Source organism: Crocuta crocuta, unplaced genomic scaffold, assembly GCF_008692635.1.
Source record: "Crocuta crocuta isolate KB4526 unplaced genomic scaffold, BGI_CrCroc_1.0 scaffold348, whole genome shotgun sequence".
NCBI classification, from domain to species: Eukaryota; Metazoa; Chordata; class Mammalia; order Carnivora; family Hyaenidae; genus Crocuta; species Crocuta crocuta.
Window position 1 is genome coordinate 4,658,720 of NW_027529573.1, and position 70,806 is coordinate 4,729,525.

General features: G+C 55.1%; 1 long non-coding RNA gene across 1 annotated transcript; it reads left to right on the top strand.

Annotated features, from left to right (window-relative positions):
• The first annotated feature begins 27,326 nt into the window (after nucleotides 1-27,326).
• On the top strand, nucleotides 27,327-37,231 carry LOC144229485 (uncharacterized). Its single transcript, XR_013334494.1, has 5 exons — nucleotides 27,327-27,544; nucleotides 33,276-33,313; nucleotides 33,562-33,697; nucleotides 33,902-33,978; nucleotides 37,034-37,231. It is a non-coding gene; the product is annotated as an uncharacterized LOC144229485 (long non-coding RNA).
• The last annotated feature ends 33,575 nt before the right edge of the window (nucleotides 37,232-70,806 follow it).

The window sequence follows — 70,806 nt, forward strand, 5'->3', positions numbered from 1 at the left end:
GGGTCCCCAGCTGTGCTCTGCCGGGTCTGAGGAGGGCTGTAGAGTGTCACAGCAGCCCACATCCAGGAGGCCCCACCCGAGGGCTCTGCCTGTTGAAGGAGCAGCTGTGACAAGCAGGACCAGACACCCCAGACACCCTAGGAGTGAGGGTGGGTCTGGGGGGGCGGGGGATGGGAAGGCTCAGGGCTTTCCGTGGCATTCGAGCTTATCAGTTGGATTTCTCAAAGACTCATCTCCTCATCGGCAAAATGGAGATCACAGGGCTATGGGTCAGTGTGAGGATCAAGTCATTTAAGTCATGAGATGCTCTCAGAACACTGCCTGGGCACCGAAGGCGTCCGATCAACATTAGCTTTTCTTATTATCATAGGGGAATCACAAGACATGAGAGCTACCACATGTTACGTGAGGTCAGAGGGAGAAAGGGTATTTTAGTTGGGGTCTTGAGGGTTGAGTAGGAGTTTGCTAAGCTTACAGGCGACTGTCCAGGTGGATGGTACAGCATGAGTCCATGTCATTTCGTAGATGAAGAGAAAGAAGTGCAGAGGACGGGAAACTGGCCTTAGTCATAATTATACGTCCGGAAGAAGACGGTGTGGCCAGCCCGTGGTCAGACATCCGCGTACACTCTGGTCTTGTGCCTGAGACTTCAGGTGAATGGCTTCCTTCATCCTTGTGTGAACACAGTTTTCTGGGCCTCTCTTGTGTCCATTCAGTCTTCTCCTGTCCCCTAAGCAGCACATGGTCAGCCGTCCCAAAGGCGCGGACAGGGGTGGATCTAGACGGTCCACACAGCCCTTTCTCCAACTGGAACGTCCTTGGCTACAGGCAGCTTAGTGATGCTAGAAGAGGCAGCAGCTCGGGTCAGCTGACTGGTACTTAACATTTGTCCGGAAGCCCAAGGCGCAGCCCGTTTCCCGCCCAAATGGCCTGAAAATGCTGCCCCTTTACTGGCTTCGGGGCTCAGGAGGACGGGAACCTCCTGGGAGGACTCTTCTAGTGCCCCGGCCCCAACATTTCTCTTCCTTCTCTGTGTCCTCTGCTGTGTCCCTCCTTCCTCTGCTGTGTCCCTGTGGCAAGGAGAGCTCGGGTAACAAGATGTGGCCTTTATTCTCCTCTCTGCGTCTGTCCACACATCCCTTCTTCAGAGAGATTGCGTGGCTTGGGGAAAAGCCTGGGTTTGAATCCTGGGTTTGAATCCTGACACCCAGGAGACTGATACGGCCAGCTTCCGATGTGGCTCCCAAGGGTCCCCGCCCTCTGGTGTTCGGACCCGGAATATGCTCTTGTTGAGTGTGAGCTGCTCCCAGGGACCCATGCGGCAAGAAGACACGCTGGCGCGGCGATACGGTGTCCCCTCTGGCGTGGCGCTGCAGGAGGCGGTGGCTTCCTTCCTGCCCGCCCCCTCCCTCTCTCTCGCCCTCTAGCTCGCACGCTCTGACGAAGCAAATTGCTGTGCTGGAGGTGCCCACGTGGCAAGGGGCTGACGCCGGTGGCCTCGGGCCGGCAGCCGGCGGGAAACAAGACCCTCCATCCGACAAGCTGCGAGGAACTGTGTTCTCCCAGCGACCACGTGAGGCAGCGTGAAGGCACACCGTGCCCCGTTCGAGCCTTGAGTGAGTCTGCGGCCCCTGGGTCCGAACACCAGGACTGCGGGTGTAGCCTGGGAGAGAGGGCTGAGGCCGANTTCCTGTGTCTCTGCGTTCACATGCCTCGCTGGGTGTGTCCCCGGGCACCCTCAGGGCCCCCGAGCCTTCCCAGGAACTTCCACCCACGATCCGGGTGGTGCAGACACCCGTGAGCTCCCTCCCTCCCTCTAACGCCGAGTCCGGCCACCCCGTGCAGCTGTGGCGGGTGCGACGGGCCTCAGTAGGCGTGAGCCCTGCCGCCCGGGGCGTGTGTCCGGGGGGAGCACGCTGAATTCAGCCGGCAAGCTGTGGGTGTCGGACACAGAGCAGCCTTCCCGGACTTGCCTGTGTACAGAGGGGACACGCCGAGCCTGTTCACGGGGAGGCCCTGGGGTGGCCTCACGGGATTTGTGGAAGAGCCCACCTCTGCCCATCCGGCCCCCTCGCTCATGCCTACCAGGCGTCAGTCTGCAGACCGGCCATCTGCAGGTGGTGGGCCACGCGGCTGCCCGGAGCCCCCCTGCCCATGACCTCCTCTTCTGATGCCCTTGGACAAACTGCTCCCAGGCTGAGGGGCCCAAAACTGTGTGCCTCATTCCCAAATCTGTGCATCGGGCAGGGTGCAGTGGGGCAGCTTTTCTCTGCCCCCTTGGCGTCCCTACAGCAACTTGGAGCCTGGGGGACGGAGCTAGTGGAAACCTCCTCCCTCCCGTGCCTGATGGCCGTGCTGGCATGTGGTGGGACCTCACTGGGATGGGAACGCTGAATGTGCGGCATTCCCATCCCAGTGCGCCTTGGGCTTCCTCCCAACATGGTGGCCGGGTCCCGAGGCTGCGTGTCCCAGGAGAGCACCAGGCAGAAGTGGTGTTCCCGTTGGTAACCTGGCCTTTAGCCATCAGGCAGCCTTCTAGCACGTTCTGTTCGCCACAGCCTTCACAAAAGGCTGTCCACCCTCCAAGGGGGGACTGGGTTCCATCTTTGTCGGGAGCGAGCAGGGTCAAAGAATCGGCTGACAGGTACTAAAGCCACCATGCTCTCTCTGCTCTGTGGACACTGATTGTCTTTGTTTGGGCCCCGTGTGTATGTCTTGGGCCAGTCCCTGTTTTAGGGAGATGGGGTGTTTGGTTGTCCAGGCCGAGGTCAAACCTCTGGCCCTGGGGCCCGTGTGGATGTGGGAGAGGGCAGAGGGCCGAGCCACGACTGGCTGCTGGGCTGGGACCATGTGCAGTGACAGCCTGAGATTTCTCAAAAGAAGGGCGTGTGGAAAGACAAAACAGCATATGTCCTTTCCCAATAGTAAACAAATAAACAAACACTCAAGTACATAATTATGCCTGGGGGTAAATATTCTGCTGGCTAAGGACAGGATGTTTGTAAGAGTAACTGGATGGGGGATGGGTGGGGGGGAGGAACGTTGAACTGAATGATCAGAATGCAAGGTGCAAGGTCACCTTCAGAGGAGGTGGTGTATACTGAGGCTTAAAGGACAGAGAGGGTGCCGGCTGGGAGAAGGCATTTGGGGTGAAGAGGTTAGCCTATGCAAAGGCCCTGTGGTACAAAAGCTTGGCATATTTAAGGACGTGATTGGCCATGTGGCTGGAGGGCTGTGGGCAGAAGTGAGGCTCTGTCACATGGTGTCTCAAAGACCATGATCAGGAGTTTGGATGTGAGTCCATGATCAATGGGAAGCCACTGGTGAGATCCAGCCCAAGTTTATGCACATGACACACCAAACAGCATGCAGTTATTTTGATACATGGCAAGTTGCAGTCCATTAGTTCCTTTCCCCTTTTTGCCCCTCATCCTGAGTCCCTTCCAAAATCACGACCAGTGTGGATATGATATTTGCCTGTGTCCCCAATTTCCCCTCATTTCTCCCACGACCCCCTCTTATTCCGGCTCACTCCAGCAGGTCTGGCCGCCTGCCCCACCTGCCGGGAGTCACCCGGGTGCATCCCGCTGAGCCAGCACGATGTCCACAAGTGGCAGCACAGAGGTGACGCCCTTCACCTGGCCGCCACCCATGCTGCCTGTGCACCCCCTCCCCCGTCGCTCCCAGGGGCACCCGCTCCGTCCACTTTAAATAAACAAATCCCCCAAGCGGGGCCCAGCAACGTGAATGCTGACAGACCCCTCTCCACGGCAGCTCCGGGTGTGCACACGCCGGTAATAATTTGGGCCTCGCGGAGGCAGAGGAGTTATTGTGACTGTGCCATGTCTATGACAGTTTAATCAGATCTCGAAAATCAGGGGCATTACACGGCGCACCTGCTCATGGGGACAAAAAAGGAAAAAAATGGCTGCTGGAGTTTTCTATCACACGCTTTTTCTCCCCCTGTACCCAGGCAGGACCTCAGGANAAACGGAATGGTGACTAGGCCAGCGCGAGGGAGACATCCAGCAAGGGGCTTCTTTTGTCTACACTGCCTGTATCTGGGAGGATGCGGCTTGTCTGGGATCTGAAGCAAGGCACACCTGGGCTCCAGACCAGCAGCCACCCCCCCTTCCTCCTCTGTCCCTTCCTCCCTGCCATTTTCTCTCTCTCCCTCTTCCTCTCCCTTCTTCTCCCCCTCCCCTCCCCTCCCCTCCTTTGCCCTCTCTCTCTTCCTTCCAAGAATATTTGAAGACCCCAGGATGCTGTAACGGCCGCGTGTGTCCAGACTCTGCCTTCAAGGAACTGGCCAGGGAGGAAAAGCCGGCCCACAGACATCTTAGCTGGGGGCCTCTGGGAAAGCAGGACCCGAGCCACAGGCTCAGGAGCAGGACAGTCATTGGGCGGTGGCTGCAGAAGCAGCCGTGAGGGCTCACAGAAGGGAGACGGTTCCAGTGATGGCCGTGACGTTGATCTGCTTGCCCCTGAGGCCCGTGGAGGTGGAACCCCACTGAGGAATTGCTGCAGGACAGTGTCGAAGGCGTCTCAGCTTTGAGCAAACCCTGAGGCAGGAAAGTCGGGCGATGCTGGCCACGGGCAAGCTAGCGACACATTAATGTGCTGAAATGGGTGGACCAGGAGGGTGCGACATGGTGCACCGTGGACGGCTCCTATGCGTGCAGGATTGGGGAGCAGGTGCATCAGGGTGGTCAGGGTGGGCCTCCCGGAAGAAGTGACCCATGAGATAAAATCTGACAGCTGGGAAGCAGGTAACTAGGCACCAGGGTGGGGTGGAGTGGGGTGGAAAGAGCGTGCCGGCAAGGGGATAGAGCTGGGACAAAAGCAGAGGCAGGGAGGAATGTGGTGCTTTTTGCAGAAGCCACATGGCTGGTAACCACCAACTCACCTCAGTACCTGGACCAAGCAACTTCTCGCTCTGGATCTCCGGGCTCCCCGCGGCATCATGGTTAACCAGCCCCAGAGCTGCTGAGAGGGGTAAAGGAGATCTCATCTGTGGCTGCGGCCAACACAACCCTTTGCAAAAAGCGTATTTCTGGGCTTTAGGGCCTCGCACATGTTTCTGATCAGTGGCAATACAGGCAACAGGGTGGCGGTCGGCCGTGGCTTTGGGACAGTCCCCTCACTGCGGGAGGGCGTGTGAGCGTCCACCCTGGCACACCGTGTAGACCGGCGAAGGGCGTGCCCAGGAGCACGGGCTGGAGACGAGCATGCCCGAGCCAGGATGGGGCTCTTGCAAACCCGCTGTTATGCAAAGGAGACTTTCCAGAGTCTACACCCCGTCCCCACCTCCATTATGTCGCCCCCACTGAGATCTTGTCTCCAATTTTTCTTTAATGAAGTCTCTTCTTCTGAAATCCAAAAGGGCTCTGCCAGGGATGCCCAGGGGTGCAGAGCTTTCATTTTCAATGGAAAACAGCCCAGGGGTTAGGAGGACTCAGTCATTCACACCTTGGTGTGAACTAGGTGGAGGGGCTGTGAATGTGCTAAATGCTTAAGGCAAGTGGCCAATGTGATGGATAGAGCAGCAGGGAGCTGGCTGGAAGGCAGGAGCATGCTGGAGGTGAGGGGATGGGAGAACCCGGACCGTGTTCCCTTCCCCTGTCTGGGTCTCCTTCCCATGCCGGATAACTGGCAAGTTGAGCTATGGGCCCCTAAGGACATCTTGGGGTTCCAGTTGGGATTTCTGTGGCACCCAGCACCAAGCACAGTGCCTGGTATGTAGCAGGCACTGAGTAAACATCAGCGGGATGGATGGATGGATGGATGGATGGGTGGATGGATGGGTGGATGGGTAGATGGATGGATGGGTGGTTGGGTGGATGGGTGGATGGGTGGATGGGTAGATGGATGGATGGGTGGTTGGGTGGATGGGTGGATGGGTGGATGGGTGGATGGGTAGATGGATGGATGGGTGGTTGGGTGGATGGGTGGATGGGTGGATGGGTAGATGGATGGATGGGTGGTTGGGTGGATGGGTGGATGGGTGGATGGGTGGATGGGTGGATGGGTGGTTGGGTGGATGGGTGGATGGGTGGCTGGCTGGCTGGCTGGTTGGTTGGATGGATGGGTGGGTGGATGGATGGATGACTGAATCCATGAGTAGCTACACCACAAACATCACTGATCAGAATGAAAGCTATTTGGAATGACAGTCTGCATCCCACCACCAGGGCCAGGCTGTCTGTGTTTGTAGCCTGTTTCCCAGGAGGGAAGGGGCTTTCTGTCCTGTTGGACAGAGGGTGCAGGACGCTGTAAAAGGCCAGGAGCCAGACTTGCTCATGTTCAGTCACCTGTGGGACCCCCAGAGAGGTGCCGGGGCTCCAGAGACATCTAGTTGGAGAGAAGATGGAGTTCTCTCTTGCCAGCAAATCCTTATGGTGTTCATCACTCACTAAGTGGTTTCTTTGATGTCCTCTCTATCATTACCTCATTCACCTATTTATTTTTTCACCTACCCATCATTTACCCATCAAGCCATCCAATTACCTCTCCACCCATCCTCCTGACTATCCACCCACCCATCCATCCACTCACCCGTCTACCTGTCCGTCACTTACCCATCTGTCCATCCGTCCATGCTTGTATCCATACATCTCTCTGACTACTCATCCCCCCATCCCCCCTGCCCATGGCCCCCATTCATCTATTCTCTCCCTTACCCATCCATCCACTCATCCCCCTGCCCATCCCCTGTTCATCCACCCACCCATCTATTCACTCATCTCCTCCATCCATCGATTCAGTCCCTCATCCATCCCCCCATTCATCAACCCTCCCATCCACCCATTCACACTCGCACCTGTCCATCCACTCAACCCTCCCCACCCATCCCCCATTCATCCAGCCACCCATCCACAGACTCGTCCCCTGACCCATCTATCCACCCATCCCCCATTCATCCATCCACTCGCCTCTGCATCCATCCACCCACTCATCCACACATCCATCCATCCCACATACCTACACCCCCATTTACCTAGCCGACCCACCAAGTAGCCTGTTCTAGGATTTGTTCTAGATGCACTGGGCATACCAAGGTGACTGGAATAGGGCCGAGGCATTCAAGACACCCCCATTCTAGGGGGATGATCACTATACAAACAGTTACACCCCAGATAGACCACTGTGACTGGGGCAGCACACAGGATCTGGTGAGCCCAAGGAACACCATGCCCCCTCTGTTTCCACGGAGCCTTTGCAGATGCTATTCCCCTGCCTGGAATGCTCTTCCTCCTCCTGGTCATCTGGACCACTCCCACGCATCACATCAGCCTTAGCCTGGTTCACCTTCTCTGGAGAGCTGGCCCCAACTTTCTTCCCCTTCTTTGTGAATTGCAACTTTCCACCTACTTTCGGAGGGCGGGGCTTGTCTCCTTCATTCCTGGCCTGGCCCACGGTAGATGCAGTGCAAGTGTTTGAGGGACAGATGAATGCAGGGGAAGAGGGGGGAGAGGACAGAATGCACGAGGCTGGCAAGGAGGGCGTCCAGGGTAACCTCCCGGTCTCCAGACCCTTCACATAATCATATTTGCAGACTCCTTAGTGCCACGTAAGAGAGTGTGTTCACAGGTTCGGGACTGAGACACGGACCTCTATGGGATGCCATTATTGTGCCGACCACGCTCTCTGGGAAGCAGGTACCAAGATGGGCTGTGAAAGAGCAGGGAGCCGAGGGAGGAGGTGCCAGCGTTGATGTGGGTCTGACGTCCCATACAGGATAGTGGGAAGGAGGCAGGCTTGGGCAGGAAGGGCCTCAGGTGGCTGCCTGGTTCTAGGGGAGTTTCAGCCAGACCAGTGGAGACTCCTTGAGCCAATGTCATCCAACAGAGGGGTCCTGGGTCTCACAGGAATGGGCCTGCCTCAGTGTCCCCACCAGGCTCTCAGTTCGTGGAAAGCATCTTATGATGAGAGAGAGGGTTTCAGCGGGGGGCCCGGCATGGGTTTGCTGTAGGGAAGACATGGCTCCAGAGTCAGGTTGAGGTTGGAGAAGGGAGGGGGCCATGGGGATAGGGAATTTCCAAGGTCTCTGAGGTGGACGAGTGGTCCCCCCACCCCCGCGGGGATACCCAGGGGCTTCAGGAGCTCTTCGAGGTTGCTGCGAGAAGCCCCACCGCCCATCCTCACCTACAGGAGACTGTCTTAGGGTCCGTGTTCCCTGCTCACTTTGTGGCCCTTTGCAAGGGAAAATGAGCTGCTCATATCTATAGCCTTATAAATGCACCTGATTTGCAACTTTTCTTTCAAAACCCCAGCCAGGTGATATGAGCTAAGGTTATCTCATTCTTTACCCCATTTCTCCCCTCCTCCTTTTTACTGCACCATTTCCAGGAGCTGTCCTCCAGAGAGGCGTGAATTCAGGCTGGTGGGGCATCTGCCTCCAAGGACATGTACCTGCAGAATGGTTCCCAGAGCAGACTCTGGATCCAGGGCTCCGCGAGGGGGCTGCATGACATGGGTACCCAGGCTTTCTTTTCTGTGATCCTTGCACACATTACTAAGTGATCCTGCAGACATTACTAAGTGATCCTTGCAGACATTACTAAGTGATCCTTGCAGACATTACTAAGTGATCCTGCAGACATTACTAAGTGATCCTTGCACACATTACTAAGTGATCCTTGCACACATTACTAAGTGATCCTGCAGACATTACTAGGTGATCTTGCAGATATTACTAAGTGATCTTGCAGACATTGCTAAGTGATTACAGAATTGTTTGCACTGAGCTGGACATGGTCTCAAAGTAGGGTGGGCCTATGATTTACTGTGCAAACAGGGCACTTCTGAGAATGAAAAGGGGCACAATTCATAACAACAGCTGAGGGACACCTGGGTGGCTCAGTCAGTGGAATGGTGGACTCTTGATCTCATGGTTTGTGGGATCCAGCCCTATGCCGGCCTCTGTGCTGACAGCGGAGCCTGCTTGGATTCTCTCTCTCCCTCTCTCTGTACCTCCCCTGCACTCTCTCTATCTCTCAAAATAAATAAACAAACATAAAAAATAATAATACCTAAAAAACAGCAGTAAACCGAGATAGTCCTGGGAAGACCAGGCGGTTCAGACATCCTACTTCAAAACTTAGCTCAGCCCAGTGTACCCGGTAGGTGCTACCAATCAACTACCAAAATTTGCATGTGAGATGAACCTTCTCTGCTTTTCCAGGTCTGACCATGTGTGACTATGAGGGAGATAACCCATAGTTTCTGGAATGGGATTCTTTTAGATCTGGCCAGACACCGGGGCTAATTTCAGTCTCTTTCATTGGACCAGATCCTCTCCTTCCTCTCAAGTCCCATCAGAAACGTCTGTGAAATGGGTACAATATTTATGTCTGTGAGTAACACACATCTTTTCCTATCCAGCGGAAGGTGGGAATTTGTTTTAACAAAGAAAGAAGATGCTGGGCGAGCACGAAAGGGTGAACATGAGCATTTATCCAGTTCCTTCTGTATGCCGAGACGTTTCGCATGTTAACTTAGTAATGACTCATTTCTTCTTTATGTTTCCCAAACTCTACGAGGTGGGGAGGTGTCGTGCACCTCCCAGACGGGGAAGGAGACTCAGAGGTTAGTGGCGTCCACACAGCTGGAGTGGCAGGGCTGGGACGTGAGACTGGGTCTGGAGACCACATTCTTTCTGTTTCTTCCTGCTGCCTGGGGCTCCCGCTAACGCTGGGTCTCTGGTTGAGGCGCTCTAGAAGCATGATGGGTCCGTAGAGTGGATGTCTCGGGTCTGGGGACCGAAGCAGTGCATCCCAGACTACAGATGCCATAATAACCACAAGCACAGCCCCTGTTTCTTGAGTGTTCTTCCTGGGCCTGCATGACCCGGGCTACTGCATCAGTGCTGAACTCGAGGACACACAGCGAGGAGGCGGCGGCGAAGGCCCGATTTGAAGCTAGTCTCCCCCGATCGGCCCTGCTGTTCCCGGACAACTCGGTGGAGACGTTCCTTCCCCGGGGGCCAAAAACAGCAGTGCCTGCCTTGTCCTAATTCTTCCTTTACTGGAATCCAGGAGGGCTGCAGGAGGAGGCAGCTGGGCAGTGATGCGCCTCCATGACTGAAAACTGCCATCACTGGGGCGACACAAATGATCGCCAGGCATGTGGAGCAGACCCAGAAGACAGACGGCATCTCCTGCCTTGCCCCCCACACCCAGCCTCAACTCTGACCTTCCTTGGAGAATGTGGCCCTTGTCAGGAGGCCGCCTCTGGCTCCGGAGGGCACTGGCGCCAGGGTACCCTGACCCCAGCCAAAGCATGTGCCCTGTTGTCATCTCAGCAGAGGTAACTGAGTCCGGGTTAAACTGGAAGGACCTGACCCCAGCACAGGGACCAGCTCAGAGGCACCTTCATGATTAGGATTTCACATGATCCCATTTTACAGATGGTAAAGCTGAGGCTTGGTCTCATAATTCATTTACTTGAGGGTATGAGATGGTAAGAGATGGGGTCGGAATCGAACCCCGGGCCCAGCCAAGCCGGGGGGCTTGGTACTTTCATTTTCCACACGGTGCTGCCTCTTTCCCAGTGGTGTGATCTCCACTGGTCTCTCTGACCTTGAGCTGGCTGTGCATAAGGTGGAGCCTGGGACCTGAGCAGTGGGATGAGTCTTTCTAGTTAAAAGTAGTATCACCAGCAACGACTGCTTACTGAACGCTTACCTGTGCCGGGTAGCGCTGGCATCAGTGATACCAAGTGTCCCCAGATTGCAGATGAGGGACCGTGGGGCGGGGGAGGGGGGCTGTCCTGCCAGGGCCACACTTCCGGTGAGAACGGGGTCAGCCCACCCTGCCTCCCAGAGAGTCGCATGCGTTTTCCTGGCATTCGTTGAGATTTCCTTCCTTACATGTGTGGGTGGGTCCTGGCTTGGGGGCCTCCTGGGGGACGCCAGACAGAGGCCTTCTCTGGGGCCTTTCTCCCCAAGGCCCGTCTGTGGTTCCAGAAGCCGGCAGCTGGACCTCTGGTGTCGGGCTCCAGCTGTGACCCTGCACACTGAAGGGACCCCATGCGGCTGGGAGGGGTGCTCTCTGCGGTAGGGTTCAACCCAAGGTGAGGTGTGGGCTGAGGCATCACTTGTGCAGGGGTGAAGGTGTGCAGGAACCTTCTGCATCCCCCCTCCTGGGCTGCGGAGATGCCACCACCCCTGCCCTCCAGACCTCCGACACCCATCCACGTTGGGGTCACTCTGGGGCTGGCTTCCTTAGGCCAAATACGAGTTTGATCTGGCTGGCTCTGTGATCAGGGAAGGCCACTCACCCTCTCTGGACCTCAACTGCCTGATCAGCAAGGAGAGATCAGACTGGCTGGATTGCGGGTCTCCCACGGCCTGTCTGGCCCCGAGAGGCCTGGGTGCCAGCCCAGAGAGAAAAATCTGTCCCTAACTCAGCCTTTCTGGGCCCTTCCCAGCCTGCAGAGCTGGAACAAGGGGTTTCCCCTCTTGGCGTCAGTGTCTGTACATGTAGAATGGGTTTGCTTCCAGAGCGCCTCATGGGTGATGCAGAGCTCTGGGCAGGGACCTTGGCCTGTGGTCTGCACTGACAGAGCGGGAATGCCCCCAACATGGCCTTCAGCGGGCAGCGGGCGTGAGGCCAAGTTCCCGCCGTGCCAGGGTCTAGCCAGGCGGCCTCAGTTTCCAGCCCTGCAGAGTGGGGCCAGGAGAACTCACACATTCCGTAAGGATGTGAACATACGGAGGAGCAGAAGTTTAGGTTCGAAAACACCTTCCCCTTTCTCCCCCCTTCCCTTGCTTCTGCTTCTGCCTTCATCCCCCTCCCTGCCCCCTTTCACCGTCCGCATCTCTCCCTCCCAGGTAGAAGGAAGGGGGAGGGGCCTACAAAGCCCCCCCCCCCCCCCCCCCCCCCCCCNTCTCTGGGCCTCTGATTTCCCACGTGAGAAGCGAGGATAGTGGAACTTGCCCTTGGCTGGGGGGAGGGAGGGCTGCTGTCATGAGTGACTGACATGAGTTGGGTGTAGGGGGTCCCCAGCAATCCTGGGCCGGGAGGTGGGGCCCCGGGAGCCAGTTGGCACCGGGGATTATCCGGGGGGCAGTGCTGGGGGTGAGGTTTTGGGGGGCCGGGGGGTCACATGATGACAGCCTTCTTATCTCCAAAGCCCCTTCCAGCATGAAGCCTCTAAAGAACTCTTCGATCGAGGCAAACGTTTAATCTCCGAAGCCACGGCCTCCCTGAAGACCAAAGGGCAGGCACAGCCCTGACCCGGCCCCGGCGGCCGTGGGCTCGTTCCGCCTGAGGGAGAGAGGGCAGGTGGTATTCTTGGACGGCGATGGCATCAGCCAGCCCTCTGCATCGGGGACTGGGGAGTGGGATTTTTAAATCAGCCACTTCTTCTTTTATATTTTGTTTATTTATTTATTTATTTATTTTTGAGACAGAAAGAGAGAACACAGGGGGCAGAGAGAGAAAAAGAGAGAGGGAATTGTAAGCAGGCTCAACCTTCAGCCTGGAGCCCCACCCGAGGCTCGATCTCACCAACCAGGAGATCGTGATCGGAGCTGAGATCAAGCGTCGGCCACCGACTGAGCCACCCAGGCGCCCCTCGGTCAGCCGCTCCTTAAATGTCAGTGTTCCCAGGAGTGCAGTGGACCTCGGGTTGCAATTCGGATTCTGATTCAGCAGGCCTGGACGTGCTGATCTGTAGGACCCAGGTTCAAAAATGGTCGGAAAGAATCGGCAGGTCCCTTCTGAGCACGGGCCAGTGCTGCCGGCCGGCCACACTGTGAGGAGGTGAGTTTAGGGTTTCAGCCGTCGCCTCAGGAGGCATTAAATTCTCTGCTGGTGTCAGAAGACACCACCTCCCGTCCTCTACCCACTGCTGTGTGAACTTGGACAACCACCTTGGCCTCTCTGGGCTGCGGGCTCCCCAGCTGGAAGGTGGGTGGGGGAGGGTCAGACGAGAATGCCTTTAAGACACCTTCCCTCTGGCCCCCACTGTCCCCCCACGAAGTCCCCAAACTGTGGCCTGCAGGTCTCTGTCCAGGATCAAATTGCCAAGGCCGCCTTGTCCATCCCGCCCGGCTGGAAGTGATTTTTGAACAAAGCCCACATTCCTTCCGAGCCTGTGGACTCCCCGGCCCCCGAGCCCACCACCATGCCTGNATGGCGAGAACCCGGCGAGGAAATAAATAAGCGGGTCTCCTCTCATTCTGCCACATCCCACCTCGCTAGGGCATCTTTTCAAAACAAGCGTCCTGGGGACAATGTGGAGACATCAGTGGCCCTAGCAGCGGGGGGTGTGTGGGAGGTGGGGGCCCTGGGAGGACAGTCGGAATAAAATGGAGGTCAGACCCCCACGAAGGGCCGGCCGACTTTAATCCCGTAATGGAAATCGGGGAGGATTTTGCCTCCGAAGGCTCCCGGTGGACTTTTGTCGTGAGGACAAGGAGCACGTACACGGATAAAGTGGCTTTTAGAACTATCAGAAAGTGAGTGTGTGCTGGGAATGGGGAGGAGGGGTGCCCAGGACGGGGAAATTAAAATTCTACTCCTGCAGAAGGTTCTGGGCTCCAGCTCGCCGCGCGAGCATCGATCTGTTCCAGCATTTGACTTTCAACCATGACAAAACTGTGGGCAAATTAATTGTTCTCCAGGATATTAAGCATCAGACTCCATTAATCCTTTCGGAGCGAGATGCTTGCTGAATGCTAATTGGGAGGGTTCCGGGCTGCCAGGGGGTGTTTTTCCTGTCCACAGAGACCCCGCCGGGTACCCGCCTTTCTCGGTCTCCCCTGGGTGCTGGTGCTCAGGACTGAGCCTCCCTCCCCCCTTCCCCCGTGCTACCTTTATTTCTCTTTGAGGCAAGGGACAGAGAAGGGACAGGTGAGCCCAGCCTGAACCTCCCCACCCCCGCCTGGGTCCCTTCACCCAGGGAAGCCGTGGGACCGGTAGCGAGATTGTTTTATGCAAATTCCAATATCTGTATGCAGGCGCGGCCGTGAGGATGAACGCAAGAAATAATTACCAAATTATGCACGTTGAGTTGGTTTTCCTGCATCCCGAGCCCTTAAAAGGAAAAGCAAAAACATCGCGACGAGAGCGTATGAAACAAACAACCCCATGGCTTTGGTCACCGGAGGTGGGGGCCCTGCTCTGGCTGGGGGTCTCCGTGCAGGTGTCCAGCAGGGGGATGGAGCGCAGGGTCCTGGGCTAGAGTCAGGGCTTCTGGGCCTCAGGCTGCGATAGGATCGCCAGGTGTCCCTGAGCAAGTCACTTCTCTTCTTGGGGCCTCAGTTTCCCCATCTGCAGAAGGGGATTTGGCAAGAAGCTCAACAGCGCTGTGTCTTGCAGCGTGGGTGGAGGTATGGGGGGGGCGGAGTGCNCAAGGGCAACATCCCTCTTATTTCAGTAGGGTTTCTGTGCCCTCCGCTCATCTCTGGGTGCCCGGAGAGTAGCATCCCATTCCACAGACCGTCGCTCAGGGCAGGAGAGGCACCAAGCCCAAATCGCATCCTGCCGGAGACAGAGGGGCAAGATAGCCTATCTGCACTGCCCTCCTGGGACAATTCTACCCCTTTCCCGCCCGGCGCTGCCTCTGGTTCGCTCCTGTCTGCTCTTCCCCCACGAGGAGAGCTCCGTGCTGCACGGAACACGACGCAGATCTCACTTCCTATGGTCTCTGCTTTGCCCGGAGCCTCCCGAGCACAGACAACTCACTGCGGTCGGGGCCCAGGGTAGGGAATTTCCAGATCTGAGCGGGAAAGGAGGCTAGAATCCCCTCCACCATCGTGGCCACCCCATCATCTCCACACACCACCAAGCGCTTTGTGCCCTGCGCTCCCCACACATCGGCCTGCGGGCCTCCCTTAAGGACTCCCTAAGGTGGGTCCTGTCCTCATCTCTGTTTTCCAAATAAGACAGCCGAGGCTCAGAGACGCCAAGCCACTTGTCCAAGGCCACACAGCAGGTGAGTGCCAGTGCCAGGACTTACATCTGCACGAATTCACAGCCCACCAGCTATGCTACGTATGTAGCTTATCTTCCGTTCCTCTTCCTCCCCTGTCCTGAGGGGTGGGGGAGGCGTTTCTCATCCCCTGCACCCCCCCCCCCCCNCTAACTCAGCGGATACGTATGCCTGTGTAAACACCACACATGCCTTCTGCATGATTTGGAGCTAAATGCAGTGTTACTTAATTAATACACACGGAACACTTGAGGATATTACACCTATTAGAACTCACAGACAATTAACACTCCGGGGTCGACATGGCCACTGTCATCCCACGGACAGAGTCTGGGATCACCCTGTGCGGAACCCACGGTCCAGGGAACCTCGCTCTGCAGTGCTCTGTCCACCTGTCTCTTTCCCCGGAAGTTCCTTGCTCCTTCCTTCCTTCCTCCTCCCTCCCTCCCTCTCTCTCTCTCTCTCTTTCCCTTTCTTTCTTTCTTTCTTTCTTTCTTTCTTTCTTTCTTTCTTTTCTCCCTTCCTTCCTTCCTTCCTTCCCTCCCTCCCTCTCTCCTCTCTTTCTTTCTTTCTTTCTTCCCTCCCTCCCTCCTTCCTTCCTTCCTTCCTTCCTTCCTTCCTTTCTTCCTTCCTTCCTTCCTCTCTCTCTTTCTGTTTTACTTATTTTCTCTAGCCCTATTGAGATATAACATTGTGTACGATTAAGGCTTACAACACAATGGTTTAGAGTATGTCTATATTGCAAAATGATCATCAGTGATGAGCTTCATTAACATACCCATCACTTCACGTGGTTACAATTTGTTTTCTGTGTTCTCTTCTCCTTTGACTTTTACTCGTTCTGTATTTAATCTCCCACCTTGGAGAATTTGGAGTCCTGACATAGTAAAACTTATTTCACATAGAGGGGTGCCTGGGTGGCTCAGTCGGTTGGGCATCCGCCTTCGGCCCAAGTCATGATCTCACGGTTTGTGGGTTTGAGCCCCGCATCGAGCTCACTGCTGTCAGCACAGAGCCCAGCTTTGGATCTTCTGTCCCTTTCTCTCTGCCCCTCCCCTGCTCATGCGCTGTCTCTTAAAAATAAGTATTTAAAAATTTTTTTTAAATAAAACTTTTTTATTTAAAAAAACTTTATACTACGTATAAAACAGGATGTTACACATTAAAATTTCTGTTTTGGAGGTGTTTTGTACATAAAAGTTTCTAAGCAACACTCTGTGGAGGCTAATCGGTCATCAAACATTAACATTTTTTTAAAAATGTTTTATTTTTGAAAAAGAGAGAGTGAGAGGCAGAGTGTGAGCTGGGGAGGGACAGAGAAGAAGGAGACACAGAATCCGAAGCAGGCTCCAGGCTCTGAGCTGTCAGCACAGAACCCAACATGGGGCTCAAACTCCTGGACTGCAAGATCATGACCTGAGCTGAAGTCGGACGCTTAACCAACTGAGCCATCCAGGGGCCCTGATCATCAAACATTTTAAATTTCCTACTTCTTCAAATCTCAAGGGATTGATTTTTTTTTCTTATTTGACTATTTATAAGAGAAGGAAAAAAAGTCACCTCTTCCAGGGAGCACCCCCTGATTGCTCTAGCCCTGTTGGATACTTTTCTCCCCTCCCATCTTCTAGCACTTTTCATATTATAGGCACTACAAGGGCAGGGGCCCCATTTGGGGTGTCCCGGGGGGCCTCAGTGCTCACAGCTGTGAAATGAGGTCAAAAAACTTTCTCACTTGCTCTTTGGGACCCCAGGCAGGATGGAGCAAGGTGTGGGTGGTGTGCAAGTCTGCAGCTGAGTTTAGTGAGGCATCTTCTATGTGCATTCATCTTACCATCTGTCAAATGGGCACACCGCAACCCTCCTTGAGAGTTTGGCCTGACGAAGGACCAGTCATCACATGTAAACTGCCTAGCTTGGTGCCAGATACTGGGTGGGGGAAATGACCCAGGACCTGGAACGTGACACAAGTCAGGCATCCCCCACCCCCTTCCGGCCTCAGTTTCCTCAGTCCCCTGTGGGTGCTTCCTGAGATCTGCTCCCAGGTAAACTGGCCCTGGAGCGCTTACCCAGCGTCTGCCGCGGACACCTCCCGAGCCACGACACCCGGAGGGTCGAGCGGTGGCAGATCACGTTGGGCCCCCGGCTTGGGGTGCCCCTGCTTGGTCCCCGGGGGTGGGGCGGGCTCCTGCCTGGGGCCGGGGAGCGGAGGATTAGCCCTGTCCCTACAGCTGCCCTGCAGACCCCTCCCCAGACGCGGTTTCCAAAAAGGATTGAATAAATATGTCGTCCGGCGGGAGGGGGAGCCCTGGCTCCCACTGCCCGCTGGCGGGAAATTAAATAATGTCCATCTCTGCCGCTGTGAGCCGGAACAAGGCTGGCCGGGCTGTAGGCCGGGCCGGGAGGCAGCCGCGATTGGCAGCTCGCGGCAAGCCCTAAATCAGAGGAGCCGATGAAATTTCTAATAGCAGGAGCGCGACTGGCATCGGCGTATAAATAAAGTTCCCCTCTTGAAAGGCAGCTTATTCCAGTCTTGCCGCCAAGGATATTAAGCCCGGAGGACTGGCGGCTGCGGCCAGGCTGGACCCGGGCCAAGAGCCAGCTGGGTCCTGGAGGCGCGAGTCCTTCCCCAGCAGAGGCCCCGGCTGCCCTTGGAAATGGTCCTCCGGGCTGAGCTCCTGGGTGTGCTCAGCTCAGAGCTGCCCCGGCTGCATGTTTGCAACGTGAGGGCATTAAATTTCTTTATTCCCACTGCTCAGATGAGCAAACCAAGACTGAGAGGGGTGAGGAGTTCGGCCCGAAGTCGGACAGCTTGGTAAATGGCTCCTTGTGAGTGTAGGGTGGGAGAGAACGGGCGGTTTGGGAGGTAGGTGGAAACACAAGTCCTCACAGCTGTAAAATGGGCGTAGCTCCCCACCCCACCCCCACCCTCGCCCACAGAGGATCTGTAGCCACTTCCTAGGCTGTTTCCAGGAACAGAGATGAGCCAGCCCTGGCCCCTGTTCCCAGGAACCCCACAGTCCAGTGAAGGTGGGGAGGCATGTCTACCCCCATGATCTCTTCTTGTGGGCTCCATTCTAGCTGATGGACTAAACCCACAGATTCTGATGCCAGACTGCCTGGGACTGGATCGCATCTTCACCACAATGGCTGTGTGGCCGTGGGCAAGTTACTTGACCTCTCTGGGCTTCAGTTTCCTCATTGGTAGAGTGGGGATGGTAACAGGATTAGCCTCCTAGGGTTAATGTGAGAATCAAATGAAGTCATTCAGGTGGGGGGCTTGCATACACCTGGCAGGGGTGCCTTGTAAGCATGTACTTAATTTCTCTCTATGTATCTATGCATCCATCCATCCATCCAACCATCTATCAGTGCAACCGTCCATCCATTCATCCATTTCTCCATCTGTCTCTCCAACCATCCATCCATCCACACATCCACCCATCCATCCATCCACCCATCCATCCATCCATCCAACCATCCTTCCATCTGTCCATCTGTCCATCCATCCGTCCGTCCATCTGTCTGTCCATCCATTCATCCATCCATCCCTCCACCTGTCCATTCATCCCTCCACCCATCCATCCATCAGTCCAACCATCCATCCATTCATCCATCTCTCCATCTGTCTCTCCAACCATCCATCCATCCACACATCCATCCATCCATCCATCCATCCATCCATCCATCCATCCACCCACCCATCCATCCATCCGTCCATCTGTCCATCCATCCGTCCATCCATCTGTCTGTCCATCCATTCATCCAACCATCCATCTATCCATCCATCCATCCATCCACCCATCCATCCATCCATCCATCCATCCATCCATCCATCCATCCACCCACCCATCCATCCATCCGTCCATCTGTCCATCCATCCGTCCATCCATCTGTCTGTCCATCCATTCATCCAACCATCCCTCCACCTGTCCATCCATCCATCCATCCATCCATCCATCCATCCGTCCACCCGTCCACCCATCCACCCACCCATCCACCCGCCCATCCACCCATCCATCCACCATCCATCCATCCCCCCGTCCATCCGTCCATCCATCCATCTACTGCTGTAGTCACAGTGCCTGGCACATAGTGTCCTCTCTATCTTTAATTTCTCAGATCAGACAGGCCACCGTGGTGCCCTGTGCTGTGGGCACTGGTGAGGAAACAACAGGTCAGGCTCCCTGATCTCTCAGGTGCTACAGGGTCGGAGGGCTCGAGAAGATATTGAGCAAGCCTTCTGGAAATAACAGGTGTCATACAGGTAATAAAGGCGATATTCGGGGCTCCATGAATGAAATCTGAGGCCCTGGTCTGCTGGGAGTCAGAGAAGACTTTCCCAGGAGGAGCCTGGGTGAGGAGAAAGGCCTTCCACATGGAGCTAGATGCCTGTGTGATGGCTGAGAAGCAGGGAGACCTGGCCCAGGTCTGTCCTGAGAACCCCCCCCCCAACTCTGCCCGCCACGTTCTAGAGCAGATCAGGAAACTTGGGAGATCTGAGAGGCCTCCGGGTCCTGCCTTCCCATTTTGTGGATGGGCAAATGGAGGCCCCAGGGGCCCATGGCACAGAGACAAGAGCTGGGTCCTGAATGGATCCTGGGTTTGCTGCCTGGGGGCTTGAGTCTCTCCCCAGAGGACGAAGAGCTCACTCCAGCCCAGAAACTTGAACAAACAAGCAGTGGTTTCAGCTCAGCGACTTCTGTTGGCGGCCCCAGGAGCGAGGTGCAGTGTCCCTTTAACAGAGGAGGAAGCCAGGCCTGGGTGGGTCTATGGTGAAGGTGCGCTGGGATTCAGACCCGGAGCCAAATGTTGGGATCTGGGCTCCTGCCCCTGGGCTCTCCCACCTGCGGAGCAGGAGACGGACAGATGGCGGGGGTGGCCCCGAAGGGATGGCCGGGCTGAGCCAGTTCTTCAGGCAGAGGAAGCCCCTCTGCCCCCATCCCCCCAGCCCGCAGTGGAGGGGGAGACAGCCGCCCCGGTCCCTCGCGCCCTCTTTCTTCCCGCCCCATTGTCTCCGGATTCTGGTTCCATTTCAGCATCTGACTTCACACAGCCCGGCCCTTTTGTGCAAACTGCAAAGGCCTTTTCTTTGTGATTATAATTTTTTTTTTTTTTTTTTTTTGGAATCCAGGATCTCTTGACAGGAAAATCGGCGCTTGAGGTTGAAGAGGTTTGCTTCCTTCTCCATGCGAAAGCCATTACGGGGCTGTCCGGGATGGAGCCCACGCATGTGTGTGCCCAGACGGTCCAACTCCCTTCCCCGCACCCTGGAAAAGTGTGTCCAGCTGTCAGCCTGGAGCCGGCCGGGCCGGAGGTAATGCAAACCAGGCCTGCGCGAGAAGCACATTCTTTAATCAGGGCTCATGTCTGCCCAGCCCCAGCCCGGCTTGCATCAGGGGCCTGCTCTTTCGTTCGGGGTGGGGGCTCCTTCGCGGCTGCAGATACAGCTTGGTGGGCCTGATGGCAAGAGAGTGGGGGGGGGAGGCTTCCTGGCTCCTCTGGGCCCCTCCGCTTGGCTGGGGCTTGAGGCCTTGGCCAGGCCTGCGCTGAAGGGGGTCAGCGAGACCCCGTGTGGGTTGGGGTGGGTAGGATGCAAAAAGGGTGCAGGGGAGTGGGGAGAGGTCTCAGGAGGGGAGGCACAGGAGAGGGGGCACGCAGAGGAAGGGTCGAGGGAGAAAACAAAAACACGCAGAGTCAACAGGACAGAAGAGTAAACAAGGCTGAGAGGGAAGAAAAGAAGGCAAGAAAGCGAGATCATTTTCCAGAAGGCTAATAATGAATGGGAGGTGTCCACACCGCCTGGGCCTGGCCTGCGTCCACGGGCCGGACCCCCTCCTGGTGCTGTGACCTTGGCCAGGACCCCTCCCTGCCCAGCCCTCAGAGTCCTCTGTGCAATGCGAGCATGCCAGGGCCTGTGGTCTGGAAGACCGGGGGGCGGGTGTTTGCAAAAGAAAGCGTGTCACTCAGGGCCCATGAAGTGGACGGCGTCCCGGGCCCCAGAGGAGCTGCCGCTCATGCCCTTGAGAGAAGCTGGGTTTCTGTATTTGCTCTGTGCCGTCCTGACCCCCGGCAGCCACAGACTGGCTGCTCCCAAGGCCAAAGGGACTGCGTGGGCGTGCACACACTGCGAGTGTGTGGGTGTGTGCGTGCTCCCCCCTAGGGACAGGTGCACCTCGAGACACCGTGGCACCTGGGGTCCCTGATCCCAGGGGACAGGGTTCAGGCCCCTCCCTCGTCTCCAAGGCTCCAGAGGCCTCTGGTTGAGGCTGGTGGCCCCCCGTGGCCTTGCCGGGCCTCTGCCCTCTCCCGCGGGGACAACCGTCCCGACATAAAGAACCCAAGTCGAGGATGGTCCTGGGGGACGTGGAGGGCAGGGGGACAGTGGCAAAGGGGGCTCAAGGTCAGGGTCCCAGCTGCGAGCTGCTTTTCCTCATCTGGGAAATGGGTGGGGCAGGGCCCCACGGGTACCTCGCAGGTAATAGTGGCTCCTGGGCCCCCTGCACGTGCCCCGGCCCTGGCTGGGAGCCCTGCACGGGGAGGCCACACCTGCCTGGCTCACTTTGTGACCCGAGCACGTAGTAGGCACGACAAATACAAGCATCCCTCTGCTGGCCCCCCTCGTCGCAGCAGGGTCCAGGAACGTCCGTGTCTCGCTGTCCCTCGGGGCCTCAGTTTCTCCACCGCAAACTGGGTCTAGGTGTGCCCGGGTCGCTGGCCTGTCCGGCACACAGGCGGGATGAGGGAAAGGCGGAACTCCAGCTGAGGGCGGGGAGCTTGTTCCGCTGCTCAGAGGAGCACTGGATCAGGAGTCTGGAGATCGGGGGCTGTGCCTGCACTGGCTGCAGAGATTCAACGGGATGTTTCCCATTTGTGACAGGACTGGCTCACGGCCTCTCGCGGGCCCCGGACCCTGGCCCCGGCACCCCGGCTCTCTTTTATGTTCTTTTCGCCTCCCCCCTGGGGCGGCCTCACCACGGCCTCATGCCGCCCTCCATTCATCCTCACAGAGGTCACGGGTGGGGGCGGGGCGTCTGTAATCTAACGCTGGCCCCAGGGACAAGGGTCAGGAACCAGGAGGCCAGCGAGTCAGGGAAGGCAGGGTTGGGGCGGGGGGGACGNCCTCTCTGCTGTCTTGGGAGCTCACCTCTGATTCTCCATCAGACTGCACCCAAGTCGTGTGGCCCTGGGCAAATCATCTGGTCTCCCGAAGCCTCAGTTTTCTCCTCTGCACAGTGGGCTCAGGAGAGGATCCAATGAGCCCTTGTATTCCCTACAGGGCTGGATGGATCCTCGGTTCTTACATTTCACCAACTCCGGTGACTGTCGAGAACTAGACGATCAAAGTCCCAGCTAAGGAGAGGATGGGCCAGGACTTAAAACCGGTCCTATGTATGGTTTCTGACTGGTGGAGGTCAAGAGTCAAAGTCCCAAAGGAACCTTTCCCTCAGTTCCAGGAAGAGGGTGAGTTGTCTCCCCCTCACAGAAAGGGGGCGCCCCTCTGGGCCGCTGCACCTCTTCCATTACCAGCTTGCAACTTCCTGGAGGTGGCGCTTTCAGTCCCTGATGAAGATTTATAGAAATTACCAACATGAGAGAGGCAGGGAAAAGCATTTTTTGGGCCGTGGAACAGCATATGCAAAGGCACAGAGTCCTGAGAGATGATGGTGCTTGCAGAGAAGGGTGTGGTGGTTTTGTGTGCTGGGGGAAAGGATGCTTAAGGGAGTAAAATAGGAGTCTGTGTCGGGGGGTAGGGAGCGGCAGCCAGGCTGGAGTGCATTTCTGGCTGTTGGTGCATGGTTTTTGTTTTTGTTTTTGTTTTCAATGTTTATTTATTTTTGAGAAATACAGAGACAGAGTGTGAGCAGGGGAGGGTCAAAGAGAGAGGGAGACACAGAATCTGAAACAGGCTCCAGGCTCCGAGCTAGCTGTCAGCACAGAGCCCGACGCAGAGCTCGAACCCACAAACTGTGAGATCACGACCTGAGCCGAAGTCGGATGCTCAACCGACTGAGCCCCCCAGGTGCCCCTGCTGGTGGATGGTTTTAAGTAGAATCCCTTTTAGAAAATCCTTCCCGGAGGCTGGATGGATACATAGTTGGCAGGGATGGGTCTGGATGGGGGAGACTAGTTCCGGTGGGTGGCTACGGAGTAGGAGAGTATGAGAGCCAGGCGTTCAGGAGAGAGGAGTTGGAGGCCAGAGATGTTTAGGAGTGGAGTTTATAGCACAGCACCTGTAAGGGGGAAGGTTATCCAGAGGCAAGTTGAGGGTAATGCCCAGACTGCTGGCATGGGCTTCTGGGTAGAAGGGAGAAGCATTCAGTGAGAAGCAGCTTCAGCGGACAGTTGGGGGACAAAGAAAGTGAGTTTAGGGTGGGCACATATCAAGTGCCAGGAGTTGGAGAGTGTATCGGTAATCTACGACCCCAGTAATGCTGCGTCACAAGTGGTCACAAAAGTTCAGTTGACTTCAGTGATCAGTTTTTACTCAGCGGGGGGTCAGCTCTTCCCCGCATGGCACGGTCAGCCTTGGCTGGGCTTGCTCAAGGTCCCGGAGCGGGCTGGCTTCATGGGATGGCTGGGGGGCTTGGCTCGGTTCCACATGCCCCGCCCTCTGGCAGGCCAGCCGGAGCGTGTGTGCATGGCCTCGGCCGAAGCACAAAATCGAGAACGAGCCCAGTCACACAGGTGTTGGCAGCCCGATGGCCAAGCAAGCCGCTGAGCCCAGAGTCAGAGGAGAGGGCACTGTGAGGTCACTTGGTCAAGGGCGTGGGTCTGAGGAGGGGGCAGCCATTGGACATGACAAACCAGGCGTGTGGGAAGCCCGTGGCTGTGGGGTGTCCGGGACTGAAGGTCTGAGGCTGTTGGCCAAGGAAGTGTCCGGAGCCCGGGAAGGAGAGGGGCTTTCCCGGACAGCAGGGTGGCTGAACGAGGGGCTGGGCCCCTGAACCACCCTCCCTCCCCTTCCTCTTCACCGCCCAGCCCTCCTCTGCCATCTTGTGAGAGAGGAAAGCTCAGAGCTTGGCAGGCAGAGGGAGGCCTCACCTGGCATGCACATAATAGGTGTTCAAGAAAACCACGGTGGCAGGAACGCAGTGAGGTGGCGGGGTGTTCACCCTCTGGGGGTCAGCAGGCGAACTCCGGAGCCAGTGGGCACCATGAAAGGCTACGGAAGGCAGGGGACCCAGGGGGGACATGCCTGGAACAAAAATGGCAGCACAGTTTCCGACCAGAGCACCGCGTGACTGGATGAGCTCACTAGTTGTTTCCACGGCTCCAGGCCCTTCTGGTAGATCTCCGTCCACCCTCCCAACGGCCCCAGGAGGATGGACATGGTGTCCCATCTTGCAGGTGGGGAACCTAGAGGTGGCAAAGCCTGAGGTCATGTGGCCAGTAATATGGTGGAGCTTGGAGTCCGGTCCAATGTGCCCGGAGCTGGGCCGGCCCCTCACAGCCCCCAGCCCCGCCTCTGGGTGGCTCCCTGCTCTGTCATGTGGCACAAAAGCTGTGGTTTGGGGAGGGGGAGTGTTTAGTGAGGCGGCATGCCTGCACGATGACCCCCCACAGAGCCACCCAGGCCTCCCCCTCAGCCAACACTGGTTCCCTGGGAGGGTTTTGGCTTTTTTTTTAAGGCAAGAAACAGCAGGAGAATCTCCCTCCCGCCGCTCCTTGTATTTCCTTTATAGTTCCTTTTGTTCTATATTTAATTTTTTGTTTTAAACCCAGTTGAAGAGAGATGGGCGAATCACCGACGGTTATTGATTTATTATTTATGGAGAATCATACGTTGCTTTAATCGTGTCTTCTGGTCCCTTCTCTATTCTACATAGTTGAAGGACAGCCCAAGGAAACTGTCCGAGGCTCTTGGTGGCGTTTCTGTTTATTTCTGCACTGGCACCTGTTGGAACCAAGCCAGGCTCATGTCTGGGGGTGAGCTGGCCCTAGCTGCTCCCACAAGGGCGGAGGTGTGACCGGCCTCGGCGGAAGGAGTGGGACCAGCCCGGGGTACTCCCTCTTTGGTGTCATGGTGTGGCCGTCCGGTGTCACTGAGGGTGTTGCGAGGCCACTCGTTGGTGCCATGGCTAAAACGGCCCCACCTCCGTGTTCTCTGGTTACTCTGGCTTCTCCGTCCACTTTCTACAGTTGCCAAAGCTCACTTTCAGGAGTACCTGCTGCCTCCCCTCTGCAACACTCACTGCCAAATAGGAGCCACCTTCCAAAATAATAATGCAAATAATAACGATTCACGACACCTAAGGGCTGACGTTCACTGAGAGCTTTGTGGTAGGCAAATGCCAAGTGCCTCCAATGAATCTCCTCATTCGGACTCAGCCCCTTGAAGTGGGTTCTTTGAAGCCAAGCAGAGGTGATGAACTTGCCTGGGGAAGTGACAGAATGGGGCTGGGGCAGGCTGTTGAGCCTGAGCACTTATGTAGGAGTCCATCCTGTCTGCCTGGAGGACCAGAGCAGGCAACGGAGGGAGCCGGAGGGATGCAGAAATTCACTCTGGGTGTGCCCATTGCCCGGATGTAGGGCTGAGGGGGCCCCCTGGTGCCGGGCATGGTAAGCCATTGCGCCCACCCTCTGTCCGGAGTGCTGTCGACCACAGCCATCGCTTCATGTGCTGGCACGGTACTGCCGGACAGAGGATGCTTCTGGAAGCCACAGAATGTGTGAGTGTGAACGTATAAGAGTGTGATGGTGTGGGAATGCAGGCGTGACTGTGTGAGTACTAGCGTGCAAGCAAGTGTGCGGCTGTGTGGCTGATGCAGACTCGTGTAAGGATATGAGTGTGTTTGAGTGCTAGGATGCATGTGGACACGTGACTGAGCATGTGAGTGTGAGTGTGCATGCATGAGTGTGTTTGTGTGTGAATCAGACACATAAGGATGAGCCTGTAAGCATGTGGGGCTGGATGCAGAGAGAGTGCATATATGTATGAGTGTGTGTGTGTGCGTGCGCATGTGTGTGGTCGTGTAACTCGGGAGGCACTGCTTTTCCTGTGGTTGTTATTCCCTTCGCTAGCCCATGATGACCCTAGGTCTGTGCCCCGCCCCATTCCCCAAAACCCCAAAGACCACAGTCCATCCATGACGTATGAACTGGGTAACTTAAGGCCAGTCACTTCCCCTGCCTGGGCCCGTTTCCTCACCTGTACCACGGGCTTACCCCCGTGCCCGCCTTATGGGGTGGCGGTGGGGAGCTGGGAGCTGGTAGGCACCCCTCGATGGTGCCCGAGCTCGCGACTGCCATACAGAGCACTTCTTCCTGTGGAAGGACATGTTCTGAGCCCCCTGAGCTGTACGGAGCGCAAGCCCGCTTGCTGCCTGAACACGATGCACAGGCTTTTCTTCAAATGCACCCTGGCTCCTGGGCTCAGGAATGGTGTGTGGAGAGGTACCGAGTCCCCGAGGGGATCATCTGGGCCTCGGGGCTCTTGCTGATTTAGCCCCAGTGCTCACAGCAGACGCTGTCCCTGCTGAAACAGATGGCTCTCACTCTGTCCCCGAGGCCTTTTGCTCTTCCACGGAGAGCATCCTGGTAGACATTTCCCAGAGGAAACGTGTGTGTTAGGTGCTAGTGCTGGCAGTGAGGGAGAGCCACTAGGCTAACGGAGAGAGAACATTTGACAAAGGAACCAGTTTGCTCTGGCAGTCCAGGAAGCCTTCCTGGAGGAGGTGATGCTTCAGGCAAGAGCAGATGTACGGTGAAGAGTCAGCCAGATTAAGGAAGGTGGGCAGAAGAGCATCCCAGGCAGAGGAAATTGTGAGTGCAAAGGCCCTGGGGCAGGAGGAGTGGGGGGCATGTTCTAGGAATAAAATGGACTAGCGCACAGGGCTGGGTGGTCACAGCTGGGGGTTGGTGACACCATGATTAGACTCACACTTCCAGAATCTCCAGTGGCAGGCGTGGACCTAAAGCCCTTCGATCTTGTTCTTGCAAGCATCTTTAAGAGAGTAGGTGGGTGGATATGCTGGGGTAAAGATGGTTGCAAATTCTTTTCTTTAAAGTTTATTTATTTATTTTGAGAGAGCGAGAGAGTGCAAGCTGGGGAAGGGCAGAGAGAGAGGGAGAGAGAATCTCAACCAGGCTCCGTACTGTCAGTGCAGAGCCTGATGTGGGGCTCGAACTCACGAACTGTGACATCACAACCTGAAGCGAAAGCAAGAGTCAGACGCTTAACCGACTGAGCCCCCCAGACGCCCGCAGACTGTGGCAAACTCTCTGCCAGTCCTGCGGTCAGGAGATGGGGTCCTTGAACCTCCATTTTATTCTGGGCGGGGCTTATAGTTTGCTTTGACCAATCAGAAGTTTGGAACTTTTGAAGCTGGGTCACAATGCTAGGTGGCTTGCACCTGGGTCCCACGAACTCTTGTTCTGGGAGCTGAGCCACCCCCTTGGCTCCTCTATTAGCTCCGGGGCCCTGAGCAAAAAGCCCTCTCTCTGTGGCCCTTCGTGTGTCTGCCAATCGGTGATGATTACACTTCCCAGGTGACTGTAAAGTGCCTGGTTCACGTGCTGGCACACCGCTGTCCCCAGTGACAAAACAGAGCCCGCGGGCAGACGGCGCCATCCACGGACCAACGAGAAAAGTTTCCAGCAACAGGTCTGTGTCTCTTAGGACTGACAAGGCCGTGGGGCGACCCCCACCCCCCATCCCCGGCCCTCGCCAGGAATGGTTTGCCCATCTGCTGAAGAAAACGGTGTGGAATATGGTGATTACAGGCAGCCAATCAATTAGCCCGTGTTCAGTAATCTGATCATAGCAGTCAATCAGTGATTGCCAATCTGCATATTTATTCAGTATCATTAATTATGCATCATGCAGCATTAATCCCCATAATATGCATGTGTGCGCATGATGGAACAAGGCTTCGGATCCGATCTGGGGAGGAAGCTTGAAGAAGCCACTGGAGTGGTGCGTGTGTATGTGTGTGTGTGGTGGTGGGGACCTGGGGGTGCAGATCTCACATGGTGGCTGCCAACTGGCATTGAGCTGGAGTGACGATTGCCTTTGTATTGACCACGGAAGCTGGACCTGATCACGCTTCTTGCTTGAACCCGAGGTTGCAAGCCGGCGGCTTGCAGAGCTGACCCGGCCTGCCGAAGGGTTTGTATCTGGCCCGAACCATGATCTGAGAAACCAAAAGTGGATGTACTGCATTTAGTCCAGCCATTTCACTTTGCCACACTCCTCACCTCTCCCTACTACCTAACACACCACCTCCTTCCCTCCCTGAGTTTCCTGCCTGGCCCCTGTGCTCATTTGAATTGGCCATCTATAGATCAGGCTTCCCCAGCCTTTTAAAAATGACTGTCCTACTAAAGGAGCCCTTTTAGAATTTTCCCCTGTCTGTCTTTCTCTTCCACCTGTGACATTTTCATACTGCAGATATATTAGATATTTACTTACGGACGGTATGTATATATGTAAGATTTTTTCACCCCAAGGAATGAACTTCACCTCTGATGAGAATGCACGCTCTAGGTCACAAGGTCTCTGCCTGCCTCTGGTGGTTCCCACGGTGGAGCAGGGGTAAGCATAGGCTTGGCAAAAAAGTGATTTGGTAGTTATACACAGTTTTCTTCTATATTCCGCTGCATGAACCCTCCGTAGCAGGCCCGCTGCTCTCCTTACTTCCCCTGAATTAGCCCTGGGCATTCCACATCCCACTCATGTGGCCACGCTGCCCCTCCTCCCTCCCTCCTCTGCCAGGAGGGTGTAAACCCCCAAGACCGAGGTCAAATGCTGCCCCTCCCCCAAATATTCCAGGCTGATTGAAACAACTATAGGTGAGTATTATAGTGTCAGAGAGGCAAGCTTCTCAAGGAGACGCAATTTCTCAACTTGCATTTCGCAGATGAGCAAACAGAAGCTAAGAGAAGGCAAGGGACTTGCCCAAGTCTGCACAGCAAGTCAGGAAGCAGTAGGCACCATGAGCAGATTTTTAAGGCTAGAACTTTCTATCTGCCCCACTTACCCCCTAAGGCGGGTTTATTCAGCCTTGCCTCATCAGGGGCTGGCACAAGCAGGCAGTGCCTGTGAAGAGCCCCCAGGCACGGTGAGGCATTAAAACATGCCTGACAAGTCCTGTAGGAAAACAAGCAATTGTAGTTCGGGGTAGTGCAGCTTTTCTTGAACTTGTGTTTGATCACAGAACCTGTCTGTGACTGCAAAACTCGTTACGTGGCGTGCATGGGGGCACCAGAAGATAAGATTATTTATAGTCTTAAAATAGCTCCAAGCTGGGGTGCCTGGGTGGCTTAGTCGGTTGAGCGTCCGACTTTCGCTTAGGTCATGATCTCGTGGTTCGTGGGTTCGAGCCCCGTGTCGGGCTCTTTGCTGACTGCCAGCTCAGAGCCTGGAGCCTGTTTCAGTCTGTGACTCCCTCTCTCTCGGACCCTCCCCTGCTCATGCTGTCTCTCTCTCTCTCCTAGAAATAAATAAAACATTAAAAAAAATAAAAAAAAAAAAATAGCCCCAAGCTGGAAATGACCCAAAATGCATCAATAGTAAATAAAGTAGAGGAACACTGACATGGTCACACAATGGGATATGAGGCAGCAGTGAAAATGAATAAGCGATAGTTCCTTGCAACAACAAGGGTGAATCCCACCAGGTGCTGTTGAAGGGAAGGAGCCAGACACAAAAATCATAATGATGTCATTAATGCTACCACCATTAGTATCCTGTTTCTATAAAATCCAGGCAGAGGTAAAACTAGAACCACGCTGCTTTCAGGTCTAAAGCAAACCAAAGGAAACAATGATCACCAAAGTTGGGAGAGTGAAGCAATCTCCTGCGGGGAGGGGCAAGCAGGTACTTCTGAGTTTCTGTTACTGGTTTGGTAGTTACGTAGGTGTTTGCTTGATGATTCCTGAAATTGTACGAAACTGTGTTTTCTGCCCTTTGCTGAGTGTGAGTCGTATTTTGGAGTTGAGATGATAAAAAAAGGTCATGCTGCCTTTGTCCCAAAGAACGGACTCTGGTGTCAGGTGTGGAGGCCGGGAGGCCAGAGAGGAGGCACCCAGGTGGGAGATGATGCCAGCCTAGACGGGGGTGAGGATGCCTGGGATGGACAGAAGCAGAGGGACTGGAGAGGGACTCCGTGGGTGGTTTGGCACCCGGCCCCCACCCCCGGCAAGCTCATCATGGATGTGCTTGGCCCCCTGACTTTTAACCACACCCTCTGGGAAGCTCTTCGCCATAATCCTTGGTCGTGAGAAGGGGATGCCAGGTTGGCCACCCCCAGTGTGCCAGGCCACGGGGAAGAGGATGTGGAGAGCCTCGGAGAGCCCCACGGAAAGGCAGCCAGGAAAAGAGACAGGGGAATTGAGTGTAAAGAGAGAGTGGTGAAGAGGCTGTCCCTCAAAGCTGTCAGCATGGGGGCCCTGGGCGCCTGGAGGTCCCCGGGCTGTCTCTCGGGACCGCTTTCCTGGCCAACGTGCACAGGTGGGGCGGTGGGCTGGCCTGTGCAGATGTGGTCGGAGTCGGGGGCCGCGACCGAGGGCCGGACCCAGCCCCGGCCCCCCGGGCCCCTGCCAGCTTGTCTTTTCTAGCTCTGTCGCCCATGCCTCCCGGGGATGGCTGCGATGTTTTCTGTCTGGCCGGGCCCTGCCTGGCCGCGCTCGGGAACACAGGCCCCTCCAGAGGTGGCCCCCGAGTTGGTCGGGCCGCCGGAGCCCTGACAAACTTTTGAGGGGAGCGGGCGTCTGGGCCCAGCTGTGTAAATGTTTTTGGTTTTCCTGCTGAGGCTGGGGGTTGAGTCTATGCCAAGATAAGCCTCGCTCAAGTTTTCTTTGGCAAGGCGGCCGGCTCAGGAATGTCAGGAGAACTTTCCAAATGCGATGGTTTGTCTGTGCGACCTCAGGCCGAGAGCCGAGCCCCGGGTCCACGGCGCTGTCCCCTCGCAACTGAGTCCCCAGCTAGAGTCTCGGAGCTCCAGCCCGGAATGGCCGGGCGGGGCCGTTTCGCCGCTCTCCCTCCGCCTGCCTGCAGGGTGGGGGGCTCTCCGTGGCTGCCTCCAGCGGGCACGGTCAGGAAGGTGGCTTTCAGCAGCCAGAGGGTGGGGGAGCCTTCTGGGGGGGGGGGGCTGCATCAACTCCGTCCCAGGCCCCGGCTGGGAGAGATTGGGAGGAGAGCCCGCATCACCACTGGGAGGCGGGTGTTTACCTCTGGTCGAAGTCCATCTGCTTAGCTGTGACTGGGTGGATCTCACGGACCAGAACAATCTACAGCAGGGCTTTTCAATGCAACCCCCTCCCCCCTCAGCGGCGGGCCGACTACCTCAGTGAGGAACACTGGCCAGGAGTGAGGGGGTACGGACACGCGGAGACTGGGGCAGAGCGGGGAACGTCAGGCCTCGGCTGAAGAGGTGGGTGTTTCTCAGCTCCAGCCTGGCCTTGGCTCTGGGTGAACGTGATTCCGACGTGGCTCGAACTTCTGAAGCCCCGAGGGACCCAGAACTCTGTGAAATCTCCCGATCTTTAGATGTTGGCAACTAATTCAATTTTTAAAAAATGGACGAAGGACCTCGTGAGCCAAACAAAACACATCTGGGAGTCAGATGAGGCCTCCAGACCACGCATGGAGACCTCTGGCCTCCCGTTTCCGAACCCACGACTGCACGCCGAGTGGACGGCTGGAAACAGTGGTCCCTCCGAGAACAGCAGCAACAGAAACCTTCTGTCCACACTCCGGGCGGACATGGCGCTGTGCGCCAAGCACTTCGCAGACGGAGCTGCGTGGAGTTCTCACGTCAGCCTGCTGGGCAGACAGCATCGTGCCCACCTCACAGACGGGAAGACTCAAGTCTCAGAGAAGGGATGCGGCCTGGTGAGGGCACGTTGTTAATACGTGGCCGAGCGAGGGATGCGATTGCGGATCTGTCCCACTCCCGGCGGGGGGCTAAGGTCAAGATTGTTGCTTTTGCTTTTTGTTTACTCACTGCATTCCCATGCGCTCTCCTATGCACGGGCCCCTGTGCTATGCGCATTACGAGGCTTAAATGGGGGGGACACGTGCATGGAGTGGCTTTCAGTTCGTTGGCCTCTCTTATTACGACCTTATTATTACCAACATGCACCTCCTGACATGGCGTGTGGCCTGCAGGGGCCGTGGAGAACTGAGGGTAGGAAGGAGGTGGTCAGAATATAAGAAATGTGTAGCTTCTCCTTCGATGAGGCCCAGCCTCGTGGGTCTCAGGCTTCGGTGGACACCCCCCACCCCGGCCATGATCCCGGCATTGCCCTCCTTTCCCGTCTCCAGTCTGCAAAATAAGCAACAGCGTGGCCCAGCTTAGAGTTGTGGACAAAACAAACAAAAAAGAAAACAAAACAAAAAGAAACCCAAAACAAAACAAACAAAAAACCTCCACTCACGGTGGCAAAGCTTTAGATGGTGAATACCAAGGAGGAGGTCTTGACCATCTTGGTCTCCCCAGGGGCAAGTGTGCCAGCCAGTTCAGGCTCTAGTGGGCTTGGGGACAGGCCAGCCCGCCCGCAGTCCCAGTCAGACAGGCGAGAGTGGCACCAGCTGTGGCCCTGAGTCCTTCTCCGTGGGCTCAGAGGAGTTTGGACAAAGGTCCCCAGAGCAACCTGACACTGACAGCTGGCGGAGCCAGCCTGCGACTCCAGCCCTCTCCTGCTCTCAAGCCTGGGCTGGCTCCCCGTTGCCTCTGACATTCCCCACAGCGAGCCTGGGACAAGGGAGCGAGGGAAGGAGCGCCCAGCGAGAGGCACCGGGGCGTCTCTCCCCGATCCACCTGCTCGGCTTCGGGCCCACGCGGAGGGCAGTTTGGGTGAAGCTGGGCGGAGAGAGCCCGGACCTGACATTCTTGCAGAATCCCGGGGGAGCCAGGGGCTGGGGACCCCCAGGAGAGAGGCGAGGCAGACCCGAGTCCTGGCTTCGCGGTTTTATCCTGGTCCCATTTTGTGACAGCTTGTACGGGAGGGGTGTCTGCACCAGCCTGGGCCGCTGTACCGAATCCGCGGACCGGGCGGCTGAGCGGCGGCAATGCCTTTCTCACGGCTCCAGAAGCCGCAAGTCTGAGGTCAGGGCGCCAGCGGTCAGGTTCTGGTGAGATCTCTCTCCCGGGTTGTGGACGCCACTTTCTTGTTTCCCCATGTGGCAGAGAGCCAGGCGAGGAAGCACGCCCTCTCCTGACCCTGTGAGGACAGGAATCCTAACCTCTTGATACCATCACGCCGGGGTGGNTGAACACCCATCCCGACAATGACAGCCACAGTGACTTACGTTCACTGAGCGCTTATTGTGTGCTGGGCACCATGGAATAGCATCGGATCCTGATGCTTGCCTTATTATTCCCATTCTACAGAAGGAGAAACTGAGGGTCAGAGAGAAGTCATGTAGCAGGTGAGAACGTGAGCCAAGCGCATTTGCATCCAGACACTGCTTTTCCGAGCACGTCCTGTTCACATAGTCCTCGATGGATGAGACATCCACTGCCGTCCCCACATCACGGGTGGGAGAAGAGGCCCCGGGGAGGCCCATCCGCAGGTCGGCAGCGATGTGGAGCAGACCCGGGACCCAGGTCCTCCGCCTCCAACTAGCATCCCACAGCCCATGGTTCATAATACTGATGGTCCCCACCCACCCATTAGATGCAGTAAAGGCTGATCAGACAAGAACATCCCACCCAGGAGGGTCTGGGGGGGCTCCCAGAAGCCCCAGGCTGCAGATGCACACCCCCGCCCCCAGGAGCCGTTCCAGAGCCCGGAGCCCAGCCAGCCTCCAGAGGTGGGTGATCCGGAATCGGAACACAGGGCTCTTCCAGGGAAGCGTAATGAGCAGGGAGTGAGCTGATAGATATGCTAATTTCATTATTCATGTACATAATTACAATCTAGAAGTTGGCAGCTTTCTAGGTAATGACAGGAGGGAAGGGGAAATTTACCTAACTTTTGTAATATATGTGTGGCATTATTTAACTCTTAAATTAAGATCGGGGACCTAATTCATCCCACAAGGCCGGCGGATGTGAGGCAGCAACGCAGAACTTCATCATACCCGTCCGCCGGGTAATGTTCCTTCCTCCCACCAACATCTATACTGAGTGCCAGGGCTCCTGCTACTTTGGGGGCTTGTGGTAGTGATGGAAGCCCCCGCCCCTGCCCTGGGCATCTCCTGGTCCAGGACACAGATAAGTAAAGCAAGAAGTCGACGGCACGGGGCCAGAGGGGTAAGACGAGGGAAGGGCAGGTAGCTGGGATGGGGGCAGTGGTGGGCACAGAAAGGGCTGCCCACTTCACCCTGGGGAGGCAGAGAGGGAGTCAGGGAGGACTTCCTGGAGGAGGTGGCAGCATTTGAATTGGTTTGAAAGGTGGTGGGGACCAGTCATCTGTGCTAAGAGAGGAAGTGCCTTAGAGATGGGGGGGGGATCAGCCTGGCCAGAGGCGGCGCTGGGGGCTGTTCTTGACGACGCTGGGCCAGAGCCAGGGGAGCTCTGACAGTGAGCCCCTCTGGATTCCAATCTTACAACCCTCCGGGAGCCCCTGCCTGCTGGTGGCCAAGTCGGGGATCTGCAGCCCCGCCCCTAACTGATAAGGTCTGGGACAGGGCAATGGGCCGAGGGCTAAGGCCCGTTTGGTGCCTGCTGGCCCTTGGCCAGGCACCCAGCTGGGGGGAGGGGAGCGGGACTCAGGCCAAGGGTGAGTTTGGAGCCCGGCCCCTCAGCCCTGGGCGGGGGCCCTCCTGGAGGGGGGCCCCTGCCGCCCCAGCAGCCTGCGAACAAAGCCAGCCTTGGGCTTTTGCCCAGCTGGGCGTGGGGGCTCTGCAGAGGAGCCCGGGCGCACTGGGGNGCTGTACAAACACAGGCCGGGGCCGGGAGGCGGCCGGGATGCGAGAGGCCGTCCGTCCAGCAGCCCCTCGCCCCACGCCTGCGCCCGCAGACACTGTCCCGGGGGAACACGTGCGCGCGGCCCTGCAGGGGCGAAGCTGCTGGGAGCGCGTGTGCGTGCGTGGGCCCGTCCGGTGGGCGCGTGTGTGCACCGCGTGTCAGGTGTGGGCCCCCCCGCGGAGCCCGGGCACCCGAGTGTGATGGTGAACGGCAGCGGTGTGCGCGTGCGGGCGTGTGCGTGGCGCCTGCACACGTGTGCGGCACACGTGGGAACACCACGAGGCACGGCACGTTTGCACACGGGTGTAAGGATGGGCGCGCGGTGGTGCGGCCCGGGTGGAAGTCGGGCTGTGCGTGTGCGCGTGGGGGGGTGACGGTGGCCGCATGAGATGTGCAAGGTGTGTGTGCGGAATGTATGGGGTACGCACGCGTGGCGCTGACTGTTTTCCACGTGTGGGTAAAGTATGCGTGTGAGATGGTGTTGGCGTGTGTGTGTGTGTGTGTGTGTGCGTGTGTCTGAAAGAAGAAAGGGCTCATTTGTGTTGTCCCGGCAAGTGAAGGTCTGATGTCCCCGCCCCCCGCAGCCCCAGCCCAGGGCCCCACTCGGTTCACACACGGAGGGGCCCATCCACTGGGCGAGGGGCGAGGCCGGGGGGGACCTCCGGAGGCGCCCCAAGGGGTCACCACCCGCCCCTCCAGCCACCCTCCCAAGTCTTGCCTGAAAGCTAAGACTTTTATATCGTATAAGAAACCAGAGGACCCTGGGATTTATTAGGACCACTGAGTGGACCACTTGTCTGAGGCTCCCCGAAGTCAGGAAGCTTCCGGAGCGAGCAGGAACCCAAGGCAGAGCAGGAACCGAGATGGGACTCGCAAACCCACGGCCGGTCCCGCTCGCTCCCCACCACCCTGCACCCCTCCCGGCCTCCCTGTCTCCACCACACCCTCTTCCTGGGGAAGGTGAGGCTGCTGGAAGATTCAGGATGAGTCTGCATTTCTCCAGGTTAAAATGGAGACTCGGGGAAATTTATATGATTCCACTTTCCTCGTCTCTCTGGATCCCCTCATCGAGCCAGTAATGTATTCCCCTTCTTGCTAACACACTTTTTAAAATGTTAATAGACTGTAAATTACTTTTCTTTTTATACTTCTTAAAATAAGCGTTTCCTCTTGTAGATGGCAAGGCGACGCTGGAGTTACGGGCTTGGTTTTATTACTGTCGAGATGAGATGGACTGGAGAGAGCTCATACAGCTTTTATAGGAACTATTTTATTTATAAGAATTTTCCTAATGTCAGATGGATGTGACATGCCTGGTTTCTCTCTGCCCGGTCTTGAGAGAGGAGGGGAAGGGAGCCTGGCCGGGGCCTGGGTTGTATTTCTTTGCCCTGGAAACTCTGCACTTGTAGAGGAAATCTGTTCTTCAGCAATCCTCATCCGGTAGTCTTCCAGAGCCTACTTGCATACTTCTGGTGATGGGGAACTCACTCCTTACCAGGACAGCCGGTCTCCACTGAAAAGTGCCAACTCCTTTCCCACATGAGCGTCCACTTTATGGGTCCTAACTCTGTTTTCTGGAAGTAGAGAGGAAATCCCCACACACACCTTGGGAGACTCCCAGGGATCTGAAGTTCTGGGCAGGTTTCTTTGCGGCAGGACTTATCAGAGCCTTTAGATGCACTGTGACTTTCCAAAGGGGGTTCAGGAGACAGCATTTTACAAACTCAAGGGACGGGAACCATGGGTTTTCAAAGGGCATCCCAGAGAGTGTGTGTACCGAAGCTGTGTTGGCATAGCTCTGGGGTGGCAGATGCCACACAACAGGGCAGTGCCCACTAACTCAGAGAAAACCAGCATGTTGGCTCTACCTTAGCCGTTCCCCCCTGTGGCTTCTGCTCATCGTGCATGTCTCAAAATGGCTCCTCGGAGTCCCACCCAAGGATGCATTTGTCCCCGGATTCCCAGCGTGCTTCTGTGTGCTTTGCCTGCCCCTCGGGGCTCAGTTTCCCATTACGTACAACGAACAGGGCGAATCTGAGAGCCTTGCAAGTTCACCTGACCTGCTGGGAAGCTATGGTTTGCGGCAGGTGGATTTGGGCTCGTGAGACAGTCGTTGTAGACACGGGACCCAGCTCTGTCATGTATTTATTACCAATGGGAACTTGGCAGTGACTTTGCCTCTCTGACCTTCAGACTCTTCATCTATGATCTGTGATTCATCTCTGTCTCCCTCACAGGTCAGATGGAGCCCGAGCACTGGCACAGAGCAAGTGCTGGAGACATGCCTGCGGTTCGTTATGGATGAATTTTGGTCATAGCCTCTGTCTGCCAGCCCTGCCCCTGCCTCAGGACCTTTGCACACATGGCCTTTGCTTCCTGGAACACCCTTTCAGGCTGTATCTTCATGGTGGATGGCAGATGCCCAGTAAACAAAGCCTCTCCTCTAGCAAGGCCTGAACCCTGACTCTGTCCTGCCTTGAGGGACCAAGTGGTCTTAACCACGCGTCCGTCCCCAAATTCCCATTATAAAGCAGCTCGCTGCAGCCCCCATAGGAGGGTGGATGTCAGCTATGGGGTTGCCAATCATGTGCCCTGGCCTCCCAACCTGGCTGATGGCCCCCAGTGGGGGGAGGGCACCCCGGCAGAGTGCAGGCGGTGCGATCGGGGCACACTGCCGTCCTCCCCCCCACTTGCTCGGGCGGGCCACCAACTTAATCAATCTTGAACAATTGGCCACAGGCTTGTTTCCTTAAAAGTGATGTTACCTCTAATTATCTCCGACAGGAGGTGACGTGGGCTCCTTATTCTCTCTTCTCAGCTCATCAGAGCACGTGCAAGCACTGCGGCAGACATAATTGAATATCTTCTTTAAACCAACAGGCTGCAAGGGGGTGGGCTGGCCTCCCCGGGGCCGAGCAGCCGATCCATGAGGCCAGCCCCGGGCACCCGCCAAGGAAGGGCAGTCTCTTTGTCCCTGGAAGTCTCGGTTCACCCAAAAGTCACCTGGTGCCAGATTGTTATGTGCATAATATTCCGCCATTTGTTGTATCTTTGGGATGGGGGGGGGGTGTTGAAGTTGAGCCCCGGATAGCCTGGGTTCAAATCCCGGCTGGGCCACTTGTGAGCTGTGTGACCCTGGACAGCTTGCTGCACCTCTCTGTGCCCCGGTTTCCTGGGGTGTGGGTAGAGCAGTGGCGGGTGCATGGTACTGTCAGTTTCGGTGTGGGGGTGTCCTGGGCAGGGCAGGAGGGGGATTTCACGGAGGATCCGCAGGGACCCCGTCTGATTTGGGAGCCGTGTTTCAGGTTGTCCTCATGACTTTCCGGCTGACGTTCCCGGGAAATGGGTGAATCCAGTCGTGGCTGCAGAGAGACTCAGAGTTCAAGAGACAGAACTTGTGACCTAAAATGGTAAAGCAGCAAGGGCCCCAGAAAATCGTTTGGGCCTTTCAAGGGGGAAAACTGAGGCCCCAAGCAGGGTAAGAACTTGCCCAAGGTCACACCGGGAGATGGCGGTGAATTTGATAGAAACCCTGGGCTTCACAAAAATTGTCATAATAAAGAAGACGCATTTATTGAGCACTTCCTGTGTGCCTGATGTGTCTCTTATACGGTTTCATTGATCCCTTGCCACAGCCTTGTGAACGAAGTTAGTCCGAGTACCATCCCCATTTCTCAGATGAGGAAAGTGAGCCTCTGAGGGCCTGAGGGGCCTTCGGACTGCAAGTGCGGAGCTGGGATTGGAACCCCGGTGTGTCCAGGGCACAGGTGGCATTCCTGTCTCCTTGGATCTCTGATAGGGGCTTGGAGGCATGGGGTGGGGCTGGGACCCTTTCTGCCATTCTACAGAAAACCCTTGGTTTTCTGTCGGTTAATATATCGGGGCTCCTGATATGTGGAGCCACGACTATGAGGTGGCGATTTCACCCTTCAGCAAGGATGGCGTCTCTGTCTTCCGGGAAGATCTCTGCTCCTGACGGGCGGTGGTGGGGTCTCTCCCGACAAGCAGGGGGCTCCCAGCCCCTCCTGCATGGGCTGGACCTGTGGGTTCCCCTCCCGCCCGGGGTGCCTCCCCCCCAGAGGCTCAGGCAGCAGATTTCCATCTGTCAACCTCGCGGTGAAGGGTTTCCCTGTTCCCACCTGAATGTGACCCACGGGGCAGCCTGAGTCAGGGATCTGACACCAGCTCCGTGTCCCTCTAGCACTCGGCCTCAGGGCAGGCTGTCGGGTGGATGTTGGGAAGGAGTGGACTGCTCCCCTCCCCCCATAAGAGAGGATTGAGGTAGGGAAGGTCATTTTGTCCATTTCCCACAATACTTTGGCTTCTGCTGGGGGTGCCCGGATTCATTGCCTGACCATGACCTCCCAGCCCCCTCCCGGCCTGCAGCCCGGCCATCCACACCCTTCCCTTCCCATCCCTCAGCCCCAGATGCCCGCACGTGGGCCACCCCGGCCCCTCTGAAATTCCCAGTCTTGGCAGACGAACGTCTCTGAATAACTTAACAAGAATTGGTTTCTTGAGCAAGAGGGATGCTTGACGTCAGGGTAGAAAGTTCTGGGGGGAGGGCACTCCGTTTCCAGGCCAAGTGTTGCTCAGTGGGTCAGAGAGTTCAACACGTGTTCACTCCCTGTGGGGGCCCACAGGACACCACCCTCAGGAGGAGGAGGCGGTGTGGGCAGGTCGGGGTGCTCAAAGAGCACTGGACCCGGAGTCCTGAGAGCTGAATAACAAAGTGGGATAATAATAATGGGTGCCTGTCTGGGACCCTTTGAAGAAGAAATTCTCTACTGTCCCCATTTTGCATAAGGGGAGACTTAGGACTTTAGGGCAAGAGTGGCCCATCCCCGACCCCATGTAAGTGCGGGAGCCCTCGGAGCCCAGGCCTGCTTGAGTTCAAGTCCATGGGTTTCAGCCACGGGTTGCCCTTCGTTGGTCCATCTCAGGCTTTGGCAGTGACTGAGTGACCCTGGGCAAGTCACTTGCCTCTGCGTTTCCTCCTTGAACTCCGAGGGTGCTAGAGCTACCTGTGCCCCAGGGTGGCCCCTGTGTGTAGGGGGGTCCGCGTGCCCCACGGGTGCCTCAGTTTACTGCCATGCACCCACAGCCTGTGGGCTTGCTGCCCTTGTGCCCGAGCAGACAGGTGCGCGTGTGAATGCACACTCAGATGTGTGTGGGGCAGGTAAGGAGCCCCGGGAAGCCCTCAGCACACCCCAGCTCCCGGCCCCGTGCCTCGCACACCAGGTTGCACAAAGCATCTGTTGACTGGGTGGTTGTCTGCACACGCACGCGTGTGGCACAGACACACATGTGGGTTTGAGATGCGAGTGGCCACGCCACGCTGGCACACGCACCCTGGTGAGCTCTCATTCTCGCGTGAATTCACACCTGCTTCTGGATGGATCTCTGCACAGCCCTCCCTCCCATGAGGCCAAGGGAAGTACTTTCTGCTTAGGTGTGAGCTGGGTGCTATCACCCAGAGGGCCCATAGAAGATGGGCAGAAGGGGGGCTGGAGGCTCTGGGGCCGCACAGATCCGAGTTAGAACCCCCAGTTCCGCCACATGCTTGCTGTGTGACCTCAGCCCCTGGCTTTCCCCCTCTGAGCTTTGTTTCCTCATCGATAACAGGGGTTTAATCTCCGTCTCTCCCAGGTGCTGTTGCTAGGAAGTCACTGAGCGAATACATGTAGAATATTTCACCCAGTGCCTGGCGCACAGTAGGAGCTCCACTCATAGGTGGTTTTTTTTTTTAAATATTTTTATTTATTTCTAGGAGAGAGAGAGAGAGAGAGAGACAGCGTGAAGAGGGGAGGGTCAGAGAGAGAGGGAGACACAGACTCCGAAATAGGCTCCAGGCTCTGAGCTGGCAGTCAGCACAGAGCCCGATGCGGGGCTCGAACCCACTACCGCGAGATCATGACCTAAGCGAAAGTCGGATGCTTAACCGACTAAGCCACCCAGGCGCCCCCATAGGTGGTTTTTAAAAGTCTTGGTTACCACCTGAGTTTAGGGCTGGGCCGCTGAAGACGTCAGGCTAGGAAATGAATTTGTGGGTCTGCCCCATTCATTCATTCAACAAATATTAATTGGGAACTTTTATGTAACCAGCGCCTCTAGGTGTTGGTCAGAGGTGGGGGGCAGTGATTAAAAAAGACAGGGTCGCTGCACTCGCGGCTCTCACGTTCTCATGGAGGAGACAGGCGTGAGCTAAGGTACTGCATCAAATCATAATTCCAGCCTCCCAGGGGTTGGTCTGTGGGGGTGAGAATGTGTGATGGGGAAGGGCGTTGAGGCAAGTCAGTGCTCCAGCTGAGTGTGCAGGATGAATGAGACGTCAGTAAGTGGGGAGGGGGAGGGAAAGCATTGCAGCCGGTGGGAATAGCAGGTGCAAAGGCCCTGTGGTGGGCAGAACCCTGGTCAGGACAACTCCTGAGAGGAGGAAGGTCCGTGGGTCAGGAGGGAGGGGCAGCCTGGGTTGGGGGGGGGCTGGCAGGGACAAGCCCTTGAGGCCCCATGGGGTTTTGGCCTTTTGTTCTAAGACCTCAGGAGCCACCAACGATCTAAAAGAAGGAGGTGATGCTCAGATCTGGGTTTTGGAAAGCTTTCCGTGGCTCCCCGAAGCCTGGGTGGACAGTGGCTTCAAGACGGTGAGTGGGGGCAGGGGGGGGCACAGCTCAAGCGAGCCTGCTCAGGGCACTGGAGGCAGGGAGCTGGGAGGCCCCCTCACCCCGAGCTGGTGGGCTCATTTACATGATCCCAGCTTAATTCTCCCAGGGTATGCAAATGTATGCAAACCACAATCCAGGAGAGGCAAAAATAGCAGGGCGCATTAGCATCCCCCACGGGAATATTGTTTTATGCAAATGACTTGCTCCCGGGACCTGCTGAGTGGGCGGAAATGGAGGGTGCTGGGCTGCGAGGCCCAGGGAGTCCACCCCCCTGGCCTTGGCCCTCCTGCCCCCCCACCGCCAGACCCCTGGGCCCTGGACACGGGGTCTCCAGGCGGGAGGCTCCCTGACCCCATGGCCTCGACCCTCTGACTGTCTCATCCTCCTCCCTCGCCTCTTCCTCCTCCGCCCTCTCTACAATCCCACCTTCCTCTTTGCGTCTCTGATCTTTCTGGTGCCTTCTTTCCCCTCCCTCGGCTGCCTCCAGCGCTCCCTCCTCCGAGGCCTCTGTCTGCCGGACCCCCGCGCTTCCCCCCTGAGAACTGGCTCCGGTGCCCATCGCCAGCGCATCCTTCTCTCCTGTCTCTGTGACTCCACGTCCCTTTGTCCCCGTCTGTCCCTGAGGCCTCCTGTGTCTCCTCATCTCTCTCTCTGTCTCTCTCCCCTCCGTCTCTGGAAATGCATCTTTCCTGCCCTTGTCTTTCTGACTCTGGGTCCCTGTGTGTCTCGGCTGGTTTTATTTGAATTGGTCTCTTGGTCTCTTGTCCATTTTCCGTCCCGGCTTCTGCACAGCCTCTGGTCTCTACTTCCTTATCCTTCCGTTGCCTTTTTCCCTTGTCCACCTGCCCCCCCCCCCCGNGCCTTACAGACCTCCCTTAGGGGGTCCCGGAGACCATCCTGGGGCGTGGAGCAGCATCCCTTTGCGCATGCCTGCGTCAGGCGCTACTGGACCACGTGGAGAGGTTTCTGGAAACCCTCCACTCCCCCACATTCCGGCGGGCACTCAGACTCCCGACGGGAGCCCAGTCTGGCCGGCTGTGGGTTCGGGGAAATGACTGGGTCCCCCCAGATCTCTGGAAGGCTGAGCCCGGCCTCGGTGTGAGGGTGCCAGGCTGGATGGCCTGGGGTGTTGGGGAGACAGGGCAGCAATCAGCCACATCCTCCCCGGGCGCGAACGCATCCTGGCGGCAGACACGGTGGCTGCAGGGCGCCTGCGCATGGCTTCCTCCCTCCGAGTCTCAGCGTCTGTCTCTTTAAAATGGGTGCATCCTGGGGCGCCTGGGTGGCTTAGTCGGTTGAGCGTCCGACTTTCGCTTAGGTCATGATCTCGCGGTTCGTGGGTTCGAGCCCCGCGTCGGGCTCTGTGCTGACTGCCAGCTCAGAGCCTGGAGCCTGTTTCAGTCTGTGACTCCCTCTCTCTCTGACCCTCCCCTGCTCACGCTGTCTCTCTCTCTCTCCTAGAAATAAATAAAACATTAAAAAAAAGAGTTTAAAATGGGTGCATCCTGGTGTCCGCGCCTTGGACCTGGAGGCGCTGGCCTGACGCACTGGCTTCGTCCATGCGTGTCGCACTCTAAACAGTATTTACTCTTGGGACTTCCCATCGCTCTGTATTTCCACCTCAGCTCTCTGTGCCTTGATGTCCTCATCTGGAAAATAGGGAGAATATTTCCCACATCGTCCAAACAACTGGATGAGACCGTTGCAGACGTGGCACATAGGAGGTGCTCCCTAAGAGCCCCGTTTTTGCCTTCCTTCTCACACTCGCTGCGGGACGGGCAGGCATGCGGGCCCCTGTCTGGGCCTCAGTTGTCTCATCTGGGATGAGATCAGCTCAGACCCCCTTCCAGCTCTGGTGTTGTCTCTTTGGGCGCCTCTTGGCCGGACTGGACTAGAATGGGGTTCCCTGTGGCTGCTGCTGGCTGGTGGCGACTCCACAGTGCCACCAAGTGGCCACTGGGCCACCCTGGGGGAGGCTTGGGATTTGGGGCTGGGGGCAGAGGTGGGCCTGACCTCAGCGACCTCACCAGAGCCCCCAGGCCCAGGACGTGCAGGGGGAGAGAGCTGCCTAAGGGCACAGGGCCAGGAGTGGAAAGGGAGTGTCCAGAATTCTGGGCTGTGGTCCTGCCTCACACGTGCTGGGTGACCTTGAGTCAGTGCATTCCCCTCTCTGAGCCCCCTCTGCCAGCCATGTCTCCCACCCTCGCGGCCGGTCCAAGGCTATATTCCCTTAACAGTTCGCAATTTTATTAGGCGCCTTCTCTGTGTTATCAGCGTAAACAACAACAGTGACACAGATAACAATAACTGACCCTCAGAGATGAGAATTTGTTCTAGATCAGGCCTTGTGCTCAGCATTTCATCCGCTCCAGCATGTTTAACGAACACGGGGCAGAACTTTCTAAGCGCTGTACAGAAGTTGATTCCTGTAATCCTCACAGCAAAGTGAGGCTCAGGGGGGAGAACTGATTATTTTGTCATTAAATTCACTCACTAAGTCTTTGTTGAGCACCTACTCTCTGCTAGGTACTCTGTTTGGTACTGGGGCCCAGGAGTGAACATCAAAGATATACTTGCCACTTGTGTGGCTTCACAGTTTAGTGGGGGGAAACATACAGTCAGTGGGAAGACAGTAGTGAATACAAAATTGGGAAACATTATACAAGATATCAAAGAAAACAGCAGGGGGAAGTGAGAGGGAAGAGGGAGAAAGGCAGGGTAATCAAGGAAAGGAGCCTGGAGAAGGTGATGCTTAAGCTGAGGTCTGAGAGAGGATTAGGAGCCTACAAAGCATGGAGGCTGAGGGAACAGTCTGTGCAAAGGTCCTGTGGTAGCCAGAAGCTTGCCCCATTGAGAAACCTGTAGGCTACCTATGACAATCCTCAAACCCAGGACCCTCTTCCTACCCTCCAGATTCCACTGGGGACTGAAGTTTACATCAGGGGTTCTCAGACTCTGAGAAGATCTCCAGGGAACTTGGAGGAAAAATCTATGCCTGGGCCTGTCCCTGGGCAATCCCATGAAGCCTTTTGGAGGTGGGGCCAGCTCAGATAACTATTTCAATGTCTTGGATGATTCCCATGGGCAGACTGGGTGTGGTCCCTTGGACTCCAAGGTCAGGGTCTTGCTAAACTTTTCTGACTCAAAGGCTGGGGGCTGTGCAGGGGAAGAAGGTTCCTTTTGAATCTAACATTTATCAGTGATTTCCCCCTTTGTGGACTCAGCTCTGCGCCCTGGCCAAGTCTGCAAGGGGAGTCCTGGCTTCTGGCACAGAGCCCATGGGGCAACGGTACTGACAAGCCAACCCCACAGAACCCGAGGAACTGCCCCAAACGGCTCCCCAAATAAGCCAGCCTTAGGCTGGAAAGCTGCGCCCCAAATTTTTTCCTCTGGACATTGCTGGTCCGCAGGGCTGGACAGAGAGACTCAGATCACATCGTGGTGGGGGAGAGAGTGCTGGGATAGATCGGCAATGTCTGCCCTCGTTGCAGCCTGGGGCCTCTGACTGGTGGTGGCGGCGGCAAGGACGCAATTCAGCCCATGCCAACCATGGAGCATTCGCCTCCTAGTGGAGGTGCCCTCCGTTCCAGAACTGCCCGTTTGTCAGTGGCAAACGGAAGTGAAGGCAGCACGTCAGGCACCTTACTGACCTTGCCGTTGTCTGTTGCTATGGAACAGACCATCCCGGCACTTGGTAGCTTAAAACAATTATACTTATTTTGTCCATGGATGCAGGGACAGGGGAAAACAAATGAGCGCGCGCATGCGCGCACACACACGGCCATGGCCTCTCGGTGCGGCCTGGGCTTCCTCACAACATGGCGGCCGGGCTCCTGGGAAAATGTCCAGCAAAGGGCGCCGGGAGGAAACAATGTATCCTTTCATGACTTCACTTGGGAAGTCACGGGGCATCCGCTGCTCTGTGTCAAGTCCGTGCAGGTGCGAAGGGATGGGAATGAGTCTGCACCTCTTGTTTGGCGAGCCGCTGAAAATGTTGCTGCCGTCACTTCTGGAAAAGACAGCTGCTCTAGTTGCAGACGAGGGAGGTGAGGCTCAGAGGAGGAAAGGCTTCGTTTGCCCAGGGCCACGCTGCACAGGACGCCTGGCCCTCGTCATCTCTGGGAGAGCCCCTTGGAAGGCTGTGTCCACTCCCTGATGGAGGGGTGGGGGGGGTGGGCAGTGTGACAAGGTGACCTTCCTACCCTGGGCCCCACACACAGACCTGTGGCTGAGCCCCCATCTGGCTCTGGGGATGGATTTGACACTGGGAGGAAAGTAACAGATTTTCTGCTATTTTTTTCTCAGCTCCTGACTCACATCTTTATTCCCCGCCCAGCGGGGAGTAATCCGGGCTCAGTGGCCCTCCTGGCTTGTTAACCCATCCAAGACCCTCCCTCCTCTTCTCTTCCTCTTCCCCCTCCCCCAAATTCTAGAGTTTCTCCCTGCCTCTCCTTGACCCTGTGTCCTCTCTCTCCCTCCTCCGCCTCTGTCTAATATTTGCACCCCTGCCTCGCCGCCCAGCGGCCGACACCCTGCATTGTATTTCCACCCCCTCCAAGCCATCACCCTCAGGGGGGATGGGCGGCTTAGTGCCTGGGCACGTTTGCCCAGGACGACTGTCAGCCCCAGCTTTCAAGCCACCGTGCCGCATCCAGGAAAGAAGCTGGAAGAAATGTGTCAGCTGTTTTCCTCACTTCTTTTATTTTAAAAAAGATTTTTTTAATTAAATTGAGGTGAGATTCACATGACATTGAATTTACCATTTTATTTTATTATTATTATTTAAATATTTTTATTTATTTCTAGGAGAGAGAGAGACAGCATGAGCAGGGGAGGGTCAGAGAGAGAGGGAGTCACAGACTGAAACAGGCTCCAGGCTCTGAGCTGGCAGTCAGCACAGAGCCCGACGCGGGGCTCGAACCCACGAACCGCGAGATCATGACCTAAGCGAAAGTCGGACGCTTAACCGACTAAGCCACCCAGGCGCCCCGAATTTACCATTTTAAAGTGAACACTTCAGTGGCTTTTAGTGCATCCATGGTGTTGTGAAACCAACACCTCTACCACCTTCCGGAATATTCCCATCACCCATTACCCATTAACAGTCACTGTCCGCCGCCGCATCCACTAACCTACATGCTGTTTCTTCGGATTCCCCTATGTAGCACATTTCATGTAACTGGAGTCCTGCCATACATGACCTTTTGTGTCTGGCTTCTCGCTTGGCATTGTGTTTGCCAAGAGTCAGACATATCGCAGCGTGTGTCTGTACTTCACTCATTTTTATGGCTTCATAATATTCCATGATATGCCGAGACCACTATTTGGTGATCCATGCATCCACGGACGGACAGTTGGGTCGTTTCCACCTTTTGGCTGTTGTGAGGAATGCCGCTGTTGTGAGGAATAGTGGATTTGTGTGAATGCCTGTCTTCATTCTTTTGGTTAGAGGGGAGCCATCGTGGGCTCCTATGTTAATTCCATATTTCACTTGTTGAGGAATTGCCACACCTCCTACACCTCCTTACTGTTTTACTGTGCAGACCTCAATGACATCTTCAAAGGGATCACACTGGTGTCCTAAAACCTTCTGTCTGCCATCATTGGCCTGTATATTTATTCTGAGGATATGTCTGTAGTACTGGGGAGGTCTGGAAGGTCAGGACTCATCTATCCATCCATCCATCCATCCATCCATCCATCCATCCATCCATCCATCCATCCTTCCATCCATTGACCCATCTATCCATCCATGAATCCATTGATCCATCTATCTATCCATCCATCCGTTGATCCATCCATCCATCATCCATCCATCAACCATCCATCCATCCATCCATTCATTGATCCATCCATCTACTGACTAATTAATTGCTTGGACATTTACCCAGCATCCACCATGCTGGGCCTTGTGCTGAGCATTGCAGAGAGATAAATAAGATAGAATTCATACTCTCAAGGGGCTCATAATCAGGGGATTGGGGAAACAGTCACATAAATAAGCAGTCACGAAAGAGTGTGAGACAGTCCCACATGGAATCTGCTCAAGGTGTTGGGGAAACACTGAGGAGGAAGAGGCTACCTGAAAGGGCAAGGCGAGCCTTGACAGATGGGCACCTCTTGGAGCTGGGTATTGTAGGATGAGTAGGAGTTCTTCCTGAAGCAAAGGCAGGGGAGGATACTTCAGGATCTAGGACAAGGCATGAACCAAGTTGGGGGATCTGCAGTTCTGGTGAGTCTAATGTGTTGCTGGAGCACAAGGTAAATCTGAAATGGTTGGTATGTTGCTATAAAATAGTCAAAGCCGGGGTGCCTGGGTGGCTTAGTCGGTTAAGCGTCCGACTTTCGCTTAGGTCATGATCTCGCGGTTCGTGGGTTCGAGCCCCGCGTCGGGCTCTGTGCTGACTGCCAGCTCAGAGCCTGGAGCCTGTTTCAGTCTGTGACTCCCTCTCTCTCTGACCCTCCCCTGCTCACGCTGTCTCTCTCTCTCTCTCTCCTAGAAATAAATAAAACATTTTTAAAAAAATAAGATAATCAAAGCCTATTAATAACATGCTAAGAGATCCGAGTTCTTACCCGTGGGTGGTGCGGAGCCATGAAATGATTTAAACCTGAGTGATTAGAGGTGATAAATGAAGCCTTCATTTCCCTGTCTTTAAAATGGGAGACCTGGAGTAGTTTGTATCAGTCAGGAAAATGAGGCTATCCTGATAACGAATAGCCCCCAAATAACCCTCAGTGGTATGAAACAGTTCATTGCCAGGTGGCTGCAGGGTGGCTGGGGGGATCAGCTACACATCTCTGTTGTCTGTCACTTAGAGTGTTGGTGGGTGAAGGAGTCACCTTCTGAAGTATGGCTGGTCACCAAGGCAGAAGGAAAAGAGAGCAGAGGATCAGAGTCCTAAAGCTTTCGTGCATTAAGGAAATGCCATGTAACACGGGGGCCAGCCCCATGGCCACACCTATCTCCAGCTGGGTAAGAAAGTACGTTCTACCATGAGCCCTGCCTCCTGAGACAGTCGAGGTGGGTGATGTGAGAGACGGTCACGGAGGTCCTCTCTGAGCTCCTTCCACACTTATGGAAACAGAATATTTTGTTCTGGGCTGTTCACTGTATCATTGGTTGTAATAGCCTAAAAGTTGTAAGCAACGGATGTATCCATCAATGGGGGGTTAATTACATGTTGCTACAGGCAGACTTTGAAATATCACACAGCTCTTTAGAGAAAAAAGTGAGGGGCGCGGGGGTGGCTTAGTCAGTTAAGTGTCTGACTTTGGCTCAGGTCATGATCTTGTGGTTTGTAAGTTTGAGCCCTGTGTCAGGCTCTGTGCTGACAGCTCAGAGCCTGGAGCTGCTTCAGATTCTGTGTCTCCCTCTCTCTCTGCCCCTCCCCTGCTCACATTCTGTCTCTTTCTCTGTCTCTCTCAAAAATAAATAAACATTAAAAAAAAAGATAGGGGCGCCTGGGTGGCTCATTGAATGGCTTGGTTGACTGTTGGGCTTTGGCTCAGGTCATGATCTCACAGTTTGTGAGTTCAAGTTTCACTTCACATCCTCTGTATCTCTCTCTCTCTGTCCCTTACCCGCTAGTGTGCTCTCTCTCAAAAATAAATAAAACACATCTTCCTAATCGGTTATCTATACAATGGACTGCTACATGGCAATGAGAAAGAATGAAATCTGGCCATGTGTAGCAACATGGATGGACCTTGAGGATGTTATACTGAGCGAAGTAAGTCAGGCAGAGAAGGACAGATACCATATGTTTGCACATATAGGAGGAACTTGACGGAGGAACAAGGGGGAGAAGAAGGGCGGAAATGGTGGGGGAAAGGGAGGGAGGCAAACCATGAGAGACTCTTGAATGCTGAGAACAAACTGAGGGCTGATGGGAGTCGGGGGGAGGAGAGAGGGGGATGGGCATGGAGGAGGGCACTTGTGGGGATGAGCACTGAGTGTTATATGGAAACCAATTTGACAATAAACTATTAAAAATAAATAAATAAATAAATAAAACATTACAAAATAATTACATATGTATTATATATAGTATGTTCAATAAGCATCTCTCTCTCTCTCTCTCTCTCGTGCACAAATTCTGGAAACATAAAGGGATGGAGCATGGAGTTTACTCTTCTGTTCTATCCTATAACTCCAGAGCCAGGCACATAGTAGGTGCTCAAAAATATTTGTCAGATGGACAAATGAACATTCCTTTTTTTTTTTTTTTAATGTTTATTTATTTTTGAGAGAGAGAGTGTGTGAGCCAGGGAGGGGCAGAGAGAGAGGGATACAGAGGATCCGAAGCAGGCTCTATGCTGACAGTACAGAGCCCGAATTGGGGCTCAAACTCCTGAACCCCGAAATCCTGACTTGAGCGGAAGTCACTGCCCAACCCCCTGAGCCACCCAGGCGCCGGGGAGCATTTCTAAGAGAGGGATTTGACTCCTTAATTTGATGCCCGTCGGTGCGGTTAGATTTGTTTTAATCCCGTGTGAATAAAACACATAGAACATATATTTTCAAGATGAGATAATTCCACTTTCTGATCATCCTGGCGCGTCGGCTGCGAAGAAGGGGTTTGGGGTCACATTTGTCTGATGATGCGCCAAGAGCGGTAAATAAGCACAGCTTTGAAACATCCGGAGGAAAAGTGCCCGTCAGTCCTATAAAAAACAGCACCGCCGAACGACAAACGAGGGGGCTCCTGCCCGCCCTCGGCCGCGGGGATATCAGTCTTGCCAGGCGCTCGCGGCCCCCCTCGCTCGCCCCCCGAACGAGCCTGCCGCGGGGGATGGATCACCGCTGAGGCCCCCGGCACCCCGCGCTGCACGGGGGCGCAATTAGCAGAAGCTGTCCCCGCGCCAGAGCCGCACCCGGTATCCGTGCGACCCGTCACAGTCTGCGGTCCGCGTGTGCAACACGTATATTTTTCATCTTATCTTGCTTTAATTGCTCCTGTGCCGATTTCAAGCCACCTCCGCCTCCCCCACCCCGGCGTCAGAACCCTGCTTCGCTGGGAGAAGGATGTTCTTGCGGGGGGCGGGGTTCTGGCGGGAGGAAACTGAGTCACTGAATCATGGGAGCCGGTGTGATGGTGGGGGGTGGCGAGGCGGGGATCTCTGGGCCCGCGGCACCGTCACCCCCGCCCCGGGAAAGGCGGGAAGGCCTTGCCGGCCACCGCGGAGTCCTCCGGTCCGGTCCAGACAGCCTGGGTTCAAATCCTGACCCTGCCTTGGCCCCCAGACTCCACTGCTCCGGCTGGCCTCACTGTTCTCATCTGAAAAATGGGAGAGGATAATCCCAACTACCTCCTGGGATGTCGTGAGCACTTACAGAGACAAGAGATGGTAAAACAAGCACGGGCATGTGTTCCCTGTGAGTATTTGTATTTAATTGCAAAGCCACGTTCGGATGGACCCGCTGCAGAGGCAAGATCGGCTTCAGGGTGGAAAGCAAGTACCTCATGGTGGAAGATTTATATTCAGAAAGCCCACAGCCAGCTCTTGCCGGTCTGATGGATGAGCTTCTGGGAGTGGAAATAATATTGGAACTCAACAGTTCTTCCTAGAGCTTACATTTAAGTGGAAATAGAGAAAAATGAACATTTACTGTAGGGCCTATGTGCCCTACAGTACAGAGCGACTCCTGCGTCTATCCGAGGCAGCAACCCCTCTCCCCACCCCCTCTGCTTTTGTAGGGTCTGTGAGCTAAAAATAAGGTTTACATTTCTAAATCATTGAAAAAAATCAGAAGAAGAATGCTATTCTGTGACACGTAGAAATTATATGAAATTCAAATTTCAGTGTCCGTATATAAAGTTTTATTGGAACACAGCCACGCCCATTCATTTACATCTTTGTCTATGGCTGCCAGGGAGCTGCAACCGCGGCCTTGAGTCCTGGCGGAGATCATCTGGCCCTTTCTGAAAACGTTTGCTGACCTCCAGTACCTGTCACTGCCCTGAAGGCTCAAAGTAACGCTCTGAGGTTTGTTATCCTTAGGAACCCATTTTAGAGGTGAATAAAGTGAGGCTTTGAGAAGCCATGCCATGTGGCCCCAGGACTGCAGGGAAGTGGTTATTGAGGGACAGTAGTGTTACTCGCATTTTATAGATGGGGAGACGGAGGCCTGCAGGGGATAAAGTGTTTTCCTCAAGGTCATCTGAGGAGTGAAATAAATGGCGGTGCAGCAACTAGAATCCCACTCTTAGGGCTCGGGCCATTTTTCCTTTTCTTTTCTTTCTTTTTCTTGTCTTATTATTTTTTAATGTTTTTATTTATTTATAGAGAGAGATAGACCGCGAGCAGGGGAGGGGCAGAGAGAGAGGGAGACACAGACTCCCAAGCAGACTCCAGGTTCTGAGCTGTCAGCGCAGAGCGGGACGCAGGGCTCGAACCCATGAACCCTGAGATGGTGACCTGAGCCGAAGTCCAACGCTCAACCAGCTGAGCCACCCAGGCGCCCCTGGGCCACTTTTCTTTGCTCCTGGCTCTCTGCCAGAGGACTCAGAGGGGAAGACCGCAGAAGCAGCTGTCTCGGGGAGGCCGGCTGATTCCTGGCCGGCCCCTCCACCCAGAGCAAGAATGACCCGGCAAGGGAACCGAGGAGGGGCTGCTCATTGGGGTGGTGGTGGGAGCTCAGGCCTGGCTGCCAGGAGCACAGCGGGGGGGGGGNGCGCGCGTGGAACACGTGTTCTTGGCATCCACTTGGCAAACACCTAACCGCTGTATCCTAAGTTACCTCCCCAAATGCGGGCCCTAGAAAGACAGACTCCTCCCCTGGGAGAGCCTGCATGGTGTTTTTGGCCTTAAAACCATTTTCATTCCGGGTCCGCCTCAATGCCCCTGGACATGGGCTTCTTGACGTGCGCAGACTGAGAACCTGAAAAACGGCGAGACACGCCAACGCCGGGTTAGCGAGTATCGATCGCGGTTTCGGGGGACTCACGTGACCGCGGCGAGCTTGGGTTCGCGGGCCAACGTGCGATCGGTTAGGGAACCGGTTAGGGGGACAGGCCCTGGTGCCAGGCAGACAGGCCGTGAGCGTGGACTCTGCCTGTGAGCCGCTGACCTGCCCCTGTTTAAGCCTCCTCAGTTTTGTGACCTGTAAAATGGGGATATGGAAGGTGCAGCCTCTCAGAGGTGATGGTCGTCTACAATCGTGTGTGTCAACATTTAGTTCACTTTTCAAAAAATGGTTTTTGATATTTATTTATTTTTGACAGAGAGAGAGCAAGCACATGGGTGGGGGAGGAGCAGAGAGGGAGACACAGAATCTGAAGCAGGCTCCAGGCTGTGAGCTGTCAGCACAGATCCCTACGAGGGGCTCAAACTCAACCAACCGCAAGATCATGACCTGAGCCGAAGTCAAACCCTTAATCAACTGAGCCCTCCAGGTGCCCCAAGTTTACTTTTTTTTTTTTTGAAAGAAAAATCATGAAAGAATGCAGTGTCTTTGTAAAGGTGGAGAACTACCAGCTTAAGCAAACCAAGGCATTTATAGGTCTGGTATTTGTGGCCCAGAGAGGGTGAGTGACTGCCCAAGGTCACACGGCACGGGAAGGGGTAGGCGGGCACTGAGACCCAGGCCAGCCCTGGAGCGCTTTCTACCTGAGCTCATTTTTGCCGTAAATGCCAAAGAGGTTTAGGGAAGAAACGCCCCCGGGAAGCCAGGAAGCGAGTCCGGCCACAGCCTGGTTCGGGCGGCAGTGCTATTATAGGCATGTTAGCCACACTGTAGAGATGACTCGTTGAGCGCTCGAGGAGGGCTTTGCTCCCATCACCTCATTTCCTCCCTCAGCAGCCTCTGCTGGACCCCTAAGCTCGGCACACNTTTCTACCTGAGCTCATTTTTGCTGTAAATGCCAAAGAGGTTTAGGGAAGAAACGCCCCCAGGAAGCCAGGAAGCGAGTCCAGCCACAGCCTGGTTTGGGCGGCAGTGCTATTATAGGCATGTTAGCCACACTGTAGAGATGACTCGTTGAGCGCTCGAGGAGGGCTTTGCTCCCATCACCTCATTTCCTCCCTCAGCAGCCTCTGCTGGACCCCTAAGCTCGGCACACGGCAGGTGCTTGGCAAGTACCTTCCAGAACAGCCCCCACTGTGAAGACCTCCTCGGCCCCAGGGCGTGCGCTGGAGACCAAGGCGCAGGGAGGTCCATCACACAGCTAGTGTCAGGTCTGTCTGAGTCCAGAGAAAATTCCAGTGAGGTCTCTCAAGCTGGGGACGTGCAGACCCCTGGGGGCCTGTGGAGGTGAGGGGTGGCCTCCCAGGAGCGCTCTCCCCAAAGGGAAGGACTTCAACAAAAAGCAGGAGGAGGTCAAGGCGGACCCTGTTTTCTGCACAAAGCACACACAGAAATTCGATGCCGTTTCCCTCTCTTCAGGTTGGCTTGGGGGAGGTCCCACCACCGAATGAATAATTTGCTTTGCAAAATCCTAGAGCCTCCAAGTCCCTCTGTTGTGGGGCCTGCATTGATATGCTAATGTGAGAAGCCCAGGGGGACCACCTCCCGGGTCTCTCTGCTCCTCCAGCATTTGTGGGGCCTCCTTTGTGCTCTTCTGTGTGTGCTCTTCATGTGACAGAGAGAGATGAGTGCGCTAGCAGAGAGCCATGTACAGGTGCCGTCCGCGCTCGGCGGGAGTCCCGAGAACCTGACGGGATGTGATATGCCCGTAGGGGACCTGGGGGGGGGGGAAGAAAAGATTGTCTTTCAGAGACAGGCATGTCCTTCCAGTGGGAGAAAAACTACCTGTGGCTTACAGGGACTGTCTCACTTTCTCTCCACCCTTCTTTCATCTACTTAGCCAGCTACCTGCCCTCCCACTCACTCACCTGTCCGTCCACACCCCCCTCAACGGAGCAGCTTGCTTATCTATACATCTACCTACACATCTAAACACCTACCCTCCCAACCACCCATCCATCCATTCATCCTTTTACTACCCATTCATCCACCACCCATCCACCACCTATCCATCCATCCATCCATCCATCCATCCATCCATCCATCCACCATACACCCACCATCCATCCACCATCCTTCCATCCATCCACCATCCATCAACCACCCATCCAACTATCTAACCAACATCCATCCATCCACCATCCTTCCATCCATCCATCCACTATCCATCCATCCACCATCCATCCATCCAACCCATTATCTTCATTCATCTACCCTCCCTTCATTCCATCCACCCACTCATCTGCCCATCTACTCGTTATCCTATCTACCCTTCCATCCACTCATCCATACCCCAACCCATATTTGCTTAGGACACACCAGGGGCCTGCAAGACGACCACTGGCATGGCTTTTCCCATTTTACAAATGAGGAAACCACCCTCCAAGTGGAATGACAGAGAACTCAGAATCTGAGTTCAGATGGAGTTGGGTTCAAATTCTGGTTCTGCCATTGGCTGCCATTGCCATTGGCTTAGGCAAGTGACTAACGCTTGCCTTGCTGAGCTTGCTTTGCTGTGTTACTGTGAGCTAGTAATAGTACCTTCCTATCTCATACTTGGTATAAGGAAGACATGAGGTGTCACTCGCAAGTGCCATGCATGAGGTTCTGCATGGGGAATGTGCTCAATATGTACCTTCTCTGATTATTTGTTGAGCACTTACTGTGTGCCAAGGGATGCTTTACCTGTATTCTCTCGTCTTTGTTACCTTAGGGCTGATGTAAGCCTCCCCACTCTACAGATGAGGACACTGAGTCTCTGAGAGGTTAAGGGAAGGAGCAGAGCCCAGGACCCCCCACCAGGGCCATGAGTCTCCAAATTCCACTTTTCTTGTACTCCACCACTTGGATGCTGGTCCCTCCTCTGCGACAAGGCATGTGGTGTGGTCTCAGACAAGTCTGTGGATCTCAGTTTTCCCATATGTACTATGAAGAGGTAGACGAAATGATTTCCAGAGCCTCGCTCTGCTTAGAGTGAGGGTGACTTCCATTCAGCGCAAGTCTGTGGCACCTCATGTGGCTCTGCCCCCACAGCAAGGACGACTGTGGCCTCTGAGGCTCAGCTCTGGACTCTCCCCTCACCTCCGCCCTGAGCAACGGCTGACAGGAGAGGTTATGGAGATAGTCATAGCCGGTTTCATTCCCATCACTGTCCCTCCTTACTTGGACAACCACTGGGACACTGCTTAACCTCATGGAACCCAGTTTCCTAGCCTATAACACAGGGATAAGGGGGCCTCTCATTGTATCAGGCTGCCAAGACAGTGCTTGTAAACTGTTTGGAAGGGGTGCTGCATGCAGAAGGAGGGGACTAAGCAAAAGCTGGCGGCCACCATCTCTCATCTGCAAGGTCGGACCATTAAGTCTCTCAGGAAACATATACTGCTGTGTGCTTGGCTCTGGGCTCCACGCTAGAGATCAGAGGTGACTGAGATGAACAAGGAGCTTAGTTTCTGCTGGGAGGAAACAAAATGGCCAAGAACACATTACTTTCAGGAGGAGATAAACTTGGGGAAGAACACAGAGTGGGTTAATGGAGGTCTTGGGTGCAGGCAGCGTTGGAATGAGGATCAGGGAAGACCTCCATGAGGAGGTGGCATTTGAGCTGAGAACTAACTAAGCAGTAAGGAGATCCACTCTGTCAAGATGGGTATGTGTGTTCTTTCAGGGAGAAAGAGAAGCAAGCGCAAAGGCCCTGTGGTGGGATCAGCCTGCTGGGGAACTGGAACTGGGTGTATCAAGGACCTGGCCAAGCTCCCACTCAGGGCATCCTTAGGTGACTTCCATCACATCCGGCCCAGTAACTAATTACCAGTGACATCTTTTCTGCTACCTGTGAGACCAGAAGCCTGCGAACTCTTTCTTCTCATTCTTCCTTATTTTAACGATCTGCATTTCAAAATTATGTCTCACCTTCCCAAGGCCTCTGGGTACCAGGTATATTTCTCCAAATTCCAATAAATAAATACAGTAAATCCATGTGCTTTCTGGGATTTTTATGGTCCAGCCTGCTGGGTGAAATGGGCTGGTTGCCTTCGAGGGCCAAGCTGATGGAGCTGGGGAGACAATTAGCTACTGAGTTATAGGGGCCACTTGACGTCTAATTATCGAGAGATCTGGGGTGCGCACCTTGTTGGGGTCCATATTTACATGGCACCCGGCAGGCTCTGTGGGTATAGGCGTCCCCTCGGAAGTGCAGACACAAAAGCGGGGCTTAAGGAGGGCGTGTTTGGAGAGCAGTGCCCGGAGGGTCCTCTAGGACAGGGCGTGCCTGAGCCGGGCCGCTGTGCCTGCTGGGAGGGCCATCTCCATTTTTCTAGCAGGTTCCTGCAGCCCTTGGTCAGGCTCTGCATGCGCTTTGTGCCTCTGGTTTCACTTCTGTCTTCCCGACTAGTCCCATTCATTCATTCACTCACTCATTCATTCATTCAACTAACAAAGAGATCAGGGCGCCCATCATACATCAGGGTATAATACGCAGTTTTGAGAGAGGAGAGACTCTCTCATTAAACTGCGCTCTTGACAAAGCATTGGTGCGAAACACAGATTTGCTGTAGGAACGCAAGAGTGCTGTCTCAACGACCTTGCCCGGCTCACCGCTTAGATTCCAGGCTGTACGAGCACAGAGCACATGCGTGTGCGTGTGTGTATGCACGCACACTCAGGCACACGCCAACGCTGCAAGGCTCCCATGCCCTGGGTGCGTGCTAGATGCCCAGGGCATTCCGTGTCCCCTGCAGGCTCCTGCCACCCTGGCCGGGAAGGCCGGGACGGCCGCCTCCCTGGTCCTCAGCTGCTCCCCTCCCGGCTTGGTTCCGTCCCCCCACACAGCCCGTGGTGGGCAGCTGAAAGTAAGGACCCGTGGTCCCCAGCCAGCGGGGAAGCCAGAGCCCTGAGCGGTCTACAGGGCCCTGCCGGATTTGGCTTCCTAATGCCCACCCTCGCTGACCCGCTCCAGCCACCAGGGCGGGTCCCCTTGCCCTCCCACACGCGGGGCTCAGCCCCACCTCTGTGCTCACCGGACCCCCTGGGGCCGCGCCGCACCCCCAGTTAAATGCCTGGATCCACCGATACCCTCAAGTTTCTGCTTGATGCCGACCACTCCATCCCTTCTCTGCTTTGTCCCCGGAGCGCTTTCTTGTCCCTCGTCTCCTGATACATATGTACTTGTTCCCTGATTGTCATCTGTCACCTCCCTCCCTCCCCAGCATCTCAGCTTCGTGACAGCAGGTGTTTTGCCTGTTGATTCACCGCTGCAGTTTCAGGACCTGGAACAGAGCCGGGGACACAGGAGGTGCTCGGTAACTAACATTTGGCATCTACAACAGCTAGCTCCCCGCTGGCACACAAGAGGGCTAAATAGTTGCTGAACTAAAGATGAACGAAAGACCCAGTGATCTGTGTCAATATCGCAAGAAGGGTCAGGGGGCCCAGGGCTGAGACGGGGGTCTCATCTCGGAGAACTTTGAATGTCAGCCTGGGAACCAGGATGTGACCCCGAGGGCCTGGGGGAGAGACCCCAGATGGATGTAGGGCAGGAGAGGGGCGCAGTCTACAGGGATTTCAGAACAATCTCTTTGGGGACAGTGTGGGCGGAGCCAGACAGTGCAGAAAGGAGACAGTAAGGGCTGGTCTGAGCTGGGGACTTTGGAGACCTGCCGGGGTGGGAGGCTGAAGCTGGGATTCCTACACGGCTGCAGACATGGTACCCGGAAAGATGAAGTTTCCATGAGCCCCAAACCCACGAGCCACAGAGAGAGCCCAAGCACCTGGCTCCGGAGCCCATTAGCCAGATTTTTAAAAATTGTTAAAAATTTTAAATTGTTTAAAAATTGTCCCCTCCTTCCCTCTCCTTCCTCTTCTCTTAAAAATTTTTATTATATATGGGTGTTTTCCGACAGCACAAGACTCCCAGATACTTGATGGGCTGTATATTAAGCAGAGTGGCATCTGTGATACTGCGAAACGAAACAAAATACAAAATTTACAGCAGTAAATTCTTCTCTCTTCAGGGTGGTTAATTATCTTAATTACTTTTATTATCTTTTATCTTTTAAGATTCTAAATTGCTTATTTCTGCCTCTCCCGCCAAAGGCGGCCACATATCTTTTATTGGTGCGTGCTGAGTAAAGGCAGTCATATGCACATCTTTTTGGTGAAATTTAAAGGAACTTTGATTTATACCTGACTTCTCCTCGTGATTTTAATTGTACTAACTGGTGAAAACAAAGTTCTGTGAAATCCCGACGGACGGCAGGAAGCGCCCACACGCACACGCGCACGCACACACGCACACGCACACTCCAAATTGGAAAATGCTTTTCTCTCCTTCTTTTCTTCTTCTTCTTCTTCTTCTTTTTTTTTAATACCTCCTCCTCCTTGTGCGACATGGGGAAATCCATTTCTCTCCAGCAAATCTTAACTCCAGAGAAAAGAATTACAGGCCTTGCGGACTGTCACACTTTTCCCCCTGGAAAACGCGGAAAGGTGATTTGCTTTGAAATAAATCCATTCACGGTTAACATTTTAAAGCAAAGGGGAAAAGGGGGAGGCGGAAATCACCAGGCACCTGGGCGCGGGCATATTTCAGGCCGGCGGATTGCGTGACAGCTCAGCCAGCGGAAATCGGGGGACGGTGGGGGGCACCCAGCCAGTGACTCGGGTGTGACTCAGTTTTGGAATAGGTGGCTTGGAGGCCGTGGGTTCAGACCTGTCCTGGAATTTAGAATTCACGTCGGAGGTTAGAAAGACAGTCCTCTGGGGGAGAGCGGGGAGATCACTGCAGAATCATGAGTCAAAGCTACAGCCTGAGACCCAGGGAGATGTCGGTTTGAGTCCCGCCTCTGCCAACTTTGAGCTCTGTGACTCGGGCACACGACCTAGCCTCTCTGTGCCTCAGTTTCCCCATCTACACGAGGCGGATGATAATGGGGTTGTTGTCAGGGTTGACTCAAATGATAGCATGCATGCAATCACAGGAGCTCTGCTTTTACCCCCCCCCCCGCCATGTGATAGGAGACGGTCAGTGTCTGTCCCTAAACCATCCCCCTTTCTGTCATCCAGCCCTGCTCCTGGGGCTGCACTCCTTCCTGTTCTTTTCCTGATCTCCACCTCCTACTTTCTGGCAAGAAAGGCACACGTTTGGTCTGCGGAGGGGCTGAGCAGCCGTGTCCAGAGACCAGGGCCAGTAGGAGTGAGGGGAGGCAGGGGAGGGGCTGGCCGTCAGGGAGGCGGGAGGGGGCTTGCCGGTGGCGAGGGGCCGGCATTCTCCAGCTCCACCCAGAGACTGTCTAATGCCCTGGGCTCTGCTCACGGGCCTGCCTTCCCACGTGTTCCTTTCCCACGCGTGAGCACATGTGTGCGCGGCGCCGTGCGCAGTCTCTGAGCGGGGGTCCACTGGGAAGGGAGCCTGTCTCCTTCTGCCAGAGGCTGTCCGGGGCCATGCACCTCTTGGGGACTGTGGCCTTAGGGTGAGCTGCCGCAGGGGAGTCTAGGGAGCAAGGGAAACAGGACTCGGGGCGCAGGGGTCGGGACCCCCACTGTCCCTGAGAATTCTCTCGAGTTGTGGCCTGCCCCGTGTGGCTGTTCCACACGTGGCTGGTGGGACCGCAGAGCTGAATTTTAAATTTAATTTTGTTTTAAGTATTTAAATTGAAAGCTGGACACTCCATCCACTTCTTGGAAAATGTTCCAGTGCACGTGGAAGAGCTCGGCCACAGGACCCCACGTTTTACATCAGATGTCGTGGTGCACAAAGACACACAGGATTCCGGAGATGGGGTGCGAACTTCCTGATGGCAAATGTCTAACGCTGGGTGCAGGCTGGAGTGATAATGCTTTTGATGGGCTGCGTTAAAGAAAGGGTGTTATCGAAATTAACTTCTCAGTTGCCCTTGGCTTTTGAAAATATGGCTTCTAGAAGGTTTTAAATGACGTGTGGCTGGCGTCGTCTTCCTCTTGGACTGGGCCGCGCCAGGACCCGAGGACTGTCCCTGTCCCCAAAGAGATATTCGGCCTGCCTCATGGTGCTGAGGTAGGAAAGCCACCTTGCACGTGGCCGCCTTTAACCTCTTGACCATCGCCTTGCTGTGGGAAGGAGGAAACGTCACCTCCCACGCAGTTCCGCCATTTGTAGGATGGAAGGCTGAAGCAGAGCTCGGGGTGGGAGTGACAGTTTCAAGGCCCCCCGCCCATATTGCTACTCTGTGGGGAATCCGGCAGCTGAGGGTGATGTCTGTCTGGAGGGGGAGTCAGTTTTAGACTTTGAGGTCTTGAGCCTCTGCCTCTGCCTCTTGGTCAGTGGCTCATGGGCAGAGAGCTGGGTGAGTAAAAGCCTGGGAGAGAGAGGGCCTTGCCTCCTGGGCCCCCAGGCTGGTTCCCCTTTGCCAGCACGGCTGCAGTACCCTGTGGGGCCTGGGCCAGCACCCAGACAGATACCTGGGCCAGGCAGGAAGCGGATGGCCGGGTCAATGCATCTTCCGAGAGCTTCTTAGGTGCCGCATGCTGGGCCGGGCACACTGGGCGGGCGGGGGCTCTGGTCTCCCCCGTGTCTGCAGGGGGACTGGCTGGCCGTCTGCATTGTCTCATTTACCCGTCCCGTCGATTCCACAAGGTGAGGCTTACTCCACTTCACAGAAGAGGAGTCTGCAGTCAGAGAGGTGGGAAGCTTCCCCAGGGCGTGTGTGCGCGCAGCTTGTGGGGCTCCCGAGTCCCAGAATCCCCTCCTCCGAGCGGCCGCCCAAATGTTCTCAGAGGGCTGGGGACTGGAGGCGACCCCACCTCTTGGCCTCACTTCCTTCCAGGACCGCGTCCTTACCCAGCCCTCCTTCCCGGCGCTCTCAGAATTCACCGGCCCCGCTCTTAACCTAACGCTTGGTGAACCAATGTGTATTTTTAGCCTGCACCACCTCTTGGGATAATGAGCCTCATATGCCGACTCCCCACTGTGTAAAGCACTATGGCACTTTAATTTCTCCTAAAATACCTTTGAGCATCCCTGGGAAAAGCAGGGGAAGGGGGAGGAGAGGCTGACTTGGCTCCTGGCCCGCCATGGGCCTCTGTCTCTATGAGGGCTGGCCTGGCGATGGAGCCACTTAGAGCGGAGTCGGCACCCTCCCCCCGGGTGCTGCGTGTGGGGCCGTGGGCAGGATGCCTCCACTGCGGGGCGGTGTGAGGGTGGGGAGGAGAGGGGAGCTTCTCTGCCCACCTCGGCTTCGGCACGGCTGTGCTTTGAGGATCCGCGGGAGTCGGGGAAAGATGGATGGGAGCACTCTTGCAAGTTCATGAGTTGTAAGATGTCTAGAATGCCAGCCAAAGTCCTCACGGTGGCCCGGATACCCCTCTGTCCTTGCTCACTCCACCCTGGCACCTCGCCCCTTACAAACCAGGCTTTACTCCTGCCCCAGGGCCTTTGCACTGACTCTTTTGCCTGCCTGAGAGACTCTTCCTCTCCATGTCTGCCGACAAACCTCTCTCGCTCCTTCCAGTTGTTTCTCAACTGTCACTTTCTCAATGAGGCATCGTGTTGGCGGTGAAGGTCTGTAGGAAAGGAGGGACCCTCCCAGAGCACGTGGGAAAGGCCCGAAAAAGGTGGGAAGGGGACCCTTGGGTTTAAGTACGGCTTCTTTTATTAGTCTATGCCCAGACTCAGAGGTCATGATAGACACTTTATTCTCAGTTCGTAATTTTTTATGTACAGAACCGAACGGCCTTTGATCTTTAAAAAAGGTTCAATTTCAGTGCAAATGACCATGACTTTGCTAGCCATTTGTTATGTGCTGACCTCTCTATACTGAGCCCGGCACTGAGAACCTTACCCCTTACCTTTGTTCTAACTTCCCCACGACAGCCTCAGAAGGCATGATTGGACCCATTGTGCAGATGAGGAAATAGAGACTCAGAGGAGATTTACCCCAAGTCGTAGGGCTGGTGAATGGAGAGGCAGGAATTCAGCCCAGCCCGTCATATCCTGGAGACTGACCAAGAGGAGACTTACCTCTCTACGGAAAGGGGGTGGGGTGCCTGGGTGGCTCAGTCGGCTAACTGGCAACGAGCTAAACGGGGAAGGACAAAAAAATAAAAGTCCTGACGTTTAGCAAGAAGACTAGACCATGTAGAAACTCGCTCCCTGTAAAACAAAACAGATGAAATGCCTAAATTAATTTACGTTTCCATCCGTGTAACCAGGGTTTTTTTTTTTTTTAATTGTTTTATTGTTTACTTGGAGTCCTTGCTTCGTGCCTTTAAAAAAATTTTTACATCATATTTGCCATGTAATTTTGTGTCTTTTTTCAATAACGATTATATTACAATACTGTTTCCATGTTGTTACTCATTTTTGTAAACATTTCAACGGCTGTGTAATATTCTTGCCTGTAGAGAAGTCATAATTCATTTTTCATTTTCCTTCCGGTAGAGGCTGAGGTCACTGCCCGCCTGGGGAGGCTCCTATAGAATACGGAGCCTGGTTCCCTGGGCTGTTTCTGTTCAGTTTCTAAGATGTTCCGTCAGGAGCCGGAGCCCAGAACCAGGACATGACCCAGTGTCACAAGCTGGCGAGGCGGCCCCATGCGGCTTCAACGGTCCCTCACCCCCCTCTTACATCCCCAGCAGGAACGCGTGAGGGGCCCTTCTCCCCACATCTTGTTCTTCATGAGCAAGTCACCTTACCACCAGTGACGGAATTTTTTTTTTTAATTAGGTGAAAATGTGAATCGCTTTAATTTCTTTTTCTCGGATTCCCAACGAAGTTGAGCTCTTCCCATACGTCTGTTAAGCACGGACACCTTCACTGTTGTGAAGAGTCTGTTTGTGGGAGGAATCGTCTGCGAGTGAAAATAGAATTTGAAAAATAGACCCAAGCCAAGACATAAACGCGAGGAGACAGGAAATCTGACCTTGGATGCTGAGATGGTGCTCTAAAGGCTGATTGTACGCCCCTTCCTCGGACCCAAAAGCTACTGATGCACCATTGTGGATGCTGGATCTGGGGTGGGAAGGGGGGGCTGGAGCGAGGAAAATGTGAGTGGGGTCCCCACATGGAGTTGGCCCTTAAGTTAAGGCCAAGAGAATAACTCAACAAGGGGTTCAAGCCACCCACCGTCCGGAATCCAGTCTCCTTCCCATTCTGGGTATAGACACAGGCAATGATTGGGTTGGTCTGGGCTGGGCTTGCCTGGGGTGCTGAGGGAACACAGGGGACCTCATCCAGCCTAGAAGTTAGAGGTGGGGAGAGGCACCCAGCGGGGGAAGAACCTTCTCCTCCTCCTCCCCCACCAGCACAAACACCTACTTTTCCGTCCCTCAACCGCCTCCAGCACTCCCCCCTTGTAGAAGCTTTGTACACGCCGTTCCCTCTGCTTGGAATGCTTTTCCCTAGATCTGCTCAGGACCACCTTTACCTCACCATGGGCATGTTCACCCAGATGTCACCACCTCAAGGAAGCCACCCCTGACTGCTCCTCAGGCTTTCCCTTCTGAGACCGTATTTTCTTCCCTTCGTGGCTCTCAGCCATGTCGGAAATGGCCATGAATCCCCGCGTTGTGATTCCCCACCCGCTGGCTGCGGGAAGGATTCCCCTTGGGGAGCCTTCACAAGGTACTGATGCCTGGACTCTGCCGCAGACTGATTAAATCAGGACCTCGGAGGGGTAGGTGGGGGCCTGTGTTTGTTTTAAAAGCTCCCTGGGGGATTCTAATGTGCAACCAGGGCTGGAGCCCTGGCTGGAGAAGGTCACTCATTCATGGCACGTTTATGACCTGTTCGGCCACCCCCCAGTGACAGCTTGACACATGGCAGAAACTGCACGGAGCCCACACAGCACAACCCTCAGACACTAGCACCTTTCCGGCACCTCCAGTGCGCTTAGTTTGTTTTGGGGGGGGGGGTCTGTTTTTTTTTTTTTCTTAAAGGAGGTACAATTGTACAATTCAGCCACCAAAGAGGCAAATGCCCCCATTTTCCAGATTAGGCATCTGAAGGCTGGAGGGAGGACCTCCAACATGACCGTCCATCCCAGCTCGGACCGGAGATGAATCTTCAGTCAACACGGGGGCAGGGAAGGGACCGTCCACTGTCACTTCGGAGACGGACAAGATTTGAAAAAAAAAAAAAAAGGAAGAGAAACGAGCAGCTTTAGGCATCTATCTCTTTTGAAAAAAAAACAAGTAAAAGGACTGGGTATCTGTAAGACCGTGGATGTAGGGGAAACAAAAATGAGGCCCCTCAGTTCTGTGCCCGCTGCTGGCTTGTCTGTATTCCTGTGGTAGCCCGGCCCGCATAAACATTCCGCACCCAGCACTTGCAGACACTTTTTAATAGAATCGCTTAAAACAATTAATTACCAGAGTTTTCATTCAAGCTGCAGCGCGAAAGATACGCCGGCAATAAAAGGCATTTATCCGCGGGTTTCTCGAGGCCTGTTTGTTATTAAGATGTAAATTAAATCATCACAGATGTTCCATTTTTTAATCTAGGCCTGGGAAGATCAGGGCCAAGCGTGGCCTAAATGGGTTTATTTCATTACCCGCACATTCATTAGAAACCCACCGTCTTATTGGATATCATTTTTCTTGGGTGCCTTTTTTCCCCCTCTTCTTAAACAAATTATCGGGATAATTTGTTCATTTCCCTTTTCTATTTGTCGTGAGTGCTCGCCAGCCCTGGGGTGGGGTCCGAGGGCCGCTGGGAGAGGGGCTCTGTTTGGGGGGCTCTGTTTCTGGGGGGGTTTGACCTCTTGGAGGTGAGAGAGACTCGGTAACTTCTTCAGGCGTGGAGTCTGGGAGGGGGTGGGGGGAGAGGAATTGTCTGGAAATTTCCAGAAAGCAATTCTTCCCCCAGCAGTGTTACGTGGAGGGGTGGGCTTGAAATTCTTGGCTCCAGCTCATAGAGTTTAATTTCTGAGCCGGAAGGCACCGGCACGTGATTAATAATGTCCTCCCCGGCACGGAGCCCCTGCGGTTTGCGCTGGTCACCATCTGAAGTTGTCTGGGCTCGGAGCCCCATGAAGGATGGGATTGCTTCGGTCTAGCTCACCACCATCCAATTGCAGCTTCGCACAGCACCTGGCACATACTAGGTGCTCAATTAATACATAAATGCATGACAGCCAAAATGCCTGGTGCCGTGTTCCCCACATACAATCCCATTTAATCCCCCTCCCCAGCTGTCATCATTTCCATTTTAACCATGAAGTCACCATGCTACAGAAAAGTGCAGGCATTTGCCCAAGGTCATGACTGGCAAGCAGAGGGTTTAGGAGTTGCATCCACGTCCGGCTGGCTCCAAATCCCTGTGACTTGACTCTTGACCACTCTACAGGTGGGCATGGGGGGCACTGAGTCCAAAACTCGCCAGGCTGTCTGGTGCATCTTTATTTAGTGCCAGGCACGGGGCTGGGCATACAGAAGTGCTCAGCACAGCCCAGGAAGGTCCTTGGAAGGGCAGATGCGTCCCCATTAGCATTGCTTTGTCACCATCCAATGCACCTGCTTTGCGGATGCGGCCGCTAAAATGCAGCCACAAGGAGGCCCATGTAGGTTGACTCAGGATCTGCCGCGTCATTTGCAGGGCCAAGTGCAAAATGAATCTGTGGGCCCCTCGTTCAAAAATCATGTGAATTTCAAGAGCATGAACCCAAGTGTGCGGGGTCCTTGGCTCCCGAGTGGCTCATTTTCCTAGCTCTTTCCAGCGCAGATTCAGAAGCAGGACAATCCTGGGTGAGCTCATTTCTAGGCTGCCCCCACTCCACCCCTGCGACCCACCCGCCGCCCCGCTTTCCTCCATCTTAGCCCTGAGTTTCCAGTCGAATGAACCCATTACAGTTGCGTGTAACACTTCTGAACAGGAGACAATTGATCCGTCTGGTCACACGCTGTCGTGCTCTGGGATGATCTTGTGTTTCTCCGACCACTACATGAACCTGGTGCCCCTGTTCCCGCGGCAAACGGCAGGCAACAGAGAGGCGGGGTGATTTGCTTAAGGTCACACAGCCAGGAGGTTTCAACCCTGCTGTGTCCCCGGTGGCTGTCAGACTGACTCCTCTTCGAAAATAATCTTCTGCAGAGGCCGGATACTCCCATAGAATAGAAACTCGAACGATCCATCCTTCAGGAATGGGCATCTGAGTCTTCCCCTTCAACCCCAGCAGTGTCAAGTTCAAACAGAAGAGACATGAACTTGGATCTGCAGCGTACCGGACCACTTCTGCCCAGAGGCCAGAAAGCGTTTGCCAGACCTGTTTAGCCACAAATGCGGGGCCCTTCGGGGGTGGAGGCTACAGCAAAGAGCTGGGCTTATGCCAACCTTGACCTTACCCAGGAGACTTGGAGTGTCCGAGACCATCAGAGCAGCAGGGTCACAGAGAGAGTGGCCATGGGGACTCTGTGAGGGGAAGGGACCCCACCGGGCTGAGGAGAGAAGACCATTCCTCAGAGCCACCGGCCCAGATACCCCCCTCCTGTGCAACGGCACACAGGCGCAGCGGCCCCCTGCTGTGAAATGATCATTTTCTGCTTCCTGCCTGTGCAGGGTCTCATGTTTTCATCAAGTTCTGAAGAAGAAGAATGGGAAAATATCGTGGCTTTTATCCCCCCCGCGTGCTGGAGAAATTGCCTTTTTATGAAAGTCCGTGTGGTTTCATGAGTATTTCACGGACTCTCAGGGCTGGGGGACCCCTTCGACATCTACAGCCTCATGTCCCAAACCTCCCTGCCTCGGACAGTGCCGGGAAAGCAGCGGGGGTGGGGGGCTGTCAGGAGCAAGCGGGGCAGGGGGAAGAAATGAGATGGGGGAGCGACCATCAGACAAGATCGTTGGAACCACCCTTATGACTTTAGCCCCCACGCGGCTGGAGGAAGGACACAAGCCGCTACCCTTGGGACCCGGGAGCATCCGGCGTCGTCCAGAAAGCCACAGGCTCCGTGAACAAACAAGAAACCCGATCTGTGCAGGCTGAGCGACCCGGGCAGGCGCCAGAGCCTCTCTGAGCCTGGTTCCTCAGCCGTGAAATGTCACGGTGATCCCCACCATGTAGGGGTGTTACGAGGATTAAATGAGAGGCTGTTTGTAAAGCCTCCAGCGCAGCGCCTGGCACACAGCATGTTTTCAGTGCAGGACAATTTGCCACCAACCCACCCGGTTTCCCTTTAAGTCATTTTAGGACAAAAAAATAAAAATCTCATCAGATTAAAATCTCCTTTTTATCCAAACTCCCCTTCCTCCCCCAAATTGGGTAAATGCTGAAGGTATAAATAGTTTAAAAAAAAAAAAAAAAAAGGCTTGGACACATTCCTGCATAATCGCACCGTCGAGTTATTAAAGGTAAAACACCTGCCGCGAGGCGCTTCACTGGCTTCTGGTCCCGCGTCCCTGGGTCCCTGGGCTCCGGGGGCTGGTCTGTTTGTGTCTGGCCCCAGGGGATGCAGGCTTCCGAGTAGGGGCTGCCCGGCCAAGGGCTTTGATCGCTGTGTAGAGTTTGCTGAAGGATTAATAGATTCTCTCATTGAATTCTTCTGCTTTCTTTTCAAAATTGACTTCTGCATCACGAATGGGGGGAGTCGTGACCGCTGAGAACAAAGTATGTACACAGAGACGCGCGTACACACCGACACGCGGGCACATGCACACATGCGCGCAGGTATGGCACAACACATCTCCGATAACGTGTGTTTTGGAGCTTTCAAATTTTGCTGCAGATTGGTATCTCCGTCACCATTTCCTCACCCTGTAGCTCCAGATTTCCCACAAATCACGCAATGAGAATTGTTCAGCGGCTAAGAAAAAAAGCAGTAAGAAAAGCAAATGAGCAAGGAGTGATAAGGCACGGAATTTCTTTCCTTTTTAGAACCGTCTTTACGGAAATGATGTCATTAGAAACCACTGCTATGAATGTTGTCCTTTTGAGGACACTGTCCGTGTGTTCGTTCTTTGGTCTGTAAATAAAAGTCCCATTCGAGAAGTTTCCGAGATCGGAAGAAGAATGTGTTGGGTCAACGTTATGGAAATTTTTCTTCAAGGATTTTGTAGTTGTTTTTTTTTTTTTTAATCATTCACTTCATTTGATGTTTGCCCAGACCTCTAGAAAATTACAAGCAAGATTTTACTTCCAATGTCAGAACATTCTTATCTGGTTTTCTTTTCTTTCTTTCTTTCTTTCTTTCTTTCTTTTTGAATTATTTGTTTTCTTTTGGATTCCCCAAAGTCCTATGGCATGATTCTTTTTATTTTCTAAACAAGTTTCTAAAATCACTTTTCCCCAGAAGTAATGGGGGTAGAAATAGAATTTGTAAAAGCAGAAGAGGAGAAGTCAATCTCTCTTTGTAATGTCCGGACGGCTGCTGTTTATGTAGTACCCTCGTTCCGCATCCGGCCTCACACGATAAGTGAACAGATTTGTGTCATAGAGGCTTTATGTCCAAGTACCTTTCTTTTAGATCAGTGGGGACACAATATGCCCTTGAAACAACTTGAAGTTGATATGTACCAAATGCAAACAACAGTTAATCTCTGGGAGCTGGCGATTAGCCTTCACTCCAAGGGTGGAGTGTCTCAGCTTCAATCAGGGCAATGGAATGGGGCCAGGGGACACGGATGGACTCGGNTCCTGGAGGGCAGGGACCCGGCCGACCCACAGGAAGGTGGAAAAGAGACGCAGGTTCTCTCTGCCGCTGGTGAGTTGCTTCCGCTCCTCTCTGGGGCCACCAGGGAGCTCAGGATAGATTCACAGCCACATTTCAAGTTCCATTCTGCAGGGGAGGGGACAGACCCCCCAGGACCTGACGCCTCCCCTTGTGGCTTGGGAGTCGCACACCCCCTGGGTCTGACAACAGCCAGCGTGGATGGTCAGGGAAATGCTTGAGTGCCTCCCGGACCCTCGCAGGCTCCCCAGACACCTCCTCTCTCTCACCTCCCCGTCCGCTCCTCCGCTTCTCTCGGGCTGTGTCGCCCGTTACCTCACACTTGCTCATCACCTGTGTGCTCCCTTTCCTTCTGCTTCCCTTGCACCTCTCACCTTCTCCGCTTCTTCTGCTTTCTTTCCTCTTTCCTTCTGTGCTCCGCTTGGCTGCCCATCCCCCCCACGTCCGTCTGTCTGTGTCTCACAAACATGCACACGCACGCTTCTTTGAGAAGGTGGCAGAGCGGCCGAGGATTTGCGAACCAAACGTTTTGTGACTTTGGCATGTCCTTGCCAACCTGACAGATCAAGAAAAAGGGTAGGGGATGAAAAAAAAAAAAAGGAGTTAGCCGAGCCTTGCAAGCACTCTGGGCACCAGGCACCATGAGGCACTTGAATTGATCAGCTCGGAGGGGAATTGCCTCCTCTCCCAGACCTGTCAGCCTTCCAGAAGGTTCTGAGGACAACAGGACACTGGGAACGAAAACCCCTCTCCCGGCTGCCTGACGTCCTGCGTTAAGCAAAGGGACACAGGCTGCTGGAGCTTCTGGGGGTTGCGCTGCTGGCTGGCTGAAGGGCGCACGTTCTGGAAATTTCTAAAGATGGGAGACGCTGTTGTGCTATGGGGCAGCCAGGATGGAAAGGCAAGAAGCACCCGCTGGGGGTGCGGGGAGGCTGGCGGCCGGCGCTGGGCGGGGGCGCGAGCTCCCTGCTCTGACTGTCCTGGTCTCATGGGGGCAGCTACCCTCCCTGCATCGGGGTGGGACCCCCTGCCCCTGGGACTCTGCAGGCAGGGCAGGCAGGCCTGGCCGCGCCATCTGGGCTCATTGCCGATGTTGCTTATTCATTCCTTCATATGTGCAGCAAGCATTTATTAAGCACCTGTTGTATACATGGTGCAGGCAGATAGCAAGGACCTTGGGGTAGCTGAAGACAGTCTCAAGGGGTGCCTGAGGGATGGTGGCAAGTAGATCTGGGGGTGCCCTCGGCCACAAGGCAGCACCCCACTTCCAGGCACACCCTCACCTCCAGGCCTCCACTGAGCTCGTGTGGGTCCGCATGTTCTGCAAACACTCACGGCCGCAGTAGCTGGGGTGGCCGGCCGCGGCCGTCAGTGGGAGAGCGGACACACAGACCGTGGGCTGCGCCCATGATGGAGGCCCTCCGGCGTGCCGAGCGTGACCTGCAGCCACACACGCGAGCACGGGTGAGCCTCGCAGAGGTGACGTGGGCGCAGTGAGGCAGGACAGCACAAACCTCACACGGTCTGGTTCCATTTTATAAAAATCCAAGAAGGGGCAAAACGAAGGTGTGGGGTCCAGGGCAGGGCGAGGGCTAACTTTGGGGGGTATTGAGTGGAATGAGGCATGTTTAGATTTCTAGGCTGCGGATTGTAATCTCTTAACCTGGGTGCCTGGCACCTGGGTGTGCTGACTTTGTGAATGTCCTTTGAGCCATGCATTACGGTGCACATTAGGGTGTGT